General features: G+C 42.7%; 3 protein-coding genes across 7 annotated transcripts; 2 read left to right on the forward strand and 1 right to left on the reverse strand.

The window, feature by feature from the left end:
- The first annotated feature begins 4868 nt into the window (after window positions 1-4868).
- On the forward strand, window positions 4869-7941 carry LOC110503152 (retinol-binding protein 2). The gene is made up of 4 exons (XM_036961605.2): window positions 4869-5085; window positions 6271-6449; window positions 7045-7146; window positions 7738-7941. Exons 1-4 carry the CDS (start codon window positions 5013-5015, stop codon window positions 7789-7791), a joined length of 408 nt encoding a protein of 135 aa, XP_036817500.1. The 5' UTR covers window positions 4869-5012; the 3' UTR covers window positions 7792-7941.
- Window positions 7942-8757: 816 nt separating this feature from the next.
- On the forward strand, window positions 8758-22011 carry LOC110503153 (coatomer subunit beta'-like). 5 transcript variants are annotated; one of them, XM_090219152.1, is made up of 13 exons: window positions 8758-8960; window positions 10322-10358; window positions 10520-10638; window positions 10835-10934; window positions 11157-11303; window positions 11769-11870; window positions 12085-12227; window positions 12426-12552; window positions 13070-13335; window positions 17670-17793; window positions 17903-18033; window positions 19048-19255; window positions 20961-22011. In XM_090219152.1, exons 10-13 carry the CDS (start codon window positions 17707-17709, stop codon window positions 21000-21002), a joined length of 468 nt encoding a protein of 155 aa, XP_090075278.1. In that variant the 5' UTR covers window positions 8758-8960; window positions 10322-10358; window positions 10520-10638; window positions 10835-10934; window positions 11157-11303; window positions 11769-11870; window positions 12085-12227; window positions 12426-12552; window positions 13070-13335; window positions 17670-17706; the 3' UTR covers window positions 21003-22011. The 5 variants fall into 5 exon arrangements, 3 of the variants coding, with proteins under 3 accessions (XP_090075278.1, XP_090075277.1, XP_090075279.1); XM_090219151.1 differs by having other exon boundaries at window positions 8846-8960; window positions 10803-10934; XR_016491497.1 differs by having other exon boundaries at window positions 8864-8960; window positions 10803-10934; window positions 19079-19255.
- On the reverse strand, window positions 21977-33514 carry mrps22 (mitochondrial ribosomal protein S22). The gene is made up of 7 exons (XM_021581497.3): window positions 33335-33514; window positions 29747-29907; window positions 29424-29588; window positions 29013-29240; window positions 28753-28898; window positions 22637-22745; window positions 21977-22515 (listed from the first exon to the last, which is right to left on the reverse strand). The coding sequence occupies exons 1-7, from the start codon at window positions 33459-33461 to the stop codon at window positions 22426-22428; spliced, it is 1026 nt and encodes a 341-aa protein (XP_021437172.2). The 5' UTR covers window positions 33462-33514; the 3' UTR covers window positions 21977-22425.
- Window positions 33515-72089: the final 38575 nt, after the last annotated feature.

The following is a 72089-nucleotide window of genomic DNA, read 5'->3' on the forward strand; positions in this document are numbered from 1 at the left end:
TTCAATTTGAATTCAATTACAACTTTATTGTCCCCGCAGGTAAATTAATTGTGCAGTCAGGAGCACAGTACATACAACACAATCTATGCAGAGCCGTTGTTCAACTGTTGTTGGTTGCAATATGGAATAGGATTTATGGAATAGGATTGTGTATTTATGGAATTGTGTATTTATGGAATAGGATTTTGTATTTATGGAATAGGATTGTGGCCAGGTTGACCCTACACCAAGCTCATGCATTATCTATTGTCTTAATGCACTGTTTATGAGCTCAGGGTCACATTAGGAATAATAAATGACTATGGGCCAAGGCAGAAACATCATGCACATTACTGTAAACATATTATGGAAATATCATGAACATTACAGTAAACATAACATACAAATTACTGTAAGCATGCCATGGCAAAAACATCATGCACATTACTGTAAACATGCCATGGAAACATCATGCACATTACTGTAAACATACCATGCACATTACTGTAAACACACCATGGCAGAAACATCATGCACAGTACTGTAAACATACCATGGCAGAAACTTCATGCACACTACTGTAAACATACCATGACAGAAACATCATGCACACTACTGTAAACACACCATGCAACAAGTTCTTCATATGCTTTAGGTTTGAAAGATACAGGCATATTATTCTTTTGTCTTGGTTTTAGACCTTAAGAGGGGTTGAATTCTGTATACCCCCTCTCATGTTCACTTCCTCTCTCTCAATGTCTCTCTCTCTCTCTCTCTCTCTCTGTCTGCGTGTCCCTCTCTGTCCCTCTCTCTGTCCCTTTCTCTGTCCCTATCTCTCTCTGCCCCCCCTGTTCCTATCTCCATTGATTATGGGGCCATCACATAGGGCTGATAACAAAGTAATCAGTAATCTGGAGAGTGAGCTGCGTTCAGGGGATCTATGTGTTTGTGGGTGTGAGTTGGAAGCAGACAGTACACAGCCAACCTGTCAAACTGTTATTTTGATGTGATGCAAATGCAATAATCTCTGGTTCTAAGTAACTGCACGATTTCAATTTGAATTCAGTTGCAACTTTATTGTCCCCGCAGGTAAATGAATTGTGCAGTCAGGAGCACAGTACATACAACACAATCTATGCAGAGCCGTTGTTCAGCTGTTGTTGGCTGTGTGTATTTAGGGAATATGATTGTGGCTAGGTTGACCCTACACCAAGCTCATGCATTATCTATTGTCTTAATGCACTGTTTATGAGCTAAAGGGCACATTATGAATATTAAATGACTATGGGCCAAGGCAGAAACATCATGCACATTACTGTAAACATATTATGGAAATATCATGAATATTACAGCAAACATAACATACAAATTACTGTAAGCATACCATGGCAAAAACATCATGCACATTACTGTAAACATGCCATGGAAACATCAGGCACATTACTGTAAACATAATATGCACATTACTGTAAACATACCATTGCAGAAACATCACGCACATTACGGTAACGTATCATGTCAGAAACACTGTGCACATTACTGTACACGTACCACGGCAGAAACATCATGCATTTTAGTGTAAACATACCATGCACATTACTGTAAACACACCATGGCAGAAACATCATGCACATTACTGTAAACATACCATGCACATTACTGTAAACACACCATGGCAGAAACATCATGCACATTACTGTAAACATACCATGGCAGAAACATAATGCACACTACTGTAAACACACCATGGCAGAAACATCATGCACACTACTGTAAACACACCATGGCAGAAACATCATGCACACTACTGTAAACATACCATGGCAGAAACATCATGCACACTACTGTAAACATACCATGGCAGAAACATCATGCACACTACTGTAAACATACCATGACAGAAACATCATGCACACTACTGTAAACACACCATGCAACAAGTTCTTCATATGCTTTAGGTTTGAACGATACAGGCAATTACTATTTTCTCTTTGTTTTAGACCTTAAGAGAGGTTGAATTCTGTATACCCCCTCTCATGTTCACTTCCTCTCTCTCTCTCTCTCTGTCTCTGTCCCTCTGTCTCTCTGTCTCCCCCCTGTTCCTATCTCCATTGATTATGGGGCCATCACATAGGGCTGATAACAAAGTAAGCCGCTCTCTCTCTCTCTCTCTCTCTCTCTCTCTCTCTCTCTCTCTCTCTCTCTCTCTCTCTCTCTCTCTCTCTCTCTCTCTCTCTCTCTCTCTCTCTCTCTCTCTCTCTCTCTCTCTCTCTCTCTCTCTCTCTCTCTCTCTCTCTCTCTCTCTCTCTCTCTCTCTCTCTCTCTCTCTCTCTCTCTCTCTCTCTCTCTCTCTCTCTCTCTCTCTCTCTCTCTCTTCTCTCTTCCTCTCTCTGTCCCTATCTCCCTCTTATCTCTCTGTCTCCCCTGTTCTATCTCCATTGATTATGGGGCCATCACATAGGGCTGATAACAAAGTAATCCACTTTCTCTCTCTCTCTCTCTCTCTCTCTCTCTCTCTCTCTCTCTCTCTCTCTCTCTCTCTCTCTCTCTCTCTCTCTCTCTCTCTCTCTCTCTCTCTCTCTCTCTCTCTCTCTCTCTCTCTCTCTCTCTCTCTCTCTCTCTCACACACACACACACACAGATACTCTCTCACTCACAAATCAAATTGACATTGGCATTAATCATGACTCCTTCAACAGTCTTTATTCTGTCTTCACCCCCTCAACAGTCCTTTACTCTGTCTCCACCCCTTCAACAGTCTGTACTCTGTCTCCACCCCCTCAACAGTCTTTACTCTCTCTTCACCCCCTCAACAGTCTTTATTCTGTCTCCACCCCTTCAACAGTCTGTTACTCTGTCTCCACCACCTCAACAGTCTATATTCTTTCTTCACCCCTCAACAGTCTTTATTCTGTCTTCACCCCCTCAACAGTCTTTATTCTGCCTCTACCCCTCAACAGTCTTTATTCTGCCTTCACCCCCATCAACAGTCTTTATTCTGCCTCTACCCCCTCACCAGTCTTTATTCTGCCTTCACCCCCTCAACAGTCTTTATTCTGCCTCTACCCCTCAACATCTTTATTCTGCCTCTACCACCTCAACAGTCTTTATTCTGCTTCTCCCACCCCCTCACAGTCTTTTATTCTGCCTCTACCCCTCAACAGTCTTTATTCTGTCTTCACCCCTCAACAGTCTTTATTCTGCCTCTACCCCTCAAATGTCTTTATTCTGTCTTCACCCCCTCAACAGTCTTTATTCTGTCTTCACCCCCTCAACAGTCTTTATTCTGCCTCTACCCCTCAACAGTCTTTATTCTGCCTCTACCCCCTCAACAGTCTTTTTTCTGCCTCTACCCTCTCAACAGTCTTTATTCTGTCTTCACCCCTCAACAGTCTTTATTCTTTCTGCCTCTACCCCTCAACAGTCTTTATTCTGCCTCTACCCTCTCAACAGTCTTTATTCTGTCTTCACCCCCTCAACAGTCTTTATTCTGCCTCTACCCCTCAACAGTCTTTATTCTGCCTCTACCCCCTCAACAGTCTTTATTCTGCCTTCACCCCCTCAACAGTCTTTATTCTGCCTCTACCCCTCAACAGTCTTTATTCTGCCTTCACCCCCTCAACAGTCTTTATTCTGTCTTCACCCCCTCAACAGTCTTTATTCTGTCTTCACCCCCTCAACAGTCTTCACTCCACCCCAATGGACATGTATTTATTCATTACTGCTACAGTTGTTATGAAGTATATAGTGCTATTTCTATTGTTGTTGTTTTTATGACAATTTTCATTGTTTTATTTAACTTAGTCATGCATGTTGGAGCCTAACATTTTAACTGTACCCTGCATCTCTCTCTCTCTCTCTCTCTCTCTCTCTCTCTCTCTCTCTCTCTCTCTCTCTCTCTCTCTCTCTCACAGATAATATCTTACTCACAATCAAATTGACATTGGCATTAATCATGACAAAGGATTTCAAGTCAGAAACACGGTAGATTATTGTAATTCATTAGGAAGAATTGAAGTCAAAGCAAATACAACTACAAACCATTTATAGCTACAGAGGTAATTGGCAAATATGCAATCAGAACTGGTGGAAGTGTTCAGAAAGGGTTTTCACTTCCCCTGCAGATTGCATCTAGCCTGGTTGCCAGATCAGTTTCCCAAATGTATTTATGTTTTATTGATTTATATTTTCAGGGGTAGATAATCTTTAGTAGTGCACATAGATTGTAGATTCCATCAATGTAATTGTCTGCATCATTTCCCTTCAACACATATTTTTTTGTAAAACATATTTTCCTTTATTATTTTCCTCTAACCCTACACACCCCTCTCTTAATTGGAGTAAACTATTGGACAACAACACTTAGGCTTCTACTTCCAGTTTATACATACTCTATACGTTTTACAGACAGGTTGCACAGTTATCTGTTTGTTTTAATCCCATCCCTAGCCAGTTTCCCTTAGCTAAATCATAGGAGTTAGCTACAGCACGAACGCATCTGGCAACCAGGCTAGATTGCAGGTTAAATGCAAATGCCAGTGTGTTGCTTTGACTTAACATGAAGAAAATAGTCAAATGTGCACTCAGTGTATTCTGTGTTTGAACTGGAAACCTTTTCTTGTTTCAGAAGAGAGAAATGACTTTCTGACCTTCTCCTCAGCATTGCTTTTTAGTGTCTGTGTTTACAGGTGACAGTGGAACTAGCTATCATTGCTCTAGCTGGTGCTCTCCATCTTGTTTCCTTTCTGCATCAATACAATGAACAAGTGATCCGGCAAGCCTGTTAAGAGTCAGTGGGTTAGCTGACGCTAAGTGCCTCCACTCTTGACACACACACACACACACGCCCCTTCTCTTTCAAAGAAATAGAGTGTAATCAGGCGAACCCTGCCCCTTAATTCCACACGTAAACAGGCTGTATATAAAGGGTTGGGCCAATAGAATCTACCTCTTGCATTGTGTTTGCGTGTGAGAAAAATCCCCATAGACATATACAGGGCATATACAGTAGCACAAACCCAGCCGGTGCCAAGATGCCTGCAGACTTCAATGGACAATGGGTGATGGTCACCAACGAGAACTTTGAGGATATCATGAAGGCCATTGGTAAGCTGTTCTTCTAATGTCTGTTGGAAAATAGCAGAGATACAGACATGCAGAGAGAGATGGTGGAGAGGGAGGGAGGGAAGGGGTAAAGAAGAGAGAGGGAATTGAGAGAAAGAGTGTGTGTGTGCATGTGTGTGTGCCTGTGTGCATATGTCATTGGGTTTGTGTGCAAGAGTGTGTCTGATTGAGAGGGGGATGTCGGAGATAACGTTTGTGTAAAGACTATTTAAGTGTGTTAGTTAGTGAGATTGTGATAGACAGTGAGAGTGTGTGAGGGAGAGAGGAAGAGAGATAGAAAGAGAGGGCGAGAGAGAGAAAGGATTCTCTAGTGCTGCTTCATTTACTTACTGAGCTGCTGTCATGGCGACTTAACCTTGACTGTTTGTGTGAATGGCTCCTGCTTGTTACCACGTTGAATAAATATAGATTTACTCTTTTCCACATTTAACATCCTCCCCATTCCCATTCCCCTCCCGAGCTCTGCCAAGCGGCATCTGCATGTCACTGGCAAGCGAAGGCCCCCATCCATCCATTCAGCATGGCGTTGATCAACCCCAAGTCTTTTATTATTCACGACTTTATCTGCAATTCATAAGTCCCTGCCGCTCAACCCAGAAAAATTCCCCAAAACAAACAATCCAAGGCGTCTCATTCCGTGCCGCTCTCTCATTTCCATGAGCGGATCGAAAATTACACCCATATGGAAATAGAGGGAGGAAGAAAAATATTTGGATGGGTAAATAAAAGAGCCTCATCAAAAAGAGAGATGGGTAGAAATTGAATTTGCACTTTGTGGCCAATAAAATATGAATATCGAAATGAAAGAGGCGGTCTCTTTTGCAGGCTCACAGTTTACCTTATTTAGCTCTATTTCTGGTACAGTGCTATTTTTAAAGGGTAAATTAGATTGTCAACAGAGCTGGTTTGAGTGGAATAGTAATTCTAGGACTTGAGCTGCAGTCTCATAACTGAAGAGGAGGACTGGTGGCTTATGCACAAGGGAGCACAATAAAAAGTATACTATACACACACCTCACTGTCCAACCAAGGTGAACAGAATCTATATGAAAACATACTTGATACTTATCCTGAGTGTACAAAATATTAGAAACACTTTCCTAATGTTGAGTTGCACCCCCTGTTGCCCTCAGAAATGCCTCAATTGTTTCACTGTGTTTCCTCCAGATATTGACTTTGCCACCCGTAAGATCGCCTGTCACCTGACCCAGACCAAGGTGATCGTCCAGAATGGAGACAAGTTTGAGACCAAAACTTTGAGCACCTTCAGGAACTACGAGGTCAACTTCACCGTTGGGGAGGAGTTTGAGGAGGTCACTAAGGGACTGGACAACAGGACAATCCAGGTAGGACCACAACCACTCTGACCACGGTCAGAGAGACACTTTGTCACTGCACTCCGTTTCTCTCAGATTAGAATAAAAGAGACAGTCATAAGCACTGCTGTGAGTTGTTGACCCTGGCTTTATGGAAACATACACACATATCTTCATCCTGGACTAAGGGGTAGAAGTAACATAACAAACGAAAATCCTGGACACTCAAATGAGTATGATATGTTACATTTGGTATGGTATTTATTAATTTATGGATATCCTTCATCCATTTCCTATGATATGTTACAAATTGCAATTTGTGATATGTTATGAATAACATTTAGAACACAAAGCCATTAGCTTGCCAGACGTTCAAGTTATATGCCCACTCAGCCACCCCGACCAACTACCCTCCTTTAGTTTTTGCCTTCAATAACCTTCTGTCTTATGCAACAATACCAAACGTAACATATACTTATTTGAGTGTCCCAAATTTGTATTATGCTACGTCTACTCTATGCTACTGACCTGATATCTTAGCTGTGGGGAATTTGGGCAAATGTGTGTCTACGGTAAGCTGACTGTTGTGTGTGTGTGTGTGTGTGTGTGTGTGTGTGTTCTTCAGACACTGGTTACCTGGGATGGAGACAAGTTGGTGGCTGTGCAGAAGGGAGAGAAGGCCAACCGTGGCTGGATGCAATGGATAGAAGGAGACCTGCTACACCTGGTGACTGAGAGAAAGATGGAGGGGGGGGGGGTTGTAGACTTCAACGGGGTTGTAGACTTCCTAGACTTCAACGTCAAGATACAGAACATTACATATTCTTCATACCTAAGACAACAGAAGCTCTATACCTCTCAAACTCAACTCTGGACCTCTAAGTCAGTTCCACTGCATCTTTTCATTGTTCCCCTCTAATTAGGGACTGAATTAGACCTGGGTCACCAGGTGTGTGCAATTAATTTTCAGGTAGAACAGAAAACCAGCAGGTTCCGAACATCGTAGTGTAAGAGTTGAGTACCCCTGACATATAGACTGCATCTGAAATGGCACCCTATTCCCTATATCAGGGGTGTCAAACTCATTCCACTTAGGGCCAAGTGTCTGTGGGTTTGTGTTTTTTAATTCATATTAATTGCACATGCCTGGTGTCCCAGGTCTAAATCAGTCCCTGATTAGAGGGGAACACTGACAAAATGCAGTGGAACTGACTTAGAGGTCCAGAGTTGAGTTTGAGAGGTATAGCACTTTTGAGTTTGAGGGGTATATGTTATTTGATTGTCTCATTGTCTTTCTGGTGGTCTCTTTTTCTTTCAGGAGATCCACGTTGAAGACAAAGTCTGCAAACAAGTATTCAAGAAGAAGCCCTGAAACATCTGACATAACCTTTTTTATTGTAAAATGACCTTCTTGTGTTTCTGCCTGCACAATTATGTAATGTACTTATGATGTGATTGTACATACATGTAATAAATGCGTCATTCATCCCAAGCAGATGGGAGGCATTGACTTTGGTCAATACATGAAATGAATATTTATATAGGTGTATATTGACCAGAGGTAACAGTACTTGCAAATATAAACAAACAATATAAACTTTTAAAAACACAACATACTGTACCTTCTCAAATTAGCATGTCAATGTGAAAGAACAGAACTATGTGTAAATGTGTAAATCTATCCAAAATATTGTACAGTAGATGACCAGAACAAGACATATATGAATAGCGTACAGTATATGACGTTAATCAGTTGGGTTGTGAAGGCCTGCGACCTTATCTACTACTTCACAGGGACAGATCTACGTGATTATCAATGACAGAACACCAGGTCTACGAAACCTTTCAACATGCAACAGTGAGGAGGTGTGGACTTTGAATACAAGATTGGGAGATGATTCCTCACACCACCCAGTGTTTCTTATCAAGACCTGATTGATTTCAAAACCTCAACAGAGGGTGCAGTTAAATGATTTAAAGTAGAACACATCGACCATAAAGCATCATAAGCATAGAGCTGGGAGCATATAATATTCTAATTGTTATGACACAAGTACTTCTTGCAATACCAGCATGGTTTGATTTCTGTGTGGACTATACTGGGTAGACCAGAGTACTGTAGCCTAAGCCTAATACACATCTGCAATACCATTCAGTAATCAAGTCAGTGTATTTATACACATTCGAAACGGAGATATAATTTGTACAAATAGGAATTTAGGGAATGCTTTATATGTTCAAATGAATTATTATCTGTATTATTCATTCATCTATTCGTTTTTATTTATTTATATATATTTATATATATATTGAAGGGGTGAGTGGGTAGCCTACATGCAATTTGCCTGTAGCAAGCGTCCATACATGTCTCTGTAACCTGCATATAGACTGCATAGAATAGTCAAGTCATGCTAAGTACAGCCTGTACAGTACTAGATCTCCACCGGATCTTGCGAAGTGCAGCCAGGAAGCTCAATAGATTCCACGTCGCTAAGACTCTCCGCACTTTGACTAAACACTATCTTTAGTCGTGGAAACGTGGTAAGGAAATGAAAACATAGATTTAGAATGAAGTGCAACATAGATTTAGAGTAAAATGCTATATAAAGATCTGCCGCGGCTCAGGCCAGTAGTTTTAGGCATGTTTTTCTTCTTTGAGAGGTGCATTGCGTATTTTACGATTGCTACCCGATTGAAAACATAAATTTAGACCACATTCAATGAATAAACCTATGCCTGGCTAGTTGTGAATGATCGAGTATTTAAAGATATTGCAGAAACTCGAGAAATGGCAACAGTCTAACAATAACAGTATGGTATTCAAAAGAGTCATGAAGTCGCCGATCGATTGGTCAACTAACATAAGTTACAAAACATATGTTAGTACTTCAATCTGCAACTTTATATAACGATTTCAGATCAGAGCGAATCATTTATGCTCATCAAAGTGGTGGAATGAGCATCAGTAAACAGATACGCCCACTTATTCAACATCTCTGCACGCTGAACAGTTGTGGTTCGACTTTGTGTAACTTTGTATCTACAGTAGGCCTACACGTGTATAGCTGTTAGAGGTTGGATATACTTACAGTTTTATTTATATGCATAGTCAGACTAATTTGAATAGATGTAAAAATATATCTATATATATATATATGTTTTCAAAAATACATTACAAACGTAAGTGTTTCTGTCAAAGGTAAGTGTTTCTGTTTCTGATACCTGTTTCTGTCAAAGGTAAGTGTTTCTGTTTCTGATACCTGTTTCTGTCAAAGGTAAGTGTTTCTGTTTCTGATACCTGTTTCTGTCAAAGGTAAGTGTTTCTGTTTCTGATACCTGTTTCTGTCAAAGGTAAGTGTTTCTGTTTCTGATACCTGTTTCTGTCAAAGGTAAGTGTTTCTGTTTCTGATACCTGTTTCTGTCAAAGGTAAGTGTTTCTGTTTCTGATACCTGTTTCTGTCAAAGGTAAGTGTTTCTGTTTCTGATACCTGTTTCTGTCAAAGGTAAGTGTTTCTGTTTCTGATACCTGTTTCTGTCAAAGGTAAGTGTTTCTGTTTCTGATACCTGTTTCTGTCAAAGGTAAGTGTTTCTGTTTCTGATACCTGTTTCTGTCAAAGGTAAGTGTTTCTGTTTCTGATACCTGTTTCTGTCAAAGGTAAGTGTTTTTGTTTCTGATACCTGTTTCTGTCAAAGCATACTTGTCTCAAATCTGATCTCTGTCAAATCAGATGTTTTATTTCTTGTTCCCGTTCAACTGATCTCCATATAAATAGGAGTAAAGAGTAATCTGGTTAATATCGAAATAAGATACTGTGTCTAGTATTGTTTAAGTGAGGAGTCAGAGGTAGAATATGACTTAATACATTGGGTTCTCTCTCTCTCTCTCTCTCTGTCCTGCTCAGCCTCTCCGGTTGGACACCAAGCAGAGAGACTGGAGCAGTAAGTGTTATAACACCCTTATAACTGCTTAAAATGCATCTATCTATTCTATTCAGAGTTCAGTGTTCTCCCACATCTCTCTCTCTGAGTTCTGCAATATTTTGACCTTCTCTACCCTGTCTCCCTTCACCTTCTCCTGCCCCTCTCTCTGGTACTTCCAGGATGACATGCAGATCCACGTGTTTAACTACAACACTCTGGAGAGAGCTCACATGTTTGATGCCCACTCTGACTACATCCGCTGCATCGCAGTTCACCCAACACAACCTTACCAGCAGCGGTATGTTGTGTTTCTCTATCTCTCTCTCTCTCTCATACTTTTTTTCTCTCCCACCTTCTCTCTTACTCCCTCTCTCTCTATATACATGAATTACAAACATCAATCATAGAATATTGTGAACATGGGTGTGTGTTTGTTTGTGTCCTGATGACATGCTTATCAAGCTGTAGGACTGAGACAGGAAGTGGTTGTGTAGTCAGGTGTTCGAGGGCCACACCCAATATGTCATGCAGATCGTCATTAACCCTAAAGACAACAACCAGTTATCCAGTGCCTCCCTGGACAGGACCATTAAGGTACACACACACACACACACACACACACACACACACACACACACACACACACACACTCATCTTTGTGCTTGTAGCACTACAGTTGTTGGTTTGATTATTGTTATGTTGAAGTGGTTATAAATGTGTAATGTATGTGTCGTGATTTCTATACATTTGTTGTAAATCTCTACCACTGCATTTCAGTAATGCACTGACGTATTATTTGGCCCTTGGCTGTTGCAGGTGTGGCAGCTGGGTTCTTCCACCCCTAACTTCACTCTGGAGGGCCATGAGAAAGGAGTCAACTGTATCGACTATTACACTGGAGGGGACAAGCCCTAACTTGTATCAGGAGCTGACGACCGCCTGGTCACGATCTGGGACTACCAGGTACACAGTTTATATACTCCGGAGTGGCGCAGCGGTCTAAGGCACTGCATCTCAGTCCAAGAGGTGTCACTACAGTCCCTTGTTTGAATCCAGGCTGTATCACTTCCGGCCGTGATTGGGAGTCCCATAGGGTGGCGCACAATTGGCCCAGCGTTGTCTGGGTTTGGCCAGGGTAGACCGTCATTGTAAATAAGAATTTGTTCTTAACTGATTTGCCTAGTTAAATAAAGGTACAAAAAAAAAATGTATATATATATATATATATATATATATATATATATATATATATATTATATAAAACATTCAGACACTCTCAAACACAGAATGAAACACATGCATATGCACACCACACACACTTTTCAGATCAGAATATACACACAAACACCACTTGTGTTACGCGTCTGTACTAGTGGCCATATATAGTGAGTTGACTGATTCTACTGTAGTCCTCTCTTCTACCTCCAGAATAAGACATGTGTGTGCAGACTCTAGAGGGCCATACCCAGAATGTGTCCTGTGTCAGCTTTCACCCTGAGCTGCCAATCATCCTCACTGGCTCCGAGCACGGTGGGTAGTGTAGTGTAGTGTTTACCTTACCTTATCCCTTTAGAATGGAATAACAAAGAGGATGTTATAATGTAGTAATACCATTGTACCGTGGTAATAACCTGGTATTTTCTTGTCATGTTGACTGGATCCGTTATCTATGTTTGACCACCCTCTCACATGTAACTCTCTTTCCCTTCTCTCATCCCTTCTTTGTCTCCTTATGGACATACAGGCACCGTGAGAGTCTGGCATTCCAGCACGTACCGCCTGGAGAACACACTGAACTATGGGATGGAGCGTGTGTGGTGTGTGTGTAGCCAGCGAAGCGCCAATAGTGTGGCGCTGGGATATGATGAAGGCAGCATCATCATCAAGGTACCAACTTAAGGAAATTCTAAACTACACATCTACTGTAGAACAGTTTGGTGTCAGTGATCAGATTATTAGTATTGTTGCAATCATATAGAATGTTTGCATTGTTTTTTATAAAGGACCAGTTTGATTCTGTAGTCCTACATATCACCCATGTACAGTGCATTTGGAACGTATTCGGACCCCTTAACTTGGTTACAGCTCAAGGATGATCCATGGGAGAGGCTGAGATACAGGGCGGAGAGAGGCTGTCCCTGTCCCTGGCCGTCAAAGACATGGGCAGCTGTGAGATCTACCCCCAGACCATCCAGCACAACCCCAACGGCAGGTCAGTGTGTGCGTGTGTTACCATGCTTGTGTTTGTGTGCATGTGTGTACTAGTTGCTCATCAAATGTAAAAAAGTGTATATATATATATAGTACATGTACAGTATTCTATATATACACACAGTATGTAATTTAGCTTAGCAGATGCTTTTATCCAAAGCTACTTACAGTCATATGTGCATGCATTTTTATTTAAGGATGGCCCCGGGAATCGAACCCACAATCCTGGTGTTGAAAGCATCATGCTGTACCAACTGAGCCTTACAGGACCATTAATATACAGTAAATGTGTGTGTGTCAGTGGAGGCTGCTGAGGGGAGGACGGCTCATAATAAAGGCTGAAATGAAGTCAATGGAATGGTTTACAAGTTTGATACCATTCCATTGACTCCTTTTCAGCCATTACTATGAGCCATCCTCCCCTCAGCAGCCTCCACTGGTGTGTAATCAGACACTAACAAGTGTGTGTGTGTGTGTGTGTGTGTGTGTGTGTGTGTGTGTGTGTGTGTGTGCTGCAGGTTTGTGGTGGTGTGTGAGGAACAAGAGCTTCGGTTCAGCACAGGAGTGTGTCTGGGGCCACGACTCCTCAGAATTAATGAAGTCAACCGCACCTAGACCACTCATACAAGTCCTCTGTAGACCATCCACGGTCTAGTCTGGTCAGGCTGACTTAACCACTTTTGTTTCTATGGCAGGTATGCTACTCGGGAGAGCACCAGCATGGTCAAAATATTCAAAAACTTCAAGCAGAAGAAGTCTTTTAAACCAGACTCTGGGTCAGAAGGTGAGACAAACATATCACAGCGACCCAAACCTCCTCCAACCTCCACCCCACAGCGACCCAATCATCCTCTAACCTCCTCCCCACAGCGACACAATCATCCTCTAACCCCTTACCACAGTGACCCAACCCCCCTCTAACTCCGTCCCAACAGCAACCCAACCCTCCTCTAACCTTCTCCCCACAGCGACCCAACCATCCTCTAACCTCCTCCCCACAGCGACCCAAGCCTCCTCTAACCTCCTCCCCAAAGAGACCCAACCCCCCTCTAACTCTGTCCCAACAGCAACACAACCCTCCTCTAACCTCCTCCCCACAGCAACCAAATCATCCTTTAACCTCCTCCCCACAGCGACCCAATCATCCTTTAACCTCCTCCCCACAGCGACCCAATCATCCTCTAACCTCCTCCCCACAGCGACACAATCATCCTCTAACCTCCTCCCCACAGCGACCCAAGCCTCCTCTAACCTCCTCCCCAATGCGACCCAAGCCTCTTCTAACCTCCTCACCACAGCGACCAACCCTCCTGTAACCTCCTCCCCCACAGCAACCCAACCCTCCTGTAACCTCCTCCCCACAGCGACCCAACCCTCCTGTAAGCTCCTCCCCATAGCAACCCAACCCTCCTGTAATTTCCTCTCCACAGCAACCCAACCCTTCTCTAACCTCCTCCCCACAGAGACGAACCCTCCCGTAATCTCCTCCCCACAGCCTCCCAAACTTCCTCTAACCCCCTCCCCACAGACATCCAACCCTCTAAACTCTTCCCCACAGCGACTCAAATCTCCTCTAACCTTCTCCCCACACTTATCAAAGCCTCCTGTAACATCTTCCCCACAGCGACCCAACCCTTCTGTGACCTCTGCTCTACTGTGACCCAACCCTCCTGTTACTTCCTCCCACAGTGACCAAACCCTCCTCTAACCTCCTCCCCACAGTGACCAAACCATCCTCTAACCTCCTCCCCACAGTGACCAAACCCTCCTCCCCACAGTGACCAAACCATCCTCTAACCTCCTCCCCACAGTGACCAAACCCTCCTCTAACCTCCTCCCCAGAGCGATCCAACCCTTCTGTAACCTTCTCCCCACAGCGATCCATCCCTCCTTTAATCTCCTCCCCACAGCGACCCAACCATCCACGTACCTCCTCCCATAGCAACCAATCCCTCCTCTAACCTCCTCCCCACAGAGATCCAATCCTCCTCTAACCTCCTCCCCACAGAGATCCAATCCTCCTCTAACCTCCTCCCCACAGACATCCAACCCTCCTCTAACCCCCTCTCTACAGCGACCGAACCCTCCTGTAATCTCCTCCCCACAGTGACCCAACCCTCTTGTAATTTTCTCCCCACAGCGACTCAACCCTCCTCTAACCTCCACCACACAGCAACCCAACCCTCCTTTAACCTCCCCACAGTGACCAAACCCTCCTCGGACCTCCTCCACACAGCGATCCAACCCTCCTCTAACCTCCTCCCCATAGCAACCCAACCCTTCTCTAACCTCCTCCCCACAGAGACGAACCCTCCCGTAATCTCCTCCCCACAGCCTCCCAAACTTCCTCTAACCCCCTCCCTACAGCGACCGAACCCTCCTGTAATCTCCTCCCCACAGCACCCCAAACTTCCTCTAACCCCCTCCCTACAGCGACCGAACCCTCCTGTAATCTCCTCCCCACAGCGATCCAACCCTCCTCTAACCCCCTCCCCACAGACATCCAACCCTCTAAACTCTTCCCCACAGCGACTCAAATCTCCTCTAACCTTCACCCCACACTTACCAAAGCCTCCTGTAAAATCTTCCCCACAGCGACCCAACCCTTCTGTGACCTCTGCTCTACTGTGACCCAACCCTCCTGTTACATCCGCCCCATAGCAACCAATCCCTCCTCTAACCTCCTCCCCACAGACATCCAAACCTCCTCCCCACGGAGATCCAATCCTCCTCTAACCTCCTCCCCACAGAGATCCAACCCTCCTCTAACCTCCTCCCCACAGAGATCCAACCCTCCTCTAACCCCCTCTCTACAGCGACCGAACCCTCCTGTAATCTCCTCCCCACAGTGACCCAACCCTCTTGTAATTTTCTCCGCACAGCGACTCAACCCTCCTCTAACCTCCACCACACAGCAACCCAACCCTCCTTTAACCTCCCCACAGTGACCAAACCCTCCTCGGACCTCCTCCACACAGCGATCCAACCCTCCTCTAACCTCCTCCCCACAGCGATCCAACCCTCCTGTAATCTCCTGCCCACAGCAACCATACCCTCCTTGTACCTCCTCCCCACAATGACACAAACCTCCTGTAACCTCCTCCCTACCCTCCTTCAGCCTCCTCCCCACCGTGACCCAAACCTCCTGAAGCATCCTCCCCACCGTGACCCAAACCTCCTGAAGCATCCTCTCCACCGTGACCCAAACCTGCTGAAGCATCCTCCCCACCGTGACCCAAACCTCCTGAAGCATCCTCCCCACCGTGACCCAAAACTCCTGTAACTTCCTCCCCACTGTGACCCAAACCTCCTGTAGCATCCTCCCCACCGCGACACAACCCTCCTGTTACTTCCTCCCCACAGAGTTCCAACCCACTTCTAATCTCCTCCCCACAGTGACCCAACCCTCATGTAAGCTCCCCACAGTGACCAAACCCTCCTCTAACCTCCTCCACACAGCGATCCAACCCCCTCTCTAACCTCCACCACACAGCGATCCAACCCTCATCTAACCTCCACCACACAGCAACCCAACCCTCATTTAACCTCCTCCCCACAGCGACCCAACCCCCCTCATACCTACTCCCATAGCAACCAATCCCTCCTCTAACCTCCTCCCCACAAAGATCCAATCCTCCTCTAACCTCCTCCACACAGCGATCCAACCCTCCTCTTACCTCCTCCCCACAGCGCCCCAACCCCCCTCGTACCTACTCCCATAGCAACCAATCCCTCCTCTAACCTCCTGCCCACAGACATCCAACCCTCCTCTAACCCCCTCTCTACAGCGACCGAACCCTCATGTAATCTCCTCCCCACAGCGACCAAACCCTCCTGAAACCTCCTCCCCATAGCAACCCAATCCTCCTGTAATCTCCTTCCACAGTGACCCAAACCTCCTGTAACCTACCCCCACCCACCTGTAGCCTCCTCCCCACTGTGACCCAACCCTCCTGTGACTTCCGCCACACAGAGTTCCAACCCACTTCTAACCTCCCCCCACAGCGAACCAACCCTCATGTAACCTCCACCACACAGCGACCCAACCCTCCTTTAACCTCCCCACAGCGACCAAACCCTCATGTAACCTCCGCTAAACTCCACCACACAGCGATCCAACCCTCATCTAACCTCCACCACACAGCAACCCAACCCTCATTTAACCTCCTCCCCACAGCGACCCAACCGCCCTCGTACCTACTCCCATAGCAACCAATCCCTCCTCTAACCTCCTCCCCACAAAGATCCAATCCTCCTCTAACCTCCTCCCCACAGCGCCCCAACCCCCCTCGTACCTACTCCCATAGCAACCAATCCCTCCTCTAACCTCCTCCCCACAGACATCCAACCCTCCTCTAACCCCCTCTCTACAGCGACCGAACCCTCCTGTAATCTCCTCCACACAGCGACCAAACCCTCCTGTAACCTCCTCCCCATAGCAACCCAATCCTCCTGTAATCTCCTTCCACAGTGACCCAAACCTCCTGTAACCTACCCCCACCCACCTGTAGCCTCCTCCCCACCGCGACCCAACCCTCCTGTAACCTTCGCCCCACAGTGACCCAACCCTCCTGTAACCTCCGCCCCACTGTGACCCAACCCTCCTGTAACCTCCGCCCCACAGTGACCCAACCCTCCTGTAACCTCCGCCCCACAGTGACCCAACCCTCCTGTGACTTCCGCCCCACTGTGACCCAACCCTCCTGTAACCTCCGCCCCACTGTGACCCAACCCTCCTGTAACCTCCGCCCCACAGTGACCCAACCCTCCTGTGACTTCCGCCGCACCCTCCTGTTACCTTCTCCCCTAAGCTATTCAACCCTCCTGTTTCCTTCTCCCCTAAGCTATCCAACCCTCCTGTTACCTTCTCCCCTAAGCTATCCAACCCTCCTGTTACCTTCTCCCCTAAGCTATCCAACCCTCCTGTTACCTTCTCCCCTAAGCTATCCAACCCTCCTGTTACCTTCTCCCCTAAGCTATCCAATCCTCCTGTTACCTTCTCCCCTAAGCTATCCAACCCTCCTGTTACCTTCTCCCCTAAGCTATCCAACCCTCCTGTTACCTTCTCCCCTAAGCTATCCAACCCTCCTGTTACCTCCTCTTCTTCTCTTTCCTCAGGGAGCTGGTGTGTATTGCCACGGTGGAGTCTTTCTTTATGCTGCTCTACCTGGCTGAGAAAGTGGCAACAGCACAGGAGACCAAGAAGGGAGTCACCAAGGACGGGATAGAGGACTCCTTCGAGGTGAGACTACACTACAGCTAGATATTTGATTCTGGACAGGAGGATTTCATTAGTTTTTCTGCTATAACATTTCTCTATTTCTCTCCCAACCCCCCGCCCCTCTCTCTAGGTGCTGTGTGAGATTCAGGAGGTGGTAAAGACTGGTCTGTGGGTGGGAGACTGTTTCATCTACACCAGCTCTGTCAACAAACTCAACTACTACGTAGGAGGAGAGATCGTCACCATCGCCCACCTGGACAGGTAAGACTATACCTACCTGCTGGGACTGCCACATTGACCTTTTCACCTCAAACTACCTGTTATGCAAGTGTTTCAATGTTTCAAATATCTCTCAACTCTTATAGTGCCCTAGGGCCAAGAACATGAAGGATTCATGCCTTACAAAATGTAATGTCAGAATGTCACTGTGTGTCTAGACATGGTTTCTTTTCATTCTAGCTATGTGCTCACCTTCTTAATACTGGTGTTGTATTAACGCCCCTGTCTGTGTGTCCTATACGACTATATACTGTACCTGTCGGTCAAAAATTCTGGTGTTGTATTGACTCCCTGTCTTTTTTTCTATAAAACCATGTACTGTATCTGTCTGTCTAAAATACTGGTGTTGTATTGACTCCCTGTCTGTCTGATACAGAACTTTGTACCTGTCGGTCTAAAATACTGGTGTTGTATTGACTCCCTGTCTGTCTGATACAGAACTATGTACCTGTCTGCCTAAAATACTGGTGTTGTATTGACTCCCTGTCTGTCTGATACAGAACTTTGTACCTGTCGGTCTAAAATACTGGTGTTGTATTGACTCCCTGTCTGTCTGATACAGAACTTTGTACCTGTCGGTCTAAAATACTGGTGTTGTATTGAATCCCTGTCTGTCTGATACAGAACTTTGTAACTGTCTGTCTAAAATACTGGTGTTGTATTGACTCCCTGTCTGTCTGATACAGAACTTTGTAACTGTCTGTCTAAAATACTGGTGTTGTATTGACTCCCTGTCTGTCTGCAATAGAACTATGTACCTATTAGTCTAAAATACGGGTGTTGTATTGACTCCCTGTCTGCCTGATACAGAACTATGTACCTGTCGGTCTAAAAGGCTGGTGTTGTATTGACTCCCTGTCTGTCTGATACAGAACTATGTACCTGTCGGTCTAAAAGGCTGGTGTTGTATTGACTCCCTGTCTGTCTGATACAGAACTATGTACCTGTCGGTCTAAAAGGCTGGTGTTATATTGACTCCCTGTCTGTCTGATACAGAACTATGTACCTGTTGGGCTATATCCCTAAGGGTGACCGTCTGTATCTGGGTGATAAGGAGCTGAACATTGTCACTTACTCTCTGCTGGTGGCGGTGCTGGAGTACCAGACAGCTGTAATGAGGAGGGACTTTGGGATGGCCGACAGGGTCCTACCCACCATCCCTAAAGAGATGAGGACCAGGGTCGCCCACTTCCTAGAGAAACAGGTGAGACTTGGAAGGAGGGTGTATTTTTACATTGGTATTTGTCTTAACACACACCATTTCTGTGTTTCCTCTCTTGTGTATGTGTGTGTTTTACAGTGGGGCAAAAAGTATTTAGTCAGCCACCAATTGTGCAAGTTCTCCCACTTAAAAAGATGAGAGGCCTGTGTCATGGAAGAGGTAGAGCCTGTTGCGGCTGCAGTGGAGGAGTTTATTCCAGCAGTAGAGGAATCTATCCCAGTGACATTAGTGGAACCAACTATGACTGCAGTGGAAGAATCCATCGAGATGGCAGAGGAGGGACACATTATTGTTGAAGTGGAAGCTCCCAAGCCAGAGGAGTTAACAGCAGTGGAAGAGTGGAAGATACCATCATGAAGATAGAGGTTCCTGTCACCATAGAAAATTACTTATTGGGAGATGTAATCACAGAAACACACAGCTTGGCGCAAGAGGTACCACAGTCCACCCCAGAGGAAGAAGTCATAACAACACCAGAGGAGGCTGTTGAGGAAGAACCTGCAGCAATAAAGCACAGAGCAACAGATGAAGCACCTGATACCGAGTCAGTCACAGAACCCATTGTAACAGAAGCACCAGTTGCCGAGGCAGCGCCAGTGCCTATAGCAACAGAACCAGAACCTGTTACCATATAAGCGTTGGTGGAAGTAAAAGCACCCATTGCCGCAGCAGTACTAGAAGCCATAGCAACAGAACCCACGGTTACAGAGGAAGTAACAAAACCCATAGCAACTGAACAAGCACCTGTTACCATGAAGTGGTAACAGAATCACCCAATACTGAGGCAGTAGCAGAACCCATAGCAGCAGCTGAAGAAGCCCCAGTCATTGTAGAAGAGAATGAACCTGCCCCAGCCATAGACCCAACCCCAGTCCTAGCCCCAGCCTTAAACCCTACCCCTGTCCTGCAACCAGTCATAGATCTTACCCCTCTCTTACCCCCAGTCACAGACCTATCCCCAGCACCACTCATAGACCTAGCCCCAGCACCACTCATAGACCTATCCCCAGCACCACTCATAGACCTAGCCCCAGCAGTAGAGCCCCTACCCAGGTGCTTCCACCAGAGCCAGCCGCTGCAGCCGTCGTCTTAGAGGGTAACGGAGTGGAGCCAGCCCCTGCAGCCGTCCTCTTAGAGAGTAATGGAGTGGAGCCAGCCCCTGCAGCCGTCCTCTTAGAGGGTAAAGGAGTGGAGCCAGCCCCTGCAGCCGTCCTCTTAGAGGGTAAAGGAGTGGAGCCAGCCCCTGCAGCCATCCTCTTAGAGGATAACGGAGTGGAGCCAGCCCCTGCAGCCGTCCTCTTAGAGGGTAACGGAGTGGAGCCAGCCCCTGCACTCGTCCTCTTAGACGGTAAAGGAGTGGAGCCAGCCCCTGCAGCCGTCCTCTTAGAGGGTAACGGAGTGGAGCCAGCCCCTGCAGCAGTAGCAGCAGCATCCATGGACCTGCTGGGCCTGAATGATAAATGGAATGAAGAAGTAAAACTGGCCTGGCCAGAGTTGATACATCCTGCCAAGACTTACACAGTATTTAGAATGCGAATCTATATTGGAAATCACCTTTTGATGTTTGATATTGAATAATGATGTATGAATATTAAAGGGACAACAGTGTACCAGTAAGGTAGTTCACCCTCGCTCACACCTAGTCTTCCACTGACTCATCACTCATATACATTGCTTTTCCCTCCAGGGCCTTGACAATCTGGACCTGGACATCAAAACCAGACGTTGACCTGGACGTCAACACCACAGACGTTGACCTGGACGTCGACTTCTTAGACTGAAAGTGGAGGAGGAATGTCCTTAAAGTGACCAAAGAACACGTAGTGTTGTTCATACTCCCAGTGAAAGGGCGTGTGGGCGTGAGGTGGGGTTTTGACCTTTACAGTGAAACTGGTGAAAGTCGGGTGGAGTTGGTCTTTCTGTCTTTAAACTGTGAAACACAATGCAAGGGGGTTTGTAGAACGCTTTGGGTGAGAATGGATGGACAGTGTGGAACAAACGCAGGAAATGTTTTGCAACGGGAAAAATATATTTTTGAACAGGTACAAATTTACTGTGTCGACTCCGAATTTCTGGTTAAATGCTGAACGCGACTCCGGGGTGTATTCATTAGTCAGATTTCATTGCATATGGATAACAAGTTTGTTGGACAAATTCAAGTAGGTCCCTCCCCATTTCATTTTGTTTGCTTCCTAGAGTAAACTCTTTCCTTTGCAAAACATTTAGCAACAGAACCCAACTTATAAATACACCCCGATTTTGAAATCCTTTGTGCAGTACCTCATCGTCCACTCTCACATTGACCCACAGTATAGAATGAAATGTAGTGTGAACCAGAGGGGGTCATTGGGTTGAAATGTTTACCTTATCCAATCACATAGGAAGCTGGGAATAGAGTAGTTCTCTACACTACGTCTTACCCCTAGATAACCAGGCTTCCAGGGTCTCTTTCATTAGTTAGGTTAGGTCCTCTCCACAGGTGTTGAGCTTGTGTTCAGTATACCTCTACTTGTCTGGGCACACATGCTGCTCTGCCATGGTCTAGTGCATTAGGTCTCTGCTGTTTTTAGGGAACCTACTTCATTGTTATAGATGTGAATCCAAGTGCCTTCTGTATGACTGGTCTGGAAAAGGGAATGAAATGTTATCAACTCAATATGACAAGTGTTTGTCTGAATCAGGCCATAGGAATAATTCAGAGACTTTAAATAAAGACATTTTTATTTTGAATGTACATACATCATGAGAATTAAACAGCTTACTCAGTTCCAATGTGATACAGTATGATTAAGGTTATGGACAAATGACAAGGTTGAAATGCAGAAGTGAATATCTGCACTGCATCGTGTGCCCTTCCACCAAATGATAAAAGACAAACTTGAAGGACCCCAGTCATGTGCACATTTTGATGCCATTTATTGCCAATGGACACTTGGCTTGCAAGTGGTTCATATGAGCTCCATAGTTCAAGGACTAAGTTATTCTCTTTGCTCACCGAAATTGTCCAGTTGATGAAAGTTTTGATCATGGATAGGCAGGCCATTGGGGATAATGTCACAGCTCTGTTGGTGTGAGGTGTATGGGGCAGTCAGACTGAACTCTGCTGTGATGTGACACAGCTGTCCTGTGGTTGGTGTGGTGATGCATGACGGTCAGACGGTGCTCTCTGCGGAGGTCTGCTCATAGGCCTGCAGGGCCAGCTCTACGTATCCTGCCCTCTGGGACTCCCGCTTAGCGTAGATCTGGTGGGAAACAGACACAGAGGTTAAACAAGGGGTTTACTGGGTAACATGGCTACCAATACGTTGACTGGTGCATCAACCAGGTTCTGAGATGCACTAGTGTCTGCTGATTGGGCCTCACCTTGAGCAGGTCCAGTCCGTAGGCCTGTTGGCTAGAGGCCTCCTGGGCTGTCTCACTGTGTGGATGGACCTTGTTGAACAGACCTACCAGACTCACTGCATCCTGCAACCTAGAACAAAGAGAACAATACAGCCACTGTTAGAATGGCTACTCTGGGCTAACAATGACAGCTATGGTGTTAAATCATTACTTGTCACATTTAGGGCTGGTGGGCACAAAAATTTAGTCAGTCGGTTGACCGTTAATTAACAAACACATTTAGCATCTCCTGGCTTCCACACATAGCCTACAAGCCATTTTAAATAGTTGAATAAATCCTTGTAATATAGCATACACCTTCACAATAAATACATGATGTATTTTAGACAGGTCTAAAGAAACATGATATGAAGAACATGTAGGCTATTTCAGAAGAACAGAACAGCATACTCTGATACGTCCTTATGTGGCTATGCCAAATGGCTGTGGGCTAAGCTAATTCATTTAGCAGACAAGATTTGCTTATTATTACGTGGCATTATTTTGTAGTATGAAGAATACAATTGAACAAAGCTGAATAAAATATACATATTTTCTCCAAACGTTGAGGGAATGCGCACATGCGCCTATTCTGTGTTGAGCAGATAACAAAAATAGGTACTCCTACAGTGGGGCAAAAAAGTATTTAGTCAGCCACCAATTGTGCAAGTTCTCCCACTTAAAAAGATGAGAGAGGCCTGTAATTTTCATTATAGGTACACTTCAACTATGACAGACAAAATGAGAAGAAAAAAAATCCAGAAAATCACATTGTAGGATTTTTAATGAATTTATTTGCAAATTATGGTGGAAAATAAGTATTTGGTCAATAACAAAAGTTTATCTCAATACTTTGTTGGCAATGACAGAGGTCAAATGTTTTCTGTAAGTCTTCACAAGGTTTTCACACACTGTTGCTGGTATTTTGGCCCATTCCTCCATGCAGATCTCCTCTAGAGCAGTGATGTTTTGGGGCTGTTGCTGGGCAACACGGACTTTCAACTCCCTCCAAGATTTTCTATGGGGTTGAGATCTGGAGACTGGCTCGGCCACTCCAGGACCTTGAAATGCTTCTTACGAAGCCACTCCTTCGTTGCCCGGGCGGTGTGTTTGGGATCATTGTCATGCTGAAAGACCCAGCCACGTTTCATCTTCAATGCCCTTGCTGATGGAAGGAGGTTTTCACTCAAAATCTCACGATACATGGCCCCATTCATTCTTTCCTTTACACGGATCAGTCGTCCTGATCCCTTTGCAGAAAAACAGCCCCAAAGCATGTTTCCACCCCCATGCTTCACAGTAGGTATGGTGTTCTTTGGATGCAACTCAGCATTCTTTGTCCTCCAGTTGAGTTTTTACCAAAAAGTTATATTTTGGTGTCATATGGTCAGATGAAATTCTCCCAATCTTCTTCTGGATCATCCAAATGCTCTCTAGCAAACTTCAGACGGGCCTGGACATGTACTGGCTTAAGCAGGGGGACACGTCTGGCACTGCAGGATTTGAGTCCCTGGCGGAGTAGTGTGTTACTGATGGTAGGCTTTGTTACTTTGGTAGGCTTTGTTACTTTGGTCCCAGATCATTCACTAGGTCCCCCCGGTGGGATTTTTGCTCACCGTTCTTGTGATCATTTTGACCCCACGGGGTGAGATCTTGCGTGGAGCCCCAGATCGAGGGAGATTATCAGTGGTCTTGTATGTCTTCCATTTGCTAATAATTGCTCCCACAATTGATTTCTTCAAACCAAGCGGCTTACCTATTGCAGATTCAGTCTTCCCAGCCTGGTGCAGGTCTACAATTTTGTTTCTGGTGTCCTTTGACAGCTCTTTGGTCTTGGCCATAGTGGAGTTTGGAGTGTGACTGTTTGAGGTTGTGGACAGGTGTCTTTTATACTGATAACAAGTTCAAACAGGTGCCATTAATACTGGTAACGAGTTGAGGACAGAGGAGCCTCTTAAAGAAGAAGTTACAGGTCTGTGAGAGCCAGAAATCTTGCTTGTTTGTAGGTGACCAAATACTTATTTTCCACCATAATTTGCAAATAAATTCATAAAAAATCCTACAATGTGATTTTCTGGATTTTTTTTCTCATTTTGTCTGTCATAGTTGAAGTGTACCTATGATGAAAATTACAGGCCTCATCTTTTTAAGTGGGAGAACTTGCACAATTGGTGGCTGACTAGATACTTTTTTGCCCCACTGTATATGCTTAGAGTTATTAATGTAACTTTAGTTCTACAAACGTTGGGCAATATGTTTTGATTTTTAATACATTTTAAGGATGTATGATGAGACTAATGGTGATTTGAAAAAAAGTCGCTTGAAAGGCATGAGCTCTGCTTAGTTTTTTGTGCAGGCTGTACGCACTCCAATAGACTCTCATTCACAATTTTACAAGCACTTGCTAGTGACTCGAATATCACGATGGCATCCCCTTTGTGGCTGTAACACACCCTAAAAAAAAATCCAAGCCTTTTGCGGCCCTGAATGCTGCATTGTGCCCTACTCTGAGTGTGCTGCGCAATCCGAAGCGCTTCTCACTCACATGGCTGTCCGTAATGTGACCAGGTCTTTCCCACAGGCTACAAGTAAAGCCAGACACATCGGAGACGCAACTGTACGTCCTTATCCAATACCAAGGTGCATATTGAAGATATTGGAAGAACTGGACACATTTACTTTGTCAGCCAATAAGACAAGTAGGCCTAACAGGCCGACTACACCGCTCGCGTCGCGTGTGCAAAATAAAATTAGAAATCTATATTATTAAATTATTGCACCCACACTGCTCGAGCGTCTGCTTTGCCAAGGGCTAAAATAGAAGTCAGTTATATTTGTGAGATCGTGCTGCAAGTCCTGCCTCTCCCATCTCCTCATTGGTTTATAGAAGCAGGTATCCACGTGCCATCTCCTAATTGGTTATACCCACTTGGGTGACTGAAAGACGAACCAGGTCAGTGGCAGTAATGCACCTAAATTGTAAAAGTTGCCAATCACAATATGAAGTCAAGAGAAGAAAAAGCCTGGAAAAAGGAGGAGAGATGACTAGAAACGATTCGGTTGACTGTTTTACGTGTGGATTAATTGGCGGAATAGAGGAACTTGTGCATTTCAGGTAAAATAACAACAATGTTAACAACAATGTTTATATCCCAGGACAAATTAGCTAGCAACAGAAAGCTAGCTCAATAGGACAAATTACCTAAGAATTGCAAGCTAGCTAGCTAAATAGGACAAATTACCTAAGAATTGCAAGCTAATTAGCTAAATTGCCATAAATGTTTAATGCTTTAAGACCTGTCCCCAAATTAATATAAATGGTTCAGAGTTTGTTTTGATATTTTAACCTGCGTGTCGTGATCGCGTTTGGTGTGGGGGGGACAAAATGCATTAATGCACATGGCGCACACGTGCAGCCGGTTTGGGTTCCATGTTAGGCTCTACACCCGCTTGTAAAGCAGATTAAGTTATTTGGCCACTTTAGTTGTGATACAAACCTTATTAAAACATATAGGCCTATGGGCTAGGCTACATGAGGTGTGCGACTATGATTTTAACAAGTCGCAAAAGGCATTGTTTCTTATGCTGGGCATCATTCACAAGTGATAATATATAATTCAGTGATAGGATAATAGTCACCCATCAGACTATTCTTGATTTGATCTTGTCTTTACATATACTAAATTTTACACACACACATACACATATATATATATACATACATACATACATACATACATACATACATACATACATACATACATACATACATACATACATACATACATACATACATACATACATACATACATACATACATACATACATACATACATACATACATACATACATACATACATACATACATATATATATATATATACATATATATATATACATATACATATATATATATACATACACACACACACACACACACATATTCAGAAGAAAACCTGATGGAGTCTGCAAAAGACCTGAGACTGGGACAGAGACAATGATCCAAAACATAAAGCAAAATCTACAATGGAATGGTTCAAAAATAAACATATCCTGGTGTTAGAATGGCCAAGTCAAAGTCCAGACCTGAATCAAATCGAGAATCTGTGGAAAGAACTGAAAACTGCTGTTCACAAATGCTCTCCATCCAACCTCACTGAGCTCGAGCTGTTTTGCAAGGAGGAATGGGAAAAAATGTCAGTCTCTCGATGTGCAAAACTGATAGAGACATACCCCAAGCGACTTACAGCTGTAATCGCAGCAAAAGGTGGCGCTACAAAGTATTAACTTAAGGGGGCTGAATAATTTTGCACGCCCAATATTTCAGTTGTTGATTTGTTAAAAAAGTTTGAAATATCCAATAAATGTCGTTCCACTTCATGATTGTGTCCCACTTGTTGTTGATTCTTCACAAAAAAATACAGTTTTATATCTTTATGTTTGAAGCCTGAAATGTGGCAAAAGGTCGCAAAGTTCAAGGGGGCCGAATACTTTCGCAAGGCAGTGTATATCCACAGTAAAACAAGTCCTATATCAACATAACCTGAAAGGCAGCTCAGCAAGGAAGAAGCCACTGCTTCAAAACCGCCATGAAAAAAGCCAGACTACAGTTTGCAACTGCACATGGGGACAAAGATTGTATTTTTTGGAGAAATGTCCTCTGGTCTGATCAAACAAAAATAAAACTGTTTGGCCATAGTGACCATCGTTATGTTTGGAGGAAAAAGGGGGATGCTTGCAAGCCGAAGAACACCATCCCAACCGTGAAGGACGGGGGTGGAAGCATCATGTTGTGGGGGTGCTTTGCTGCAGGAGGGACTGGTGCACTTCACAAAATAGATGGCATCATGAGGACGGAAAATGATGTGGATATATTGAAGCAACATCTCAAGACATCAGTCAGGAAGTTAAAGCTTGGTCGCAAATGGGTCTTCCAAATGGACAATGACCCCAAGCATACTTCCAAAGTTGTGGCAAAATGGCTTAAGGACAACAAAGTCAAGGTCCAGCTGTAACACATAGAATTCACTGGCTTATATGTGAAGCAGTAACTGTTTCAAAACATCTCCTGCCATGCCACTGATACGTTGTGAAACAGTGTTGTTTGATGAAGTCATTGTCTGTATAGTTTTTTTGGCCTTTTCCCCTCAGCATTGTCCCAGCCATATCCACGGCAGCAGGAAGAATGAAGTCCTCCACAATAGTATGTGGCTTGCCTGTCCTGGCCACTCAGTAGCTCACCATATAAGACGCTTCTAGCCTCTTCTTATTAATGGTATCTGTTGCTTTTATACGTCTTACTACTCGAAAGTCACCTTAATTGTCACTCAAACTCCCTGGGCTTATTTTCCAAATTGGCATGTTTTGTTTCTAAATGTCTGCACAAGAGTGAAGGTTTCTTCCAGTTGTGAGATAGTACTTTTGCACATAAAAACACACAGTGGCTGAGGAAAGGCACTACTCCCAAAATAATTTAACCACAAATCAATGTAGTTCTCATCATATTTTTGCCTCTTCGATGGTCCAACGTCTGCTGTTCGGTGCTTTCTTGGGTAAAGGGGCAGTAGCTCTTTGGCTGCATCAGATTGACAACTGTCAGTGTCCATGCTAGCTGGGCTAACAACAAATGTAGAATTACTGATGCTAGCATTGGATGTGCTCGTGGAAGCAGAACAACTTGTGTCGTCGACAGGTGAAGGTGTAATACTGCTGGTAGTAGCAGTACTACCAGTAGAGCTGGTATGTGTCTCTATGGACGTGGGCCTTACTTTTTTTAACCATTTATCAATTTTCGAGCAAACGGAATGAGCAGCAGCAACGTTTGGCTACATACAGACCATTAGTGGAATTCCCGCAAGAGAGTAATGGTTAATGTGACTGGGTGTTAATTATTTGACTAGGCTACCTGTATTTGACATTGTGTGTTATTTCACTGAACACTATTTTTGGCAGTGAAATGAGGCTACTCCGGCGAGAAAAAAAAACTCACCCCGTTAGAAAATATAAATGGTCTGTTTGAAAATGAGAAGGGAAAAAAAGTAGGTGGTACAGTAACCAAAAAAAGGCTGGGAACCCCTGCTCGAACACAAAATACTCACAGGTCTTTCTGCAGCATGTCTATCATGAGTCCGTCCACCCTCCTGGCATTGACCAGGTACCAGACCAGGCCTCCAAAGTGTCTGGTGGAGCGCAGCAGATCATACTTCCCCATCTTCTCTAGATCCTCGTAGGTGGCTGCATGCACCTGGACAACAGAGCACAGCCAATAGGGAGAGAGATTTACTAACTGCTAATGGGTAATAACTGAACCATACATCTGGACAGCCTGTTGAGGAGTGTGAAGGAAGTGATATTTTACCCTGATGTATTCTGAGGAGTCAGGTTCAAACTGGACCTGGCACAGATCCAACATATCCTCATGACGATCCTGGCCAAACACCACCTTCAGGTTCTCCTCCTTGAAGACAGGGGGTGCTGTGAGTCTGCGGCCCTCTTTAGGAAAGTAGACCTGCAGGATTCTATCCCTCTCCTCCCACGATGCCTTCCTCAGAGTCCCAGTTGGTTCCCGGATCACTATGAACCGCTCCTGGAAACAACCATTGAAGAGAGAACAAAACTAGACTGTGCGAAGACTAAAGAGCACTAATTGTTTGAGGCATTGTAAATGATAACCAACATTTATGTTGGACACAAGCCATTACGCACACTTTGCTTGTCGTGCATGTTGAATATGACGTTGGTGGACACAAACACACTCTCTTCCTCCTACCCTGTGTGGTATGTTGAAGGTGATGTCAGTGAAGACGTATTTGGCTGTGTCCATGCCCTCCAGGATCTTGTCCTCAGACAGGACATCGTTGATGGGCTTCCTCTCCGGCAGCACTGGAGGCATCTTCAGCAGCCTCTGGGCCTGCTCCCTGGCACTCTGGGTCGCCTACAACACACACACACAGTGTGACGCATTAACAAGAATGACACCAGCTATACAGGGATGAAATCTGCCAACTGAAATGTTCAGAATGTTGCAGTAGATGTTGTAGAGCCATTCTCTACTCTGCATGACAAACTATCTGCCCTACTGTGTGTGTGTACCTCTTCCAGCTGTGCGTCTGTCATGAGTTTGTACTTGGGGGGCTTCAGCTCCTGTTTGATGGGTCTGAACACCTTCTCCAGGTTCAAGCCTGTGATTCTGGTTAGGATGTCCTGCACCTCTGAATCCAGAAACTGGGGCTTCACATGGGCATCTGGAGAACCTAGAAACAAATTAATGACTTCAGAGATGGATCTTGGATCTGCAGGTACGGCCTGCATCAGAGCTAGTCACAATGCGCATATTGACACAGGAAGTGTACCTCACTGATGACGCAAAACAGGAAGAATGGCGCCAAGAACAAACTAAAGATTACGTACAAACCTTCTGAATACAAGCCTTCTAGATATTTTTCATAATTGCACTTAATCTTCAACTACTAGAATGATTGTTCCATGTTCACCAAAGAATCTTAAGACGGACTCTGTACTTAAAGATCAGAAATCAAACTTGACGAGAGTGAGCAGGAATATAAGTCGTAAATATACAAATATATTTTACCTAGGGATGAAATAGCTACGGAGATAGGTGTCTTTCAAGACTTGCTCAAGGTAATTCTGGCAAAGTGGAATTATGATTTTGGGGAAAAAGTGTGTCCCTGCCTTTTTGGGTGAGTTACAAAAGTATCTATATTGAAGCCAGTCCCTAAACAAATCAAGGACAACCACCCGAGCCACAGTCTGTTCACCACGCTATCATCCAGAAGGCGAGGTCAGTACAGGTGCATCAAAGCTGTGACAGAAGCTGTTTTTCAGTCTCAATCTCAAGGCCATCAGACTTAAATAGCCATCAATAGCCAGGCTCCACCCAGTAATCTGCCTTGAATTTAGTGGCTGCCACCCGGTTACTCAACTCTGCACGTTAGAGGCTGCTGCCCTATGTATATAGAATCACTGGTCCCTTTAGTAATGTTTACATACTGTGTTCTAGTCAATGCCACTCTGACATCGCTTGTCCTAATATATACATTTAAAAAAAATATTATATTCTTTTAGATGTGTGTATTGTTGTGAATTGTTAGATACTATTGCACTGTTGGTGCTAGGAACACAAGCATTTCAGTACACCCGCAATTACATCTGCTAAATATGTATGTGACCAATAAAATTTGATTTGAGCTTAAAAGGAAAGATTCAACCATTTTCAATGTTATATTGTTTTTGACAATTTCCTTTCGATTCCCTGGGTCATTTCATGTTTATCTGAGCTATTGCCGTTCAAGCAGGCAGAAATTCAGCCATTATGACGTAGCATTGTGATAAATCCGCTCTCACTACACTGGAAGTTACACTGAACAAAAATAGAAAAATAGAAATGCAACATGTAAAGTGTTGGTCCCATGTTTCATGAGCTAAAATAAAAGATCCCAGAAATGGTCCATTAAAAAAAGTTGGCGAGCCTTTCTCCTTTGCCGAGATAATCCATCCACCTCACAGGTGTGGCATATCAAGAAGCTGATTAAATGGCATGATCATTACACAGGTGTACCTTGTGCTGGGGACAATAAAAGGCCATTAAAATATGCAATTATGTCACAAAACACAATGTCACATGGCATTGTGGCTCAAGTTGAGGGAGCGTGCAATTGGCATGCTGACTGCAGGAAAGTCCACCAGAGCTGTTGCCAGAGGATGTAATGTTAATTTCTCTACCTTAAGCCACCTCCAACATAATTTTTGAGAATTTGGCAGTACATCCAACCAGCCTCACCACCGCAGACCACGGCATCATGCAGGCGAGTGCTTTGCTGATGTCAACTTGTGAACAGTGTCCCATGGTGACAATGGGGTTATGGTATAGGCAGGCATACGCTACAAACAATGAACACAATTGCATTTTATCAATGGCAATTTGAATACACAAAAATACCATTCCGAGATCCTGAGTACCATTTTTTAAAGGTATCTGACCAACGAGATGCATATCTGTATTCCGAGTCATGTGAAATCCATAGGTTAGGGCCTAATAAATAAATTCACATTGACTGTTTTCCTCATACGAACTATAACCCAGTAAAATCTTTGAAATTGTTGCATGTTGGGTTTATATTTTTGTTCACTATAATAGAAATACGACTTTTAGATGGCGAAAACGTCTATCAAGTCAGATTTCAATACTGGCCGATGTCATAACGCGGGAGGTTGTCTTCTCTCAAATGAGCCATTGATCATATTTTTGAAATATTCCTACCTCGAAAAGTTAGCCTGTTCAGGCCATGGTAGCCAGATTCAATATCTGTGATGCAACGAGTCTGATTGCTGTCACGTTCAAAACAACTTTGAACTCAGATATCAGAAATCTCCCACTCCCAAAAGGTCAAGACAACTGGAAAAAAAACGTGATTCCGAATGGAAAAAAATATTTCCAACTCAGAAAATGTCAGAAGCTCTGGCATCTTACAAGAGCTTTTACGTATTTAATTTAACTAGGCAAGTCAGTTAAGATACAATTCTTACTTACAATGATGGCCCACCATAAGACAAAATGCCTCCTGTGGGGTAGGGGGCTGCTTTTAAAACACATTTAATATAAATATAGGACAACATACACATCACGACAAGCGAGACAACACAACATAGCAAGGCAGCAACACATGACGACAGCACAAAACATTGTACATTCATTATGGAGCAGACAACAGCACAAAACATTGTACATACATTATGGAGCAGACAACAGCACAACAGGTAGACAGCAGTACATCGCGCAAAGCAGCCACACCTGTCAGTAAGTGTCCATGGTTGAGTTTTTGAAGAGATTGAGATAAAACTGTCCAGTTTGAGTGTTTGTTGCAGCTCGATCCAGTCGCTAGCTGCAGCGAACTGAAAAGAGGAGTGACCCAGGGATGTGTGTGCTTTGGGAACCTTTAACAGAATGTGACTGGCAGAACGGGTGTTGGATGTGGAGGAGGGCAACAGTAGATATCTCAGATAGGGCCTCCCTCCCCTAAGAGGGCTTTATAAATAAGCATCAACCAGTGGGTCTTGCGACGGCTATACAGCGATGGCCAGTTTACAGAAGAGTATAGAGTGCAGTGATGAGCTCCGACTTCCCGCTCTGAAGATCACTGAAGTCATGACTTGACACCACCCCCCCCCCCCCCCAGTCTTGAAACCACAAGTAGTTTGTGCTAAATAAAATGCTAATGATACTTTCAAGACTAGTGGAAAATCCCTTTTTTTAAACGGAGGTCAAAGCATGACGTCAGTTATCTTCAGGTCGGAAAGTCGAGTCTCTAGAAAGATGACCGTGTTCGTCTTGGAATTCCTAGTTGAATGACCGTTAACGATTTCAGGTCTGAATTTTTGCGAGTTCGCAGTTATCTTGAACGCGCTGAATTCGGAGATTTCAGAGTTCCCAGTTTTGAACACAGCATAGATGTACGTTCTTGTCAACATGTGTGTAAATAGCTCATAGGATAACAGCTAGCTACCAGTACCATTCAAGTGATTCAAATACAAAAAGTAAACGCTAGCAAAGTTTTCGCATAGGCAGCTAGCAGTAGGTAATAATAGCTGCACATGCTACAAGGTCAGTGGTAGAGCCCCAGTTTCTCAGTGTCGCCACAACATTGTAAATAAACGACTTACTGCTGTCAGACGGTGCACTGCACAACATCCTTCTGCTACATCTGATAAGTATTCCTGTGTTTTGATCGACATTTTTCACAAGAGAATAGCTCCTAAAGAGGCACCGTGCTGCACTAAACGCGGCCATGTTTGTAGCTACCTCATCTATTACACTATCGTGACCAAATACATACGACGTGGGAATCATGGGAGATGGAGTCTTCCGATTGTGTGACAGTTTTATAAAGGATGTTCACCAGATGGCGCAAATTGATCACGTATTCTGTGTCCACTTGCAATGTGTTCATGGTTACAGTGGTGATGCTCATGATACTGACATGTAGTCCTAGGTTGGAATAAGTACGAAAATGTATGCATTCACTACTGTAAGTTGCCCTGAATAAGAGCGTCTGCTAAATGACTAAAATGTCAAATGAATAAGGAATTTAGTATTGTCCTCAAATTGTAAGTACCGTAAACATGTATTATGTTTGTCTGACCAATACAGACTGTCTTTTCTCATTACAAAAATGAATACAATAAAAAACATTTTCCACTTAGATGCCATGAGTCTCAACATGTTGGGGTGCAAACAAAAAAAACAAGTATCTTGCCCTCTCTCTGCATGGTAGAATTGTGTCTGATGTAAGAAGTCAGCTATTCCTATATTCAGCAATTTGGTTGTTTTTCTGCACTGCTGTGTGATGTCTGCCTATCCTTGAGGCATAGCTTTGAGTTCAGAGTACTAGACATTCCTACACCATTGTTACAATGTGTTCCTGCATTGTCTGATAGATAGCTGAGAAATCTGTCTGGATGATAGGAGCACACACACACACTTTTTCATGCAGACATACAAAACCCTTTCTCAGGCAGACATACTCAAAAACACAGACACTTAATGTTGCACTTTAGCAAAGATTTACTGACAAACACCTTATGATTTGGTTTGTGAAAAATTATCTCCAAGTATTTTTGAAACATTCTTAATAATAAGGGGTCGTGGGATAGATTCTAGGGCAATATTTTTGTATGAAAACATTAAGGAAGTCACAAACATTTTGTTAGATAGTTATTCATTCATACCCATAAGTCAGCAGCTGATTGGACAGTTCTATAATGGTAGGCAATTGAATTTTGATTGTACACAATAGTGTATTCCACAATAAAAGGAGAGTGAAACCAAAGAGACTGTTTTTGGACTTTTGAGTATTTATTCAGAGAGAAAGAATAGGCTAGCTTTGGCAGACATTTTCTGGTCGTCCCTGGTAACATGTAGGAGTGAAGCCTTGATCACTGCTAAGATCTTCTAGAGAGGGATTATGTCAGACCAGGTGGCTATCTCTAACAGTGAGCCCCCAGCACACACACACACACACACACACACACACACAAAAGCCACCACCATATTATACAGTCATGTAACCAGACCTACCTATCTGTATGTCATCATCAAAAACAGCATGTGTCACACATAAATCCTTCCCCCAGGGAAGGGCTAGACAGTAGATGGGGGATGTAAGATAGAGCAAGGTAAAGGTGTGTGTTTGTCAGTAAAGAGGTGGTGTGTAGCACGGCAGAGTAAAGCATGGCAGACAGTGGTGTAGCTGTAGCTAGCTGTATGTAACGATGTGAGGATTGAGCTGTAAGGGACCTATGGCTCCAGATGTACGCAGCTGTCGCCCTGCTGACAACCCTAATCCTGCTACCCACAACTGAGTGCCCTGAGAGGGATGGCGAGAGCGAAGGGGAGAGCGGGAGAGAGGTGGTAAATGCTTTCTGCATTTCTGATTCTCCTCTGTTTTCTCTTTATTATTCTGTAAGATAGAGGGAGTGATGGAGTAGAAATCTGTCTTTTTCTACATACACTACATGACCACAAGTATGTGGAAGCCGCACGGCGAGCGGTACCGGAGTGCCAAGTCTAGGACCAAAAGGCTCCTTAACAGCTTCTACCCCCAAGCCATAAGACTGCTGGACAATTAATAAAATGGCCACCTGGACTATTTACATTGACCCCCTTTGTTTTTACACTGCTGCTACTAGCTGTTTATTATCTATGCATAGTCCCTTTATCCCTACCTACATGTACAAATTACCTCAACTAACCTGTACCCCCTGTATATAGCCTCATCATTGTTATTTTATTCTGTTACTTTTTATAATTTTTTACTTTAGTTTATTTGTTAAGTATTTTCTTAAACTGCATAGTTGGTTAAGAGCCTGTAAGTAAGCATTTCACTGTATGGTCTACATCTGTTGTATTCGGCACTGTCACACCCAGACCTGAGATATCTCTGTTTTCTTTATATTTTGGTTAGGTCAGGGTGTGACAAGGGTGGATACATTCGTTTTTGTATTGTATAGGGTTTTTGTATGTCTAGGGTTTTGTAGGTCTAGGTATTTGTATGTTTATGTTTATGGTGGCCTGATATGGTTCCCAATCAGAGGCAGCTGTTTATCATTGTCTCTGATTGGGGATCATATATAGGTAGCCATTTCCCTTTTGTGTTTCATGGGATCTTGTTCTATGTTTAGAAGCCTGTTTACACTATTTATATTAGCTTCACGTTTCATTGTTTTGTTAGTTTGTTCAGTGTTCTTTCTTTAATAAAAGTGTGTACGCATACCACGTTGCACCTTGGTCTCCTTCGTACAACGTATGTGACAGGCACATGTGACCAATAAAGTTTGATTTGAATTGATCTATTAACCCTCCTCCTCATTTCTCTCTCAGTACAGCGATTGTTGGATTCAAACAGGAAGCTTGACACATGATGAGGCAAGATCAAGTTCAACACACACACACATATATATTTTACATTTACATCTGAGTTAGGGTCAGTTGCATTTAGATTCAGGTAATTCAGCAGGAGATTCATTCGAATTTCATTTAAAGAACTGGAAAGTACAATTAGGGTGTTTTCAGCTCTTGACATGGGATTGACCCCAAATCTGAAGTACCTAGACAAACATGTAGGCCTACATATATTCTCCCACACACACATTCAATATTGGACTGGTTGAGTGTAAGAGTGTGTATGTGTTACTGTGATTGGGCGCAGCAGGAAGAACAGAGAGGTGAAACCTGAGTGGAGGGGCTCTCTGATAGAGGGGCTGCTATGGCGGGCGGTGAGGGGGGCACTCAGGGAGCAAGTCAGTCAATATTTATTTGTCTTTCTGCACGGTGGACAGAGGAGAATGGGTTCAGAGGTGAAACAGAAAGGTTTGTGACTATGGTGGAGGATGGTCCTTCTTGAAAAACTATATGGCCAAAATGTGAGAACAGAAATACTACCCATGCCGTATAGAGGAACAGTATCAGGTCACTAACAGTTAAAATAATGTTTTCATTGAGGGTGAATTGTAATGTGCCAGCAACTTTGAGTAGAAAAGCATTTATTGACACTGACAGAGAAAGAAGAAAAATCTGAAAGGATACATTTTCTCTAAATCTATCAGTTTTAATTTCTCTCAAGTGCTTCAGAAATAAGTGGTAAAAACAACCCTATGGTCAATGTCCGCGTCCCATGGAAATCCAATTAGGATAATTTAAATATCCCAAAAATCGGTCTTTTCACAAAACCATCTGCAGCGTCCAAACGGTTTGGCCTAAAACTATTACGAAAGACGAGACTCCGGGGTGTTCTCTGTTTTGCTCTATGATCCCCACAAGCTTATTGGGACTCGTCTGATTTAGAGTTAGAGGTTAGGGAAAGTAGGTTTTGGATCGGAATCAATGAATTGGTCCCCACAAGGATAGCTATACAAAACTGTGTGTGCATCAGCTGAGAAACTGTGGCATCTGTGGCTTCAGTCTCAAGGACAGCAGTTCCTCCTCTTGTCTTCGTCATTGAACAAAGAGGAGTGAGAATGGGAGAGGAGGAGATAGGAGGACAGAGAAGACAGATAGGGAGAGATTGAGGAGAGGAGAGGGAGGAAGAGAGAAGGGCATAGTGACATAGCGATGGGTTCCTCCACAACTATAATCTGCATCTTTTATAATGATTACCCAGAGATGGTACTGGTTCCCACCATACTGGAATCAGAGAGAGAGAGAGAGAGACAAAGAGATAAAGGGTGAGGGGAGAGAGAGAGAGTGGTCGAGAGAGTTATGGAAAAAAAAGGGAGAGTTCACCTGCACCCAGATTTCTGACCTCCCTTGACCCACCTACATCTGCTCATGCTCACTGGTTTCTATTCAAGCCCAGACTAGCCCCATGCCATGCACTAAGCTACAGTATATACCTCCCAAATGTTATTATGCTTTTCACACTAACTTCTGCACTTTTTGTCCCGCTTTACATACACTCACAGACATGTACGCACACACACACACACACACACACACACACACACACACACAACCCACTAGAACCAACCAGACATCTCACCCTGCTGTACCTCCACCGTTAGAATGGCCTTTAGACTGCATTTGTTTCCAACTAAAGCCTGTCTTGGCTTACATGCAACGAGAGAAGGCCCTCCTCTACACTCCTCTGGTCCACTTCTCTTGTTATTTCATGCTGTTTTTATAATTTAGGCTGGGGGGGGTGGGGGGATGGATGGGGATGAGGATGGGGAGCGTGGCACTGATAAAGAAACTAATACCCTGGCACTGGGGGGGTCAGAGATCAAGCTGGGTGAACTGGGTGGTTAGGGGGGGGGTGAGGTGTTGTGAAGTAGGGTTGTGGGAGGCAGGTGGGCTTGTGGTGCCACATACTGGACTTTTAAGGGGAAGAAAGAAGAGAGGAGGGAGAAAGATTGAGTAAAAAGATAGAGGTAGGAAAGGTGCTCCTGAGTTGGGGGCTACACTGGACCGGGGCCTCATTGCGTGCCACATCATCCTGGACTTTTGAGGGACAAGAAGAAAGCAAGCAAAAGAGGGGAGGGAATGCTCTCTCTGGTCAGTGACAGTAATCAGAGCTAGTGTCCCACAGGAACAGGAAGTCCAATGGGATCCAGCTACTGATCCGCCCCAGCACTCGGAAGCCTCCACTACACCCTGTCCCACACGCACACGCACACACACACACACACACACACACACACACACACACACACACACACACACACCCCTCCCAACTCCCACCACACACACCCGGCTCCAAATTAGCCTGGTGATTGAGCCGGCCACTAATTTTAGCCACAGACGCCCCGTTCCCTCCGAGCGGCCTTTGCATCCTGGCTTTGAATCAGAATTGTCGGAAGAAGAGGTGATCAATCGCTGTCATCCCTGCCACAACAGAAAAAGGACAAATGCAGAGCGCAGGGGGAGGCTGGGGAATGTTGTGGAAGTGGGGTAACGCCAGATCCTGACATCTGTTGTTGTTTTTATTATTGTCAGGTAGAGAGATTTTATATTTGCGTGTGTGTGTGTGTGTGTGTGTGTGTGTGTGTGTGTGTGTGTCAGCTGAGAAACAGGGGCATCTCTGTGGCTATGAAAAATGTGTGTGAGTGAGAAACAGACAGAGAGAGAGCGAGAAAGAGAGATGTACTTTGTGTTCCCTAGTCTGATGACTCTATGATGGTGAAGAGCAGAGAGGAGGTATACATTGACAACTGACACACTGATAACACCATACAAACACTGTCAACTGACACACTGATAACACCATACCAACACTGACAACTGACACACTGATAACAACATACAAGCACTGACAACTGACACACTGATAACACCATACAAACACTGTCTACTAACACACACTGATAACACCATACAAACACTGTCAACTGACACACACTGATAAAACCATACAAACACTGTCAACTGACACAATGATAACACCATACAAACACTGTCAACTGACACACTGATAACACCATACAAACACTGTCAACTGACACACTGATAACACCATACAAACACTGTCACCTGACACAATGATAACACCATACAAACACTGGCAACTGACACAAACTGATAACACCATACAAACACTGTCAACTGACACAAACTGATAACATCATACAAACACTGTCAACGGTCACAATGATAACACCATACAAACACTGGCAACTGACACACTGATAACACCATACAAACACTGTCAACAAACAAACACTAATAACACCATACAAACACTGTCAACTGACACACACTGGTAACACCATACAAACACTGTCAACTGACACACACTGATATCACCATACAAACACTGTCAACTGACACAATAATAACACCATACAAACACTGTCAACTGTCACAATGATAACAACATGCAAACACTGTCAACTGACACACACTGATAACACCATACAAACACTGTCAACTGACACACACTGATAACACCATGCAAACACTGTCAACTGACACACACTGATAACACCATACAAACACTGTCAACTGACACACACTGATAACACCATACCAACACTGTCAACTGACACACACTGATAACACCATGCAAACACTGTCAACTGACACACACTGATAACACCATACAAACACTGTCAACTGACACACACTGATAACACCATACAAACACTGTCAACTGACACACTGATATCACCATACAAACACTGTCAACTGACACACACTGGTAACACCATACAAACACTGTCAACTGACACACACTGATATCACCATACAAACACTGTCACCTGACACACACTGATAACACCATACAAACACTGTCAACTGACACACTGATAACCCCACACCAACACTGTCAACTGACACACTGATAACACAATGCAAACACTGTCAACTGACACACACTGATATCACCATACAAACACTGTCAACTGACACACACTGATATCACCATACAAACACTGTCAACTGACACAAACTGATAACATCATACAAACACTGTCAACGGTCACAATGATAACACCATACAAACACTGGCAACTGACACACTGATAACACCATACAAACACTGTCAACAAACAAACACTAATAACACCATACAAACACTGTCAACTGACACACACTGGTAACACCATACAAACACTGTCAACTGACACACACTGATATCACCATACAAACACTGTCAACTGACACAATAATAACACCATACAAACACTGTCAACTGTCACAATGATAACAACATGCAAACACTGTCAACTGACACACACTGATAACACCATACAAACACTGTCAACTGACACACACTGATAACACCATGCAAACACTGTCAACTGACACACACTGATAACACCATACAAACACTGTCAACTGACACACACTGATAACACCATACCAACACTGTCAACTGACACACACTGATAACACCATGCAAACACTGTCAACTGACACACACTGATAACACCATACAAACACTGTCAACTGACACACACTGATAACACCATACAAACACTGTCAACTGACACACTGATATCACCATACAAACACTGTCAACTGACACACACTGGTAACACCATACAAACACTGTCAACTGACACACACTGATATCACCATACAAACACTGTCACCTGACACACACTGATAACACCATACAAACACTGTCAACTGACACACTGATAACCCCACACCAACACTGTCAACTGACACACTGATAACACAATGCAAACACTGTCAACTGACACACACTGATATCACCATACAAACACTGTCAACTGACACACACTGATATCACCATACAAACACTGTCAACTGACACACACTGATAACACCATATAAACACTGTCAACTGACACACTGATAACACCATGCAATCACTGTCAACTGACACACACTGATAACACCATACAAACACTGTCAACTGACACACACTGATAACACCATACAAGCACTGACAACTAACACACTGATAACACCATACAAACACTGTCAACTGACACACTGATAACACCATACAAACACTGTCTACTAACACACACTGATAACACCATACAAACACTGTCAACTGACACACACTCATAGAACCATACAAACACTGTCAACTGACACATTGATAACACCATACAAACACCGTCAACTGACACACTGATAACATCATACAAACACTGTCAACTGACACACTGATAACACCATACAAACACTGTCACCTGACACAATGATCACACCATACAAACACTGGCAACTGACACAAACTGATAACACCATACAAACACTGTCAACTGACACACTGATAACATCATACAAACACTGTCAACGGTCACAATGATAACACCATACAAACACTGGCAACTGACACACTGAAAACACCATACAAACACTGTCTACTAACAAACACTAATAACACCATACAAACACTGTCAACTGACACACTGGTAACACCATACAAACACTGTCAACTGACTCACACTGATATCACCATACAAACACTGTCAACTGACACAATAATAACACCATACAAACACTGTCAACTGTCACAATGATAACAACATGCAAACACTGTCAACTGACACACACTGATAACACCATACAAACACTGTCAACTGACACACACTGATAACACCATCTAAACACTGTCAACTGACACACACTGATAACACCATACAAACACTGTCAACTGACACACACTGATAACACCATACCAACACTGTCAACTGACACACACTGATAACACCATACAAACACTGTCAACTGACACACACTGATATCACCATACAAACACTGTCAACTGACACACACTGATAACACCATACAAACACTGTCAACTGACACACACTGATATCACCATACAAACACTGTCAACTGACACACACTGGTAACACCATACGAACACTGTCAACTGACACACACTGATATCACCATAAAAACACTGTCAACTGACACACACTGATAACACCATGCAAACACTGTCAACTGACATACACTGATAACACAATACAAACACTGTCAACTGACACACACTGAGAACACCATACAAACACTGTCTACTGACACACTGATAACACCATACAAACACTGTCAACTGACACACACTGATAACACCATACAAACACTGTCAACTGACACACTGATAACACCATACAAACACTGTCAACTGACACACTGATAACACCATACAAACACTGTCACCTGACACAATGATAACACCATACAAACACTGGCAACTGACACAAACTGATAACACCATACAAACACTGTCAACTGACACACTGATAACATTATACAAACACTGTCAACGGTCACAATCATAACACCATGCAAACACTGGCAACTGACACACTGATAACACCATACAAACACGGTCTACTAACAAACACTAATAACACCATACAAACACTGTCAACTGACACACACTGGTAACACCATACAAACACTGTCAACTGACACACACTGATATCACCATACAAACACTGTCAACTGACACAATAATAACACCATACAAACACTGTCAACTGTCACAATGATAACAACATGCAAACACTGTCAACTGACACACACTGATAACACCAAGCAAACACTGTCAACTGACACACACTGATAACACCATACAAACACTGTCAACTGACACACACTGATAACACCATACCAACACTGTCAACTGACACACACTGATAACACCATGCAAACACTGTCAACTGACACACACTGATAACACCATACAAACACTGTCAACTGACACACACTGATAACACCATACAAACACTGTCAACTGACACACACTGATATCACCATACAAACACTGTCAACTGACACACACTGGTAACACCATACAAACACTGTCAACTGACACACACTGATATCACCATACAAACACTGTCACCTGACACACACTGATAACACCATACAAACACTGTCAACTGACACACTGATAACCCCACACCAACACTGTCAACTGACACACTGATAACACAATGCAAACACTGTCAACTGACACACACTGATATCACAATACAAACACTGTCAACTGACACACACTGATATCACCATACAAACACTGTCAACTGACACACACTGATAACACCATACAAACACTGTCAACTGACACACTGATAACACCATGCAATCACTGTCAACTGACACACACTGATAACACCATACAAACACTGTCAACTGACACACACTGATAACACCATACAAGCACTGACAACTGACACACTGATAACACCATACAAACACTGTCAACTGACACACTGATAACACCATACAAACACTGTCTACTAACACACACTGATAACACCATACAAACACTGTCAACTGACACACACTGATAACACCATATAAACACTGTCAACTGACACACTGATAACACCATGCAATCACTGTCAACTGACACACACTGATAACACCATACAAACACTGTCAACTGACACACACTGATAACACCATACAAGCACTGACAACTAACACACTGATAACACCATACAAACACTGTCAACTGACACACTGATAACACCATACAAACACTGTCTACTAACACACACTGATAACACCATACAAACACTGTCAACTGACACACACTCATAGAACCATACAAACACTGTCAACTGACACATTGATAACACCATACAAACACCGTCAACTGACACACTGATAACATCATACAAACACTGTCAACTGACACACTGATAACACCATACAAACACTGTCACCTGACACAATGATCACACCATACAAACACTGGCAACTGACACAAACTGATAACACCATACAAACACTGTCAACTGACACACTGATAACATCATACAAACACTGTCAACGGTCACAATGATAACACCATACAAACACTGGCAACTGACACACTGAAAACACCATACAAACACTGTCTACTAACAAACACTAATAACACCATACAAACACTGTCAACTGACACACTGGTAACACCATACAAACACTGTCAACTGACTCACACTGATATCACCATACAAACACTGTCAACTGACACAATAATAACACCATACAAACACTGTCAACTGTCACAATGATAACAACATGCAAACACTGTCAACTGACACACACTGATAACACCATACAAACACTGTCAACTGACACACACTGATAACACCATCTAAACACTGTCAACTGACACACACTGATAACACCATACAAACACTGTCAACTGACACACACTGATAACACCATACCAACACTGTCAACTGACACACACTGATAACACCATACAAACACTGTCAACTGACACACACTGATATCACCATACAAACACTGTCAACTGACACACACTGATAACACCATACAAACACTGTCAACTGACACACACTGATATCACCATACAAACACTGTCAACTGACACACACTGGTAACACCATACGAACACTGTCAACTGACACACACTGATATCACCATAAAAACACTGTCAACTGACACACACTGATAACACCATGCAAACACTGTCAACTGACATACACTGATAACACAATACAAACACTGTCAACTGACACACACTGAGAACACCATACAAACACTGTCTACTGACACACTGATAACACCATACAAACACTGTCAACTGACACACACTGATAACACCATACAAACACTGTCAACTGACACACTGATAACACCATACAAACACTGTCAACTGACACACTGATAACACCATACAAACACTGTCACCTGACACAATGATAACACCATACAAACACTGGCAACTGACACAAACTGATAACACCATACAAACACTGTCAACTGACACACTGATAACATTATACAAACACTGTCAACGGTCACAATCATAACACCATGCAAACACTGGCAACTGACACACTGATAACACCATACAAACACGGTCTACTAACAAACACTAATAACACCATACAAACACTGTCAACTGACACACACTGGTAACACCATACAAACACTGTCAACTGACACACACTGATATCACCATACAAACACTGTCAACTGACACAATAATAACACCATACAAACACTGTCAACTGTCACAATGATAACAACATGCAAACACTGTCAACTGACACACACTGATAACACCAAGCAAACACTGTCAACTGACACACACTGATAACACCATACAAACACTGTCAACTGACACACACTGATAACACCATACCAACACTGTCAACTGACACACACTGATAACACCATGCAAACACTGTCAACTGACACACACTGATAACACCATACAAACACTGTCAACTGACACACACTGATAACACCATACAAACACTGTCAACTGACACACACTGATATCACCATACAAACACTGTCAACTGACACACACTGGTAACACCATACAAACACTGTCAACTGACACACACTGATATCACCATACAAACACTGTCACCTGACACACACTGATAACACCATACAAACACTGTCAACTGACACACTGATAACCCCACACCAACACTGTCAACTGACACACTGATAACACAATGCAAACACTGTCAACTGACACACACTGATATCACAATACAAACACTGTCAACTGACACACACTGATATCACCATACAAACACTGTCAACTGACACACTGATAACACCATACAAACACTGTCAACTGACACACTGATAACACCATGCAATCACTGTCAACTGACACACACTGATAACACCATACAAACACTGTCAACTGACACACACTGATAACACCATACAAGCACTGACAACTGACACACTGATAACACCATACAAACACTGTCAACTGACACACTGATAACACCATACAAACACTGTCTACTAACACACACTGATAACACCATACAAACACTGTCAACTGACACACACTCATAGAACCATACAAACACTGTCAACTGACACATTGATAACACCATACAAACACCGTCAACTGACACACTGATAACATCATACAAACACTGTCAACTGACACACTGATAACACCATACAAACACTGTCAACTGACACACTGATAACATCATACAAACACTGTCAACGGTCACAATGATAACACCATACAAACACTGGCAACTGACACACTGAAAACACCATACAAACACTGTCTACTAACAAACACTAATAACACCATACAAACACTGTCAACTGACACACACTGGTAACACCATACAAACACTGTCAACTGACTCACACTGATATCACCATAAAAACACTGTCAACTGACACAATAATAACACCATACAAACACTGTCAACTGTCACAATGATAACAACATGCAAACACTGTCAACTGACACACACTGATAACACCATACAAACACTGTCAACTGACACACACTGATAACACCATGCAAACACTGTCAACTGACACACACTGATAACACCATACAAACACTGTCAACTGACACACACTGATAACACCATACCAACACTGTCAACTGACACACACTGATAACACCATACAAACACTGTCAACTGACACACACTGATATCACCATACAAACACTGTCAACTGACACACACTGATAACACCATACAAACACTGTCAACTGACACACACTGATATCACCATACAAACACTGTCAACTGACACACACTGGTAACACCATACGAACACTGTCAACTGACACACACTGATATCACCATACAAACACTGTCAACTGACACACACTGATAACACCATGCAAACACTGTCAACTGACACACACTGATAACACAATACAAACACTGTCAACTGACACACACTGATAACACCATACAAACACTGTCTACTGACACACTGATAACACCATACAAACACTGTCAACTGACACACACTGATAACACCATACAAACACTGTCTACTGACACACTGATAACACCATACAAACACTGTCAACTGACACACACTGATAACACCATACAAACACTGTCAACTGACACACACTGATAACACCATACAAACACTGTCAACTGACACACCGATAACACCATACAAACACTGTCAACTGTCACACTGATAACACCATACAAACACTGTCAACTGACACACACTGATAACACCATACAAACACTGTCAACTGACACACTGATAACACCATACAAACACTGTCAACTGTCACAATGATAACACCATACAAACACTGTCTACTGAAACACTGATAACACCATACAAACACTGTCAACTGACACACACTGGTAACACCATACAAACACTGTCTACTAACAAACACTAATAACACAATACAAACACTGTAAACTGACACACTGATAACACCATACAAACACTGTCAACTGACACACACTGAAATCACCATACAAACACTGTCAACTGACACAATGATAACACCATACAAACACTGTCAACTGTCACAATGATAACAACATGCAAACACTGTCAACTGACACACACTGATAACACCATACAAACACTGTCAACTGACACACACTGATAACACCAAACAAACACTGTCAACTGACACACACTGATAACACCATACAAAAACTGTCAACTGACACACACTGATAACACCATACAAACACTGTCAACTGACACATTGATAACACCATACAAACACTGTCAACTGTCACAATGATAACACCATACAAACACTGTCAACTGACACACTGATAACACCATACAAACACTGTCTACTAACAAACACTAATAACACCATACAAACACTGTCAACTGACACACGCTGGTAACACCATACAATCACTGTCAACTGACACACACTGATATCACCATACAAACACTGTCAACTGACACACACTGATAACACCATACAAACACTGTCAACTGACACACTGATAACCCCACACCAACACTGTCAACTGACACACTGATAACACAATGCAAACACTGTCAACTGACACACACTGATATCACAATACAAACACTGACAACTGACACACACTGATATCACCATACAAACACTGTCAACTGACACACACTGATAACACCATACAAACACTGTCAACTGACACAATGATAACACCATACAAACACTGTCAACTGACACACCGATAACACCATACAAACACTGTCAACTGACACACACTGATAACACCATACAAACACTGTCAACTGACACACACTGATAACACCATACAAACACTGTCAACTGACACACTGATGACACCATACCAACACTGTCAACTGACACACACTGATAACACCATACAAACACTGTCAACTGACACACTGATAACACCATACCAACACTGTCAGCTGACACAATGATAACACCATACAAACACTGTCAACTGACACAATGATAACACCATAGAAACATTGTCAACTGACACACACTGATATCACCATACAAACACTGTCAACTGACAAACACTGATAACACCAGACAATCACTGTCAACTGACACATACTGATAACACCATACAAACACTGTCAACTGACACACTGATAACATCATACAAACACTGTCAACTGACACACACTGATATCACCATACAAACACTGTCAACTGACACATACTGATAACACCATACAAACACTGTCAACTGTCACAATGATAACACCATACAAACACTGTCAACTGACACACTGATAACACCATACAAACACTGTCTACTAACAAACACTAATAACACCATACAAACACTGTCAACTGACACACACTGGTAACACCATACAATCACTGTCAACTGACACACACTGATATCACCATACAAACACTGTCAACTGACACACACTGATAACACCATACAAACACTGTCAACTGACACACTGATAACCCCACACCAACACTGTCAACTGACACACTGATAACACAATGCAAACACTGTCAACTGACACACACTGATATCACAATACAAACACTGACAACTGACACACACTGATATCACCATACAAACACTGTCAACTGACACACACTGATAACACCATACAAACACTGTCAACTGACACAATGATAACACCATGCAATCACTGTCAACTGACACACACTGATAACACCATACAAACACTGTCAACTGACACACACTGATAACACCATACAAACACTGTCAACTGACACACTGATGACACCATACCAACACTGTCAACTGACACACACTGATAACACCATACAAACACTGTCAACTGACACACTGATAACACCATACCAACACTGTCAGCTGACACAATGATAACACCATACAAACACTGTCAACTGACACAATGATAACACCATAGAAACATTGTCAACTGACACACACTGATATCACCATACAAACACTGTCAACTGACAAACACTGATAACACCAGACAATCACTGTCAACTGACACATACTGATAACACCATACAAACACTGTCAACTGACACACTGATAACATCATACAAACACTGTCAACTGACACACACTGATATCACCATACAAACACTGTCAACTGACACATACTGATAACACCATACAAACACTGTCAACTGACACACACTGATATCACCATGCAAACACCGTCAACTGACACACACTGATATCACCATACAAACACTGTCAACTGACACACACTGATAAGACCATACAAACACTGTCAACTGACACAATGATAACACCATACAAACACTGTCAACTGACACAATGATAAAACCATAGAAACATTGTCAACTGACACACACTGATAACACCATACAAACACTGTCAACTGACACACACTGATAACACCAGACAATCACTGTCAACTGACACATACTGATAACACCATACAAACACTGTCAACTGACACACTGATAACATCATACAAACACTGTCAACTGACACACACTGATATAACCATACAAACACTGTCAACTGACACATACTTATAACACCATACAAACACTGTCAACTGACACACACTGATATCGCCATACAAACACCGTCAACTGACACACACTGATAACACCATACCAACACTGTCAACTGACACACACTGATAACACCATACAAACACTGTCAACTGACACACACTGATATCACCATACAAATACTGTCAACTGACACACACTGATAACACCATACAAACACTGTCAACTGACACACACTGATAACACCATACAAACACTGTCAACTGACAAACTGATAACACCATGCAAACACTGTCAACTGACACACACTGATATCACCATACAAACACTGTAAACTGACACATACTGATAACACCATACAAACACTGTCAACTGACACACACTGATATCACCATACAAATACTGTCAACTGACACACACTGATAACACCATACAAACACTGTCAACTGACACACACTGATATCACCATACAAACACTGTCAACTGACACACACTGGTAACACCATACGAACACTGTCAACTGACACACACTGATAACACCATACAAACACTGTCAACTGACAAACTGATAACACCATGCAAACACTGTCAACTGACACACACTGATATCACCATACAAACACTGTAAACTGACACATACTGATAACACCATACAAACACTGTCAACTGACACACACTGATAACACCATACAAACACTGTCAACTGACACACACTGATATCACCATACAAACACTGTCAACTGACACACACTGATAACACCATACAAACACTGTCAAGTGACACAATGATAACACCATACAAACACTGTCAACTGACACAATGATAACACCATGCAACCACTGTCAACTGACACACACTGATATCACCATACAAACACTGTCAACTGACACACACTGATATCACCATACAAACACTGTCAACTGACACACACTGATAACACCATACAAACACTGTCAACTGACACACACTGATATCACCATACAAACACCGTCAACTGACACATACTGATAACACCATACAAACACTGTCAACTGACACACACTGATAACACCATACAAACACTGTCAACTGACACACTGATAACACCATACAAACACTGTCAACTGACACACACTGATATCACCATACAAACACCGTCAACTGACACATACTGATAACACCATACAAACACTGTCAACTGACACACACTGATAACACCATACAAACACTGTCAACTGACACACTGATAACACCATACAAACACTGTCAACTGACACACACTCATAACACCATACAAACACTGTCAACAGATACACACTGATAACACCATACAAACACTGTCAACTGACACACACTGATATCACCATGGAAACATTGTCAACTTACACACACTGATATCACCATACAAACACCGTCAACTGACACACACTGATAACACCATACAAACACTGTCAACTGTCACACTGATAACACCATACAAACACTGTCAACTGACACGCACTCATAACACCATACAAACACTGTCAACAGATACACACTGATAACACCATACAAACACTGTCAACTGACACACACTGATATCACCATAGAAACATTGTCAACTTACACACACTGATATCACCATACAAACACTGTCAACTGACACACACTGATATCACCATACAAACACTGCCAACTGACACACTGATGGCACCATACCAACACTATCAACTGACACACACTGATAACACCATACAAACACTGTCAACTGACACACACTGATAACACCATACAAACACTGTCAACTGACACACTGATATCACCATACAAACACTGTCAACTGACACACTGATGACACCATACCAACACTGTCAACTGACACACACTGATAACACCATACAAACACTGTCTACTAACACACACTGATAACACCATACAAACACTGTCAACTGACACACACTCATAGAACCATACAAACACTGTCAACTGACACATTGATAACACCATACAAACACCGTCAACTGACACACTGATAACATCATACAAACACTGTCAACTGACACACTGATAACACCATACAAACACTGTCACCTGACACAATGATCACACCATACAAACACTGGCAACTGACACAAACTGATAACACCATACAAACACTGTCAACTGACACACTGATAACATCATACAAACACTGTCAACGGTCACAATGATAACACCATACAAACACTGGCAACTGACACACTGAAAACACCATACAAACACTGTCTACTAACAAACACTAATAAAACCATACAAACACTGTCAACTGACACACTGGTAACACCATACAAACACTGTCAACTGACTCACACTGATATCACCATACAAACACTGTCAACTGACACACTGATAACACCATACAAACACTGTCACCTGACACAATGATAACACCATACAAACACTGGCAACTGACACAAACTGATAACACCATACAAACACTGTCAACTGACACACTGATAACATTATACAAACACTGTCAACGGTCACAATGATAACACCATGCAAACACTGGCAACTGACACACTGATAACACCATACAAACACGGTCTACTAACAAACACTAATAACACCATACAAACACTGTCAACTGACACACACTGGTAACACCATACAAACACTGTCAACTGACACACACTGATATCACCATACAAACACTGTCAACTGACACAATAATAACACCATACAAACACTGTCAACTGTCACAATGATAACAACATGCAAACACTGTCAACTGACACACACTGATAACACCAAGCAAACACTGTCAACTGACACACACTGATAACACCATACAAACACTGTCAACTGACACACACTGATAACACCATACCAACACTGTCAACTGACACACACTGATAACACCATGCAAACACTGTCAACTGACACACACTGATAACACCATACAAACACTGTCAACTGACACACACTGATAACACCATACAAACACTGTCAACTGACACACACTGATATCACCATACAAACACTGTCAACTGACACACACTGGTAACACCATACAAACACTGTCAACTGACACACACTGATATCACCATACAAACACTGTCACCTGACACACACTGATAACACCATACAAACACTGTCAACTGACACACTGATAACCCCACACCAACACTGTCAACTGACACACTGATAACACAATGCAAACACTGTCAACTGACACACACTGATATCACAATACAAACACTGTCAACTGACACACACTGATATCACCATACAAACACTGTCAACTGACACACACTGATAACACCATACAAACACTGTCAACTGACACACTGATAACACCATGCAATCACTGTCAACTGACACACACTGATAACACCATACAAACACTGTCAACTGACACACACTGATAACACCATACAAGCACTGACAACTGACACACTGATAACAACATAGAAACACTGTCAACTGACACACTGATAACACCATACAAACACTGTCTACTAACACACACTGATAACACCATACAAACACTGTCAACTGACACACACTCATAGAACCATACAAACACTGTCAACTGACACATTGATAACACCATACAAACACCGTCAACTGACACACTGATAACATCATACAAACACTGTCAACTGACACACTGATAACACCATACACACACTGTCACCTGACACAATGATCACACCATACAAACACTGGCAACTGACACAAACTGATAACACCATACAAACACTGTCAACTGACACACTGATAACATCATACAAACACTGTCAACGGTCACAATGATAACACCATACAAACACTGGCAACTGACACACTGAAAACACCATACAAACACTGTCTACTAACAAACACTAATAACACCATACAAACACTGTCAACTGACACACACTGGTAACACCATACAAACACTGTCAACTGACTCACACTGATATCACCATACAAACACTGTCAACTGACACAATAATAACACCATACAAACACTGTCAACTGTCACAATGATAACAACATGCAAACACTGTCAACTGACACACACTGATAACACCATACAAACACTGTCAACTGACACACACTGATAACACCATGCAAACACTGTCAACTGACACACACTGATAACACCATACAAACACTGTCAACTGACACACACTGATAACACCATACCAACACTGTCAACTGACACACACTGATAACACCATACAAACACTGTCAACTGACACACACTGATATCACCATACAAACACTGTCAACTGACACACACTGATAACACCATACAAACACTGTCAACTGACACACACTGATATCACCATACAAACACTGTCAACTGACACACACTGGTAACACCATACGAACACTGTCAACTGACACACACTGATATCACCATACAAATACTGTCAACTGACACACACTGATAACACCATACAAACACTGTCAACTGACACACACTGATATCACCATACAAACACTGTCAACTGACACACACTGGTAACACCATACGAACACTGTCAACTGACACACACTGATAACACCATACAAACACTGTCAACTGACAAACTGATAACACCATGCAAACACTGTCAACTGACACACACTGATATCACCATACAAACACTGTAAACTGACACATACTGATAACACCATACAAACACTGTCAACTGACACACACTGATAACACCATACAAACACTGTCAACTGACACACACTGATATCACCATACAAACACTGTCAACTGACACACACTGATAACACCATACAAACACTGTCAAGTGACACAATGATAACACCATACAAACACTGTCAACTGACACAATGATAACACCATGCAACCACTGTCAACTGACACACACTGATATCACCATACAAACACTGTCAACTGACACACACTGATATCACCATACAAACACTGTCAACTGACACACTGATAACACCATACAAACACTGTCAACTGACACACACTGATATCACCATACAAACACCGTCAACTGACACATACTGATAACACCATACAAACACTGTCAACTGACACACACTGATAACACCATACAAACACTGTCAACTGACACACTGATAACACCATACAAACACTGTCAACTGACACACACTAATAACACCATACAAACACTGTCAACAGATACACACTGATAACACCATACAAACACTGTCAACTGACACACACTGATATCACCATAGAAACATTGTCAACTTACACACACTGATATCACCATACAAACACCGTCAACTGACACACACTGATAACACCATACAAACACTGTCAACTGTCACATTGATAACACCATACAAACACTGTCAACTGACACGCACTCATAACACCATACAAACACTGTCAACAGATACACACTGATAACACCATACAAACACTGTCAACTGACACACACTGATATCACCATAGAAACATTGTCAACTTACACACACTGATATCACCATACAAACACTGTCAACTGACACACACTGATATCACCATACAAACACTGCCAACTGACACACTGATGGCACCATACCAACACTATCAACTGACACACACTGATAACACCATACAAACACTGTCAACTGACACACACTGATAACACCATACAAACACTGTCAACTGACACACTGATATCACCATACAAACACTGTCAACTGACACACTGATGACACCATACCAACACTGTCAACTGACACACACTGATAACACCATACAAACACTGTCTACTAACACACACTGATAACACCATACAAACACTGTCAACTGACACACACTCATAGAACCATACAAACACTGTCAACTGACACATTGATAACACCATACAAACACCGTCAACTGACACACTGATAACATCATACAAACACTGTCAACTGACACACTGATAACACCATACAAACACTGTCACCTGACACAATGATCACACCATACAAACACTGGCAACTGACACAAACTGATAACACCATACAAACACTGTCAACTGACACACTGATAACATCATACAAACACTGTCAACGGTCACAATGATAACACCATACAAACACTGGCAACTGACACACTGAAAACACCATACAAACACTGTCTACTAACAAACACTAATAAAACCATACAAACACTGTCAACTGACACACTGGTAACACCATACAAACACTGTCAACTGACTCACACTGATATCACCATACAAACACTGTCAACTGACACACTGATAACACCATACAAACACTGTCACCTGACACAATGATAACACCATACAAACACTGGCAACTGACACAAACTGATAACACCATACAAACACTGTCAACTGACACACTGATAACATTATACAAACACTGTCAACGGTCACAATGATAACACCATGCAAACACTGGCAACTGACACACTGATAACACCATACAAACACGGTCTACTAACAAACACTAATAACACCATACAAACACTGTCAACTGACACACACTGGTAACACCATACAAACACTGTCAACTGACACACACTGATATCACCATACAAACACTGTCAACTGACACAATAATAACACCATACAAACACTGTCAACTGTCACAATGATAACAACATGCAAACACTGTCAACTGACACACACTGATAACACCAAGCAAACACTGTCAACTGACACACACTGATAACACCATACAAACACTGTCAACTGACACACACTGATAACACCATACCAACACTGTCAACTGACACACACTGATAACACCATGCAAACACTGTCAACTGACACACACTGATAACACCATACAAACACTGTCAACTGACACACACTGATAACACCATACAAACACTGTCAACTGACACACACTGATATCACCATACAAACACTGTCAACTGACACACACTGGTAACACCATACAAACACTGTCAACTGACACACACTGATATCACCATACAAACACTGTCACCTGACACACACTGATAACACCATACAAACACTGTCAACTGACACACTGATAACCCCACACCAACACTGTCAACTGACACACTGATAACACAATGCAAACACTGTCAACTGACACACACTGATATCACAATACAAACACTGTCAACTGACACACACTGATATCACCATACAAACACTGTCAACTGACACACACTGATAACACCATACAAACACTGTCAACTGACACACTGATAACACCATGCAATCACTGTCAACTGACACACACTGATAACACCATACAAACACTGTCAACTGACACACACTGATAACACCATACAAGCACTGACAACTGACACACTGATAACACCATACAAACACTGTCAACTGACACACTGATAACACCATACAAACACTGTCTACTAACACACACTGATAACACCATACAAACACTGTCAACTGACACACACTCATAGAACCATACAAACACTGTCAACTGACACATTGATAACACCATACAAATACCGTCAACTGACACACTGATAACATCATACAAACACTGTCAACTGACACACTGATAACACCATACACACACTGTCACCTGACACAATGATCACACCATACAAACACTGGCAACTGACACAAACTGATAACACCATACAAACACTGTCAACTGACACACTGATAACATCATACAAACACTGTCAACGGTCACAATGATAACACCATACAAACACTGGCAACTGACACACTGAAAACACCATACAAACACTGTCTACTAACAAACACTAATAACACCATACAAACACTGTCAACTGACACACACTGGTAACACCATACAAACACTGTCAACTGACTCACACTGATATCACCATACAAACACTGTCAACTGACACAATAATAACACCATACAAACACTGTCAACTGTCACAATGATAACAACATGCAAACACTGTCAACTGACACACACTGATAACACCATACAAACACTGTCAACTGACACACACTGATAACACCATGCAAACACTGTCAACTGACACACACTGATAACACCATACAAACACTGTCAACTGACACACACTGATAACACCATACCAACACTGTCAACTGACACACACTGATAACACCATACAAACACTGTCAACTGACACACACTGATATCACCATACAAACACTGTCAACTGACACACACTGATAACACCATACAAACACTGTCAACTGACACACACTGATATCACCATACAAACACTGTCAACTGACACACACTGGTAACACCATACGAACACTGTCAACTGACACACACTGATATCACCATACAAACACTGTCAACTGACACACACTGATAACACCATGCAAACACTGTCAACTGACACACACTGATAACACAATACAAACACTGTCAACTGACACACACTGATAACACCATACAAACACTGTCTACTGACACACTGATAACACCATACAAACACTGTCAACTGACACACACTGATAACACCATACAAACACTGTCAACTGACACACACTGATAACACCATACAAACACTGTCAACTGACACACCGATAACACCATACAAACACTGTCAACTGTCACACTGATAACACCATACAAACACTGTCAACTGACACACACTGATAACACCATACAAACACTGTCAACTGACACACTGATAACACCATACAAACACTGTCAACTGTCACAATGATAACACCATACAAACACTGTCTACTGAAACACTGATAACACCATACAAACACTGTCAACTGACACACACTGGTAACACCATACAAACACTGTCTACTAACAAACACTAATAACACAATACAAACACTGTAAACTGACACACTGATAGCACCATACAAACACTGTCAACTGACACACACTGAAATCACCATACAAACACTGTCAACTGACACAATGATAACACCATACAAACACTGTCAACTGTCACAATGATAACAACATGCAAACACTGTCAACTGACACACACTGATAACACCATACAAACACTGTCAACTGACACACACTGATAACACCAAACAAACACTGTCAACTGACACACACTGATAACACCATACAAACACTGTCAACTGACACATTGATAACACCATACAAACACTGTCAACTGTCACAATGATAACACCATACAAACACTGTCAACTGACACACTGATAACACCATACAAACACTGTCTACTAACAAACACTAATAACACCATACAAACACTGTCAACTGACACACACTGGTAACACCATACAATCACTGTCAACAGACACACACTGATATCACCATACAAACACTGTCAACTGACACACACTGATAACACCATACAAACACTGTCAACTGACACACACTGATAACACCATACAAACACTGTCAACTGACACACTGATAACCCCACACCAACACTGTCAACTGACACACTGATAACACAATGCAAACACTGTCAACTGACACACCATGATATCACAATACAAACACTGACAACTGACACACACTGATATCACCATACAAACACTGTCAACTGACACACACTGATAACACCATACAAACACTGTCAACTGACACAATGATAACACCATGCAATCACTGTCAACTGACACACACTGATAACACCATACAAACACTGTCAACTGACACACACTGATAACACCATACAAACACTGTCAACTGACACATACTGATAACACCATACAAACACTGTCAACTGACACACACTGATAAGACCATACAAACACTGTCAACTGACACAATGATAACACCATACAAACACTGTCAACTGACACAATGATAAAACCATAGAAACATTGTCAACTGACACACACTGATAACACCATACAAACACTGTCAACTGACACACACTGATAACACCAGACAATCACTGTCAACTGACACATACTGATAACACCATACAAACACTGTCAACTGACACACTGATAACATCATACAAACACTGTCAACTGACACACACTGATATCACCATACAAACACTGTCAACTGACACATACTGATAACACCATACAAACACTGTCAACTGACACACACTGATATCGCCATACAAACACCGTCAACTGACACACACTGATAACACCATACCAACACTGTCAACTGACACACACTGATAACACCATACAAACACTGTCAACTGACACACACTGATATCACCATACAAATACTGTCAACTGACACACACTGATAACACCATACAAACACTGTCAACTGACACACACTGATATCACCATACAAACACTGTCAACTGACACACACTGGTAACACCATACGAACACTGTCAACTGACACACACTGATAACACCATACAAACACTGTCAACTGACAAACTGATAACACCATGCAAACACTGTCAACTGACACACACTGATATCACCATACAAACACTGTAAACTGACACATACTGATAACACCATACAAACACTGTCAACTGACAGACACTGATAACACCATACAAACACTGTCAACTGACACACACTGATATCACCATACAAACACTGTCAACTGACACACACTGATAACACCATACAAACACTGTCAAGTGACACAATGATAACACCATACAAACACTGTCAACTGACACAATGATAACACCATGCAACCACTGTCAACTGACACACACTGATATCACCATACAAACACTGTCAACTGACACACACTGATAACACCATACAAACACTGTCAACTGACACACACTGATATCACCATACAAACACTGTCAACTGACACACACTGATAACACCATACAAACACTGTCAACTGACACACACTGATATCACCATACAAACACCGTCAACTGACACATACTGATAACACCATACAAACACTGTCAACTGACACACACTGATAACACCATACAAACACTGTCAACTGACACACTGATAACACCATACAAACACTGTCAACTGACACACACTGATATCACCATACAAACACCGTCAACTGACACATACTGATAACACCATACAAACACTGTCAACTGACACACACTGATAACACCATACAAACACTGTCAACTGACACACTGATAACACCATACAAACACTGTCAACTGACACACACTCATAACACCATACAAACACTGTCAACAGATACACACTGATAACACCATACAAACACTGTCAACTGACACACACTGATATCACCATAGAAACATTGTCAACTTACACACACTGATATCACCATACAAACACCGTCAACTGACACACACTGATAACACCATACAAACACTGTCAACTGACACACTGATAACACCATACAAACACTGTCAACTGACACGCACTCATAACACCATACAAACACTGTCAACAGATACACACTGATAACACCATACAAACACTGTCAACTGACACACACTGATATCACCATAGAAACATTGTCAACTTACACACACTGATATCACCATACAAACACTGTCAACTGACACACACTGATATCACCATACAAACACTGCCAACTGACACACTGATGGCACCATACCAACACTATCAACTGACACACACTGATAACACCATACAAACACTGTCAACTGACACACACTGATAACACCATACAAACACTGTCAACTGACACACTGATATCACCATACAAACACTGTCAACTGACACACTGATGACACCATACCAACACTGTCAACTGACACACACTGATAACACCATACAAACACTGTCAACTGACACACACTGATAACACCATACAAACACTGTCAACTGACACACACTGATAACGCCATACAAACACTGTCAACTGACACACACTCATAACACCATACAAACACTGTCAACAGATACACACTGATAACACCATACAAACACTGTCAACTGACACACACTGATATCACCATAGAAACATTGTCAACTTACACACACTGATATCACCATACAAACACTGTCAACTGACACACACTGATATCACCATACAAACACTGCCAACTGACACACTGATGGCACCATACCAACACTATCAACTGACACACACTGATAACACCATACAAACACTGTCAACTGACACACACTGATAACACCATACAAACACTGTCAACTGACACACTGATATCACCATACAAACACTGTCAACTGACACACTGATGACACCATACCAACACTGTCAACTGACACACACTGATAACACCATACAAACACTGTCAACTGACACACACTGATAACACCATACAAACACTGTCAACTGACACACACTGATAACGCCATACAAACACTGTCAACTGACACACACTCATAACACCATACAAACACTGTCAACAGATACACACTGATAACACCATACAAAAAACTGTCTTCAAACAACACACCGATAAGATCATACAAATACTCTCAACAAACAACACACTGATAACACCATACAAACACACTGATAACACCATACAAACACTGTCAACTGACACACACTGATAACACCATACAAACACTGTCTAATAACACACTGATATCACCATACAAACACTGTCAACAGATACACACTGATAACACCATACAAACACTGTCAACTGACACACACTGATATCACCATAGAAACATTGTCAACTTACACACACTGATATCACCATACAAACACCGTCAACTGACACACACTGATAACACCATACAAACACTGTCAACTGACACACTGATAACACCATACAAACACTGTCAACTGACACGCACTCATAACACCATACAAACACTGTCAACAGATACACACTGATAACACCATACAAACACTGTCAACTGACACACACTGATATCACCATAGAAACATTGTCAACTTACACACACTGATATCACCATACAAACACTGTCAACTGACACACACTGATATCACCATTCAAACACTGCCAACTGACACACTGATGGCACCATACCAACACTATCAACTGACACACACTGATAACACCATACAAACACTGTCAACTGACACACACTGATAACACCATACAAACACTGTCAACTGACACACTGATATCACCATACAAACACTGTCAACTGACACACTGATGACACCATACCAACACTGTCAACTGACACACACTGATAACACCATACAAACACTGTCAACTGACACACACTGATAACACCATACAAACACTGTCAACTGACACACACTGATAACGCCATACAAACACTGTCAACTGACACACACTCATAACACCATACAAACACTGTCAACAGATACACACTGATAACACCATACAAAAAACTGTCTTCAAACAACACACCGATAAGATCATACAAATACTCTCTACAAACAACACACTGATAACACCATACAAACACTGTCAACTGACACACACTGATATCACCATAGAAACATTGTCAACTTACACACACTGATATCACCATACAAACACTGTCAACTGACACACACTGATATCACCATAGAAACATTGTCAACTTACACACACTGATATCACCATACAAACACTGTCAACTGACACACACTGATATCACCATACAAACACTGCCAACTGACACACTGATGGCACCATACCAACACTATCAACTGACACACACTGATAACACCATACAAACACTGTCAACTGACACACACTGATAACACCATACAAACACTGTCAACTGACACACTGATATCACCATACAAACACTGTCAACTGACACACTGATGACACCATACCAACACTGTCAACTGACACACACTGATAACACCATACAAACATTGTCAACTGACACACACTGATAACACCATACAAACACTGTCAACTGACACACACTGATAACGCCATACAAACACTGTCAACTGACACACACTCATAACACCATACAAACACTGTCAACAGATACACACTGATAACACCATACAAAAAACTGTCTTCAAACAACACACCGATAAGATCATACAAATACTCTCTACAAACAACACACTGATAACACCATACAAACACTGTCTACTAACACACTGATAACACCATACAAACACTGTCAACTGACACACACTGATAACACCATACAAACACTGTCTACTAACACACTGATATCACCATACAAACACTGTCTACTAACACACTGATATCACCATACAAACACTGTCTACTAACACACTGATAACACCATACAAACACTGTCAACTGACACACACTGATATCACCATACAAACACCGTCAACTGACACACTGATAACACCATACAAACACTGTCAACTGACACACACTGATATCACCATACAAACACCGTCAACTGACACATACTGATAACACCATACAAACACTGTCAACTGACACACACTGATAACACCATACAAACACTGTCTAATAACACACTGATATCACCATACAAACACTGTCAACTGACACACACTGATAACACCATACCAACACTGTCAACTGACACACTGATAACACCATACAAACACTGTCAACTGACACACACTGATATCACCATACAAACACCGTCAACTGACACATACTGATAACACCATACAAACACTGTCTACTGACACACTGATAACACCATACAAACACTGTCAACTGACACACACTGATAACACCATACAAACACTGTCTAATAACACACTGATATCACCATACAAACACTGTCTACTAACACACTGATATCACCATACAAACACTGTCTACTAACACACTGATAACACCATACAAACACTGTCAACTGACACACACTGATATCACCATACAAACACCGTCAACTGACACATACTGATAACACCATACAAACACTGTCAACTGACACACACTGATAACACCATACAAACACTGTCAACTGACACACTGATAACACCATACAAACACTGTCAACTGACACACACTGATATCACCATACAAACACCGTCAACTGACACATACTGATAACACCATACAAACACTGTCAACTGACACACACTGATAACACCATACAAACACTGTCTACTGACACACTGATAACACCATACAAACACTGTCTACTAACACACTGATAACCCCATACAAACACTGTCAACTGACACACTGATAACACCAGACAATCACTGTCTACTAACAGCGCACCTATTACACCACGCAAACACTGTCAATTAACACACTGATAATACCATGCAAACACTGTCTACTAACTCACTGATAACACCATACAAACATTGTCTACTAACACACTGATAATACCATGCAAACACTGTCTACTAACTCACTGATAACACCATACAAACATTGTCTACTAACACACTGATAACACCATACAAACATTGTCTACTAACACACTGATAACACCATACAAACACTGTCTACTAACACACTGATAACACCATACAAACATTGTCTACTAACACACTGATAACACCATACAAACAATGTCTTCTAACACACTGATAACACCATACAAACACTGTCTACTGACAACACACTAATAGACCATACAAACACTGTCTACTGACAACACACTGATAACACCATACAAACAATGTCTTCTAACACACTGATAACACCATACAAACACTGCCTACTGACAACACACTGATAACACCCAATAACACCATACATGCAGCCACCAGCTGGTCTGACGAAGAGCCACGTCGGGTGACCATTATCTCTCTTCCTCCCTCTTTCCCTTTCTCTCCTTCTTCCCTTTACTAGTCTGTCTTTATTTTGTTCTGTGTATTACTTTCAGTATACTTTATGTGCTGTCCCTCACATCGAACACTAGAGGGTGGTAGACCTGCTCATTGAAGTCTGCGGTATATTATCTGATATGTTCCCTATCACTGTTAATGAGACCAGCTCCTCTCTCTGACCCTCCACCTGACTGTTGTAGCACCACTACAGTCTGACTGGGTTCCCAGCTCCTCCACAGTCTCTGTAGGCCTGGGGCCAGGGCCACATACAGTCTGACTGGGTTCCCAGCTCCTCCACAGTCTCTGTAGGCCTCGGTCCTGGGCCACATACAGTCTGACTGGGTTCCCAGCTCCTCCACAGTCTCTGTAGGCCTGGGGCCAGGGCCACATACAGTCTGACTGGGTTCCCAGCTCTTCCACAGTCTCTGTAGGCCTGGGTCCTGGGCCACATACAGTCTGACTGGGTTCCCAGCTCCTCAACAGTCTCTGTAGGCCTGGGGCCTGGGGCCTGGCCATCTGCATCTCAGAGTAGACTTACAATGGCAGGATTGTGGGTGGGTTAGTCAGTCACCTCTCACTCATAATTAGCTCCTCATATCTCACATTGTGGAGGATCCTACAGGATAGGTGGTGGTCTGTTTTCTACTGGATATATTTAGAATATGCAACAATGTTTTACAAACATGTCACATATACAGTTGAAGTCAGAAGTTTACATACACTTAGGTTGGAGTCATTAAAACTTGTTTTCAACCACTACACAAATTTCTTGTTAACAAACTATAGTTTTGGCAAGTCGGTTAGGACATCTACGTTGTGCATGACACAAGTAATTTTTCCAACAATTGTTTACAGACAGATTATTTCACTTATAATTCACTATCACAATTCCAGTGGGTAAGATGATTACATTCACTAAGTTGACTGTTCCTTTAAATTCCAGAATTTAGAAACTTCTGATAGGCTAATTGACATCCTTTGAGTCAATTGGAGGTGTTCCTGTGGCTGTATTTCCAGGCCTACCTTCAAACTCAGTGCCTCTTTGCTTGACATCATGGGAAAATCAAAAGAAATCAGCCACAAGTCTGATTCATCCTTGGGAGCAATTTCCAAAACCTTGAAGGAACCACGTTCATCTGTACAAACAATAGTACGCAAGTATAAACACCATGGGATCATGCAGCTGTCATACCGCTCAGGAAGGAGGCGCATTCTGTCTCCTAGAGATGAATGTACTTTGGTGGGAAAAGAGCAAATCAATCCCAGAACAGCAGCAAAGGACCTTGTGAAGATGCTGGAGGAAACAGGTGCAAAAGTATATCTTTCCACAGTAAAACGAGTGATATATCGATATAACCTGAAAGGTCGCACAGCAAGGAAGAAGCCACTAATCCAAAACTGCCATAAAAAGCCAGACTACGGTTTGCAACTGCACATGGGGACAAAGATCGTACTTCTTGGAGAAATGTCCTCTGGTCTGACGAAACAAAAATAGTACTGTTCGGCTATAATGACCATCGTTATGTTTGGAGGAAAAAGGGGGACGCTTGGAAGCCAAAGAACACCATCCCAACCGTGAAGGACAGGGGTGGCAGCATCATGTTGTGGAGGTGCTTTGCTGCAGGAGGGACTGGTGCACTTCACAAAATAGATGGCATTATGAGGATGGAAAATTATGTGGATATATTGAAGTAACATCTCAAGACATCAGTCAGGAAGTTAAAGCTTGGTCACAAATGGGTCTTCCAAATGGACAATGACCCCAAGCATACTTCCAAAGTTGTGGCAAAAAAACAAAGTCAAGGTATTGGAGTGGCCATCGCAAAGCCCTGACCTCAAACCTATAGAACATTTCTGGGCAGAACTGAAAAAACATGTGCGAGCAAGGAGGCCTACAAACCTGACTCAGTTACACCAGCTCTGTCAGGAGGAATAGGCCGAAACTCACCCAACTTATTGTGGGAAGCTTGTGGAAGCCTACCCGAAACGTTTGACCCAAGTTGAGCAATTAAAAGGCAATGCTACCAAATACTAATTGAGTGTATGTAAACTTCTGACCCACTGGAAATGTGATGAAAGAAATAAAAGCTGAAATAAATAATTCTCTCTACTATTATTCTGACATTTCACATTCTTAAAATTAAGTGGTGATCCTAACTGACCTAAGACAGGGAATTTTTACTAGGATTAAATGTCAGGAATTGTGAATAACTGAGTTTCAATGTATTTGGATAAGGTGTATGTTAACTTCTGACTTGAACGGTACATATACTGTACATGTGATACATGGACATTGATTTTCTGAGCTCTCTGAGTCTTCGCTCCTTAGTAGAGGTAGACATGTAAGATGTTTTTACATGTCTGTCTGCACCAATCACTTTCAACCTGGCTGTTTTCTAACCAATCAATAATTAGCACATGTTCCTATGATGAATATTGATATAACACCTGTTAGTCTGGCCGCTAGTGTTTTGGCTGTACAGATGTAGGATCTTAATTTGAGCCAGTTTGCTACATCAGCAAAATAATCCTGCAGCAACTAGAAATGTGAATAATTATGTGGATTATAATCCATGGAAATTTTTTTAGGGGTTGACATTTTTAGTTCAGGCAAATCAAGTCTGATTTTCAAAGTGGAAATTACAAACTTTAGAATCCTTTTAAAAACTCAAATGCACTACAAGTTTGCATTTCCTGCTGTGCAGGAAAATGCTCTACAACAAAATCAAATTAAGATCCTACATCTGTATGGGCCTTCACTGAAATAGGGACCGTTGTGCAGAATGTGAAATATCAGTTTAAGTAAGTTGAGTTTCTGCAGGAAATATGTGTGCTTGCGTATTTCTGACTGTTGCATATGTTTTCTGTGTGTGCAAAATATTTGTTTCTCTTTCTGCCTACCTGTCTGCCTCCTGTCAGTCTGCCCGCCTGTCTGTCTGTCTGTCTGTCTGTCTGTCTGTCTGTCTGTCTGTCTGTCTGTCTGTCTGTTAGCCTGTCTGTCTGACATCAGCCTCTCCACCAGGGTACATGGGCCTGAGTCCGTTCCGTTGGCTGCAGAACACATCTCCCTCTGTGTAGGAGTGGATCGCTTTTGAAGTTGTTGACTGACATCTTTCTGCATTTGGCGTGAGATCTATGCACACATAGCCGCGTGGGCTGGGTTGAGCTGACCGCAGCGCCAACTGTCGGGTTCTGGTCAGGTGACCTGGGTCAGGGCAGCCATTGGATGCGGTGTCTTGTCCTCTGTCATGCAGTGGGAGAACATTCCAACAGCTGTCCTGGAACGTTCTAAAAACATCTGCAACATTCGTTCGCTTGGTGAGAATCTCCACTCCTGCCCCTTCAAAATACAACCTATAAATAAGAGCGTGTATATATTAAGGGAAATATTCTAAGGACATTTTTGTGAAGTGAGGTGGTGTCAGAGTTTCAGATGAAGAACTCCCCTCTCCCCCTTACCAGCTTGAATGTAGCTGAGAGAGTCAGAAGGAAAGAAAACACTCCACATCTTACATAGTGGACTCATCCACAGAGGTGCCAGTCTTACTTCTTATCTCATAGACCATCTGTCTGTGTGTGCGTGTGTGTGTGCGTGCGTGTGTGAGAGTGTGTGTGTGTGAGGGAGAGAGAGAGAGAGAGAGAGAGAGAGAGAGAGAGAGAGAGAGAGAGAGAGAGAGAGAGAGAGAGAGAGAGAGAGAGAGAGAGAGAGGGAGGGAGAGAGAGAGAGAGAGAAAGCACTATGTAGCCTTTGACATAATGTTAATTTGAAGAATGTTTGAAGTATGATGCAATATCAGCTGCTCTTACTTAGCTTTGAGCTGCTTTCCTCTGAAAGGTCCCCTCCGGTCTCAGATTACCACAGAGACAGCCCTGGTACGTGTGTGTGTGTGTGTGTGTGTGTGTGTGTGTGTGTGTGTGTGTGTGTGTGTGTTCACAGATGCATGGGTATTTGTACTAACATATTTATGTTAATATTTGCTTATCCTTTGATGTTTTCTTTCTTGGGATGACTGTTTCGGAAATTGGTAAATGGACATAGTTGCGGTATATCAAATAGTAACAATCCCAAACATGGAAAAGATAAGATAGTGTTCGCCTTTCTGTTTTGGAAATGTGTTGTCAGTACTAAATAGCATGAGGAACTGTTTTGAATCTATGTGGATGATTTCATAAGAACCGAGCTCTTTGTTGTGTTGTCGTCTATATTTGCCTTAGGAGTTGGTGGGGAAATATAGGGCTAGAAATATTTCTGGAGGGTCCTTTATAGGTTAAAGGTTGTATCACTGATCAGTCTATGAAAGTCACCAAAAAATGGATCAATAGTACTGATTAAACTGCACTGTGGGGAATGGAATTTAGGTTGGGATTGCATTTTCCCAGTTCAGTTATTTCACAGACATTTTTCTTTCACTTTCTAACACAACCCATACAGACCTCATAGCTGACTCAATGGGTTTCATCTCCCAATGACCTATGCTCAGTTTTCTACTCTTTCCCACAATCTTCCTCTCATTCAATCATTAATGTATTTTCCTATATAAGTTAGTTAATTCACTCGTTTACCCCTGGGTTTGGTGTGTTCTCTCATTCCTCTCTCATTCCCAACAGGTTTGGGAGTAATCTCCATTGGCCAGCTGCCAGGGCTTCGGTGTGGATCCGGGTGGGATCAGCTGGAATTTTGCATGACCAACGCCACTACTCCTGATCGGTGAGTTTGATAAACAAAAAGAAGCAGGTCCTTTGGCGCCTCTAGAACCACACACTGTCTGAAATCTGATGTTGAAAGATTGTTTGAAACATTAATGGTGGTCAGTCACTTGTCAGTCACTAGTCACTCTGCAGCTCACTTCTTGGAAATATGTTTATGGTGGTGGTGGACCCAAATGAGAGGTGATGCAGTTGTATTGGAGGCTATTTTACTGTTTTAAAACATACTTTTCCACTCAGGAATTTGACATTAATGACGGTGTCAGTGATAACTGACCAGGAGAGTGTCATAATGGTTACATGTTGCAAATAATGTGGCATGTCAAGCTAATGGCAAATAGGCTACATTGTCTCATGTGGTAAGGTTATTTCTGTATTATACCTTTAAGCTATGTCAGAAACATTGGTAACACATTATTTAGTAACAATTTATATTAGTACCTACTTAAAGACTTCATAAAACATTCATAAACTATACATTACGCCTTCATAGGCAGTACGTAAGTCTGTTTTTGTATGGCTAACATTTGCATATTCCATGAGCTCTGACTTAGAGGATCTTGCCTTAGGAGAGCTGCTCTTACCTCATCTTTCAATTCTCAGTTTATATCCTGTGCCTACAACCCTCAGCCCTTAGATCACTGTGCATAAAAGCCTCCATTACAGGAGAAGTAAACAGCACACACACACACACACAATTTGATTTACATGGGGCCTAAAGGAAAACCCTGTGTGTGTGTGTGTGTGTGTGTGTGTGTGTGTGTGCGTGCAGGCGCACACTCATCCGGTTCCCCTCTGCACCTCGGCAGGTCACACACGTGACCATGCACAATCATGTACCCACCAGCACGGCACCTACACATACACCCTGGTTGAGAGACCTACACATGTGCCCTGGTTGAGAGACCTACACATATGCCCTGCGTGAGAGACCTACACATATGCCCTGCGTGAGAGACCTACACATATGCCCTGCGTGAGAGACCTACACATATGCCCTGCGTGAGAGACCTACACATATGCCCTGGGTGAGAGACCTACAAATATGCCCTGGGTGAGAGACCTACACATATGCCCTGGGTGAGAGACCTCCTCATATGCCCTGGGTGAGAGACCTCCACATATGCCCTGGGTGAGAGACCTCCACAAACGACCTGGGTGAGAGACAGGACAAAGGCGGAAGGTGGGGAGGTGGGTATAAGGCGGGCACAATAGGAGGATGTGGCGTGTTGTTTTATCCTGTGTTGGAATGGGCCGCACGCTGCCAGGGCTGCCGGTCCAAGCTGACACATGTGACGTGGTCGATGAGTGACGGCAGTATGTGCAGTATGAGTGGTCATGTAGATATAGACTGCTACCCGACTAAAAACATAACCAGACCAAACACAACTCCATCACAGTCAGACTATGGTTCACTCACCTCACTGCCTGTTCAAGTGGACCGACCCCATCCAACTGCAGTGCAAAAGGTAATTAAAAAGGAACATTTTGTGAACAAGGAGACACAGGTTTTGAGATAAACGGTATAGTATGGTTGTTTTTGCACATTTCATGTTGTTTCAACGTACGGAAAACATCAACCATAATGTGATACAGCCACATCAATAAGACAGCATGTCAAAATGGGTCAGAATGTGAAATGCCAGAGCGAATCAGGCGCCTAGACCTTAGGCTTGCAGCCAATCAGGTCATGGCGCGGCCGGCCCCCAGGAGACCATTGAACTCAATATAGAGTTCAATACATACATTTTTGAAGAGATCACAAACTCTTCACTCCAGGAGATCACTCCTTCTCTCTCTCGCCTTCTCCCTCTGTCCCCATTTCCTTTCTCCTTGTAAAGTATGTGTCTCTTTCTGGTCATTTTATTTCTCTGCGTGCAAAGAAAATGTTTCCTTGGTGAGGCACTCTCTCTCTCTCTCTCTCTCTCCCTCTCTCTCTCTCTCTCGCTCTCTCTCTCTCTCTCACTCTCTGGGGTGATGGGATAAAAGGTGCAGCAGGAATTTATGTGTCTGTGCGCTGTTTGGTTAGATAGAGTCATATAACACTACTACGGCATGTTCACATGTGCAGGAGCGTCAGGGCTGTGACGGCTATTTACACTAAAGGGCTGTGCGCGGCCAACACTGGGGCTCC

Source organism: Oncorhynchus mykiss, chromosome 24 (assembly GCF_057628025.1).
Source record: "Oncorhynchus mykiss isolate SJ-2025 chromosome 24, ASM5762802v1, whole genome shotgun sequence".
Lineage (NCBI taxonomy): Eukaryota > Metazoa > Chordata > Actinopteri > Salmoniformes > Salmonidae > Oncorhynchus > Oncorhynchus mykiss.

Bases quoted from the DNA above. Each gene is read 5' to 3' on its own strand.
- LOC110503152 (XM_036961605.2), top strand. From the start codon at position 5,013: ATGCCTGCAGACTTCAATGGACAATGGGTGATGGTCACCAACGAGAAC. The intron at 5,086-6,270 runs GTAAGCTGTTCT...TGTTTCCTCCAG, and splicing joins GGATATCATGAAGGCCATTG to ATATTGACTTTGCCACCCGT. The intron at 6,450-7,044 runs GTAGGACCACAA...TGTGTTCTTCAG, and splicing joins TGGACAACAGGACAATCCAG to ACACTGGTTACCTGGGATGG.
- LOC110503153 (XM_090219152.1), top strand. From the start codon at position 17,707: ATGCTGCTCTACCTGGCTGAGAAAGTGGCAACAGCACAGGAGACCAAG. The intron at 17,794-17,902 runs GTGAGACTACAC...CCCTCTCTCTAG, and splicing joins GGATAGAGGACTCCTTCGAG to GTGCTGTGTGAGATTCAGGA. The intron at 19,256-20,960 runs GTGAGACTTGGA...TTTTCCCTCCAG, and splicing joins CCCACTTCCTAGAGAAACAG to GGCCTTGACAATCTGGACCT.
- mrps22 (XM_021581497.3), bottom strand. From the start codon at position 33,461: ATGGCCGCGTTTAGTGCAGCACGGTGCCTCTTTAGGAGCTATTCTCTT. The intron at 29,908-33,334 runs GTAAGTCGTTTA...ATTTGTTTCTAG, and splicing joins CAGTGCACCGTCTGACAGCA to GTTCTCCAGATGCCCATGTG. The intron at 29,589-29,746 runs GTACACACACAC...TGTGTGTTGTAG, and splicing joins CAGACGCACAGCTGGAAGAG to GCGACCCAGAGTGCCAGGGA.